This window comes from Bos mutus, chromosome 7 (assembly GCF_027580195.1).
Source record: "Bos mutus isolate GX-2022 chromosome 7, NWIPB_WYAK_1.1, whole genome shotgun sequence".
Taxonomy (NCBI): Eukaryota; Metazoa; Chordata; class Mammalia; order Artiodactyla; family Bovidae; genus Bos; species Bos mutus.
Genome location: NC_091623.1, coordinates 46,487,776 through 46,559,373, shown reverse-complemented (window position 1 = coordinate 46,559,373; position 71,598 = coordinate 46,487,776). Strand labels below are relative to the sequence as shown.

The window sequence follows — 71,598 nt, the reverse complement described above, 5'->3', positions numbered from 1 at the left end:
AGAATGAAAAAGCTGGTTTAAAAACTCAATACTCAAAAAACAAAGATCATGGCATCCAGTCCCATCACTTCATGGCAAATAGTTGGGGAAACAATGGAAACAGTGACTGTTTTCTTGGGTTCCAGAATCAATGCAGATGGTAACTGCAGTCATGAAATTAAAAGATTTTTGCTTCTGAAAGAAGAGCTATGACCAACCTAGACAGCATATTAAAAAGCAGAGATATCACTTTGCCGACAAAGGTCCATGTAGTCAAAGTTATGAGTTTTCCAGTAGTCATGTGTGGATGTGAGAGTTGGACCATAAAGAAAGCTGAGTGCCAAAGAATTTATGTTTTTGAAATGTGGTGTTGGAGAAGACTCTTGAGAGTCCCTTGGACTGCAAGGAGATCAAACCAGTCAATCCTAAAGGAAATCAACACTGAATATTCATTGGAGGGTCTGATGCTGAAGCTGAAGCTCCAATACTTTGGCCACTTGATACAAAGAACTGACTCACTGGAAAAGACCGTGATGCTGGGAAAAATTGAAGGCAGGAGGAGAAAGGGACGACAGAGGGTGAGATGGTTGGATGGCGTCACTGACTCAATGGACATGAATTTGAGCAAACTCTGGGAGTTGGTGAAAGACGGGAAGCCTGGCGTGCTGCAGTCCATGGGGTCACAAAGAGTCAGACACGACTGAGCGACTGAAGAACAACAAGGAAGGTCAAACCTCTCCTTCCCCTGCAGGACCATCAGACAAAACCCTCAGAATCCACTTTGTTAGAACTCTGGAAAACAGAAGTTAGCAGCAACAAAGCGAATGTTGAAACAAGAAAGAGGCAACTTGAAAATGGTAGGAAGGCTTTGCAGCATCTCCACTTGCCCTCACCACACCCACCCTGCAGCTCGGCAGCAGTCTCGGTTACCCCCGTTTGCCAGAACAGGAACCTGGTCCCCGGATCTGGAGGGAGCAGTGCAGATTTCATTCATAGACCATTTTGTAGGTCTATTCCAACCTGTCTGGAAACTTCTTGAAGGACTGGCAGGGGTGCTCACTTCTGAATTGCCTAACTTGAAGCTCAGGCTGGAAAAGTGGTGGGCGTTGCTCAAAAGCATTGCAAGCTGAACAAACCACATACAGACACCTAGAGTAAAAGGTTATGGCAAAGCATATTAACAGCCACTTAATCCCCAGGAGGAAAAGCTGGGGGGATATTCTTTAGGAAATGAGGCCATTCAAAAGCATATGTATATACAGGATTTCCCTGGTGGCAGAGTGGATAAGAATTCACCTGCCAACGCGGGGGACACAGGTTTGATCCCTGGGCCGGGCTTCCCCGATGGCTCAGTGGTGAAGAATCCACCTGCACACAGAACACTCGGGAAACGCAGGTTTGATCCCTGGGTCCGGAAGATCCCTTGGAGGAGGAAATGGCAACACACTCCAGTACTCTTGCCTGAAAAATCCCATAGGCAGAGGAGCCTGGCGGGCTACAGTCCATGGGGTCACACCGAGCCGGACACAGCTGAGCAACTAAACATACACTGGGATGACCCCACTTGCCACAGGGTAACTAAGTCCCAGCACCACAACTACTGAGCCCACGCTTCCTAGAGCCCACGCTCTGTAACAAGAGAAGCCACCACGAGAAGCTTGTGCAGCACAAAAGGGGAAGTCCAGTGTAGCAACGAAGACCCAGTGCGGCCATAAGTGGTGCACGAACAGAATGAGATGATCAACTACTCAGGCATGAAGTTGAGTCTGACTCTCTGCAACCCCATGCACTGCAGCAAGCCAGGCTTCCCTGTCCTTCACTATCTCCTGGAGTTTGCTCAAATTCATGTCCATTGAGTCAATGATACCATCCAACCATCTCATCCTCTGCCTCCCCTTTCTCCTCCTGCCCTCAATCTTTCCAAACATCAGGGTCTTTTTCCAATGAAAAGATCACCTTTTGCATCAGGTGGCCAAAGTACTGGAGTTTCAGCTTCAGCATCAGTTCTTCCAATGAGTATTCAGGATTGATTTCCTTTAGGATTGACTTTTTTGATCGCCTTGTTGTCCTTTTAAAAGTCTTCTCTGGCACCATAGTTTGAAACCATCAGTTCTTCGGCGCTCAGTCTTCTTTACAGTCCAACTCTCACATTGGTACATCACTACTTGAAAAACCATAGCTTTGACTATATGGACACTTGATGGCAAAATGATGTCTCTGCTTTTTAATACACTGCCTAGCTTTGTCATGGCTTTTCTTCCAAGGAGCAAGTGTCTTTTAATTTCATGGCTGCAGTCACCATCTACAGTGATTTTGGAGCCCAAGAAAATAAAATCTGTCACTGTTTCCACTTTTCCTCCATCTATTTGCCATGAAGTAAAGGGACTAGATGCCATGATCTTTGTTTTTTGAATGTTGAGTTTCAAGCCAGCTTTTTCACTCTCCTCTTTCACCCTCATCAAGAGACTCTTTAGTTCCTCTTCACTTTCTGCCATTAGAGAGGTATCATGTGCATATTTGAGGCTGTTGATATTTTTCCTGGCAATCTTGAATTCAGCTTGTGATTCATCCAGCCCAGCATTTTGCATGATGTACTTTGCATTATAAGTTAAATAAACAGGGTGACAATATATACTTGATGTACTCTTTCCCCAATTTTGAACCAGTCTGTTGTTCCATGTCCAGTTTTAACTGTTGCGACTTGACCTGCATACAGGTTTATCAGGAGACAGGTAAGGTGGTCTGGTAGTCCCATCTCTTTAAGAATTTTCCACAGTCTGTTGTGATCCACACAGTCAAAAGCTTTAGCGTAGTCAATGAAGCAGAAGTAGATGTTTTTCTGGAATTCCTTTACATTTTCTATGATCCAGTGGATGCTGGTAATTTGATCTCTGGTTCCTCTGCCTTTTCAAAATCCAGCTTGAACATCTGGAAGTTCTTGGCTCTTGTATTATTAAAGCGTAGCTTGAAGGATTTTGAGCATTATCTTGCTAGCATGTGAAATGAGTGCAATTGTATGGTAGTTGGAACATTCTTTGGCATTGCATTTCCTTGGGATTGAAATGAAAACTGACCTTTTCCAGTCCCGTGGCCATTGCTGAGTCTTCCAAATTTGCCGACACATTGAGTGCAGCACTTTGACAGTACCATCTTTTAGGATTTTAAATAGCTCAGTAGGAATTCCATCACCTTCACTAACTTTGTTCATAGTGATGCTTCCTAAGGCCCACTTGACTTTCACTCCAGAATTTCTAGCTCTAGGTGTGTGACCATACCATCATAGTTATCTGGGTTATTAAGATCTTTTTTTTGTATAGTTCTTCTGTGTATTCTTGCCACCTCTTCTTAATTTTTTCAGCTTCTGTTAGGTCCTTGCCATTTCTGTCCTTTATTGTGCCTATTTTTGCAAGAACTATTCCCTTGGTTTTCTTGAAGAAATCTCTAGTCTTTCCCATTCTACTCTTTTCCTCCATTTCTTTGGTTTGTTCAATTAAGAAGTTTTTTTTTTTTTTTTTAAATCTCTCCTTGCTATTCTCTGGAACTCTGCACTTAGTTGGGTGGGTACATCTTTCCCTTTCTCCTTCGCTTTTTGCTTCTCTTCTTTTCTCAGCTGTTTGTAAGATCTCTTCAGACAACCACTTTGCCTTCTTGCATTTCTTTGGGATGGTTTTGGTCACTGCCTCTTGTACAATATTATGAAACTCCATTCATAGTTCTTCAGACACTCTTGTCTACCAGATCTTATCTCTTGATTCATCACCTCCACTGTATAATCATGAAGGGTTTGACTTAGGTCATACCTGAATGTCCTAGTGGTTTTCCCTACTTCCTTCAATTTAAGTCTGAGTTTTCCAATAAGGAGCTCATGATCTCAGCTCCAGGTCTTGCCCCAACTTGCCCCACTAATGCCAAAGAAGTTGAAGTTCAATGGTTCTGTGAAGACCTACAAGACCTTCTAGAACTAATACCAAAAAAAAAAAAAAAAAGATATCCTTTCATCATAGGGAATTGGAATGCAAAAGCACCAAGTCAAGAGATACCTGGAGTAACAGGCAAGTTTGGCCTTGGGGTAACAAATGAAGCAGGGCAAAGGCTAACAGAGTTTTGTCAAGAGAACACACCAGTCACAGCAAACACCCTCTTCTAATAACACAAGAGATGAACTCTACACATGGACATCACAAGATGGTCAATACTGAGATCATCAGTAAAGAGATACAACTTATAAAAAGAAACCAAACAGAAATTCTGAATCTGAAAAGTACAATGACTGAAGTGGAAAATCCACTAGAGGCACTCAATAGATGATCTGAGCAGATAGAAGACAGAATCAGCAAATCTGATTGAAATGGTCAAGCTGAAGATCAATGATCAATTGAAGAGCAGAAATAAAAAGAATGAGGAAAGGTGAACTGAGTCTAAAAGACCTGTAGGTAAAAAGACAAAAAATTAAAAAGACCCGTAGGGCACCATCAGGAGGGCCAACAAATACACTGTGGGAGCTCCAGAGGGGAGAGGGGAAGGTCAGAGAGAATATTTGAAGAGATAATAGCCCCAACTTCCCAGATTTGATGAAAGATACAAAACCACCCTAGTGAGCTTCCCTGGTGGCTCACTGGGAAAGAATCCTCCCGCCAGTGCAGGAGATGTAAGAGAGCAGGTTCAATCTCTGGGTTGGAAAGATTCCCCTGGAGAAGGAAATGGCAACCTACTCCAGTATTCTTGCCTGGGAAAGAGAAGCCTGGCAGGCTACAGTCCAAAGTGAGCTCACAAACGAGTCGGACACAACTTAGTGACCGAGCAACAAGAAATCTACACATCTCAGAGGCTCAGTGAACTCCAAGCAGAATACACTCAAACAGACCCACACTGAGACACATTGTAACCAAACTGTTGAAAGCCAAAGAGAAAAGTGAACTCTGAAAGTAGCAAAAGAAAGCTACTTATCAAGTACAAGGGATCCCCTATAAGATCAAAACCAATTTCTCATCAGAAACCCTAGAATACAGAAGGCAATGAAATGAGGTACTTAAACTGCTGATCAAGAATTCTATATCCAGCAAAACTGTTTCTCAAAAATAAGGGAGAGAGAATTCCCTTATGGTCCAGTGGTTTAGACTTGGTGCTTTCAATGCCAGGGCCTGGGTTCAATTCCTAGTCAGGAAACTAACATTCTGCAAGCCGTGTGGCACGGCCAAAAAATAAGAAAGAAAGAAAGAAAAGGGAGAAATTAAGACATTCTCGGGTCAGCAAAAATTGAGGGAGCTTGTTACCATTATATCTGCAATGCAAGAAATGCTAGAAGGAGTCTGGCTGGTTGAAAGTTACCCTAAATAGTAACTCAGAGCTGTTACTCAATCTAAGAATTGAGGGGAGAAGTAAATAGTTCTATGATAATAGTTGGAGACTTCAATGCCCTACTTTTAATAACGGATAGAACATCTAGACAGAAGATTAAAGATATGAGGATTGATCAACACTCTAACTAGCCCAAATGGACATCTATAGAAAGAACACTCCTTCAACAGCACACACATATCCCTATCAGATGCATCTAGAACATGCTCCAGTACAAATCAGTTATTCAGCAAAAAAAGAAACTCTCAATACACTTTTGGGCATTTAAAATTTTATTTTTATTGAAGTATAGTTGATATAAAATAGTATATGTTGCAGGTGTACTCAATACATTTTAAAAGGCTGAAATCATTGCCAACAGCAATGGAATAAAACTAGAAGTCAATAACAGAAGGAAAGGTAGCATGTTCACAAACATGTGGATATGAAACCACATACCATTCAAAAAACAACGTATTAAAGAAGAAATCATGAAAGAAACTGGAAAATACTTAAGGATGAATGAAAACAAAAATACCACATGCTAACGAGCCCAACTTGGGTCCACTCACCCCACACAGTAAAGTCTATCTATCTATTGACACCTGGTTGTAGGGAAGGAAAAGGCAGCATTTATTGCAGTATACCAAGCTAGTGTTCAATACACCTGAACTCCCTGATAGCTTTCAGTGAAAGGTTTTTAAGGACAAGGTGAGGGAAAGGGATTGTGGGTTTGTGATCTGCTCATGGCTGGCGGTGAGGTAATCAGGAGTCAACATCATCGACCTTCTTGTTTCAACTGTTCTGAGGTCTCTGTGCTTGGGGACATCATAAGGTTAACTTCTTCCACCTGGTGGAGGTTTCACTATCTAAAAACCAGCTCAGAGGACGTGACTCAGAATATTATTTATAGCCCTTGAGATGGAACTAAATATCCTTGACTTTGTTTAATGGCTAAACTATTATTATTTTGTCTTGCTTGGCTATTTTTCCTTCTTTCTGCCTTTTCCCACATCTCTGATTACATTTATTCTTTGGAACTTGAGGAAGGACGGGGAGGCTAATGTTTTCCTGTAGACAAAATGCAGGCAGAAGGTATGGTGAGGGCGAGCAGGGGGTTCTGTCCCAGGAAGCTCCATAGAGTCCTGATCAATTACAAACTTACTAAAAGTTATGGGGTGCAGCAAAGTCAGTGCTCATAGGGAAACTGACAACTTTAAATGACTACATTGAAAAAGAAAAAAACTCAAATCAATAGCCTAAATTTATACTTTGAGGAAGTAGAAAAAGAAGAATAAACTAAAGTCAAAGCTAGAAGAAGGAAGGAATTATTCTAATCTAAAGATCAGAACAGAGACAAATTAAGTAGAGAATAAAGAAATAATAGAATCACAGGAATGAATGAAACCAAAAAGTGCTTCTTTGAAAAGATTAACAATATCAACAAACTTTTAGCTAGGTTGACAAAGAAAAAAGAGAGAAGACTCAGAAAACTAAAATCAGAAATAAAAGTGGGGAATAACTACTGACTCAAAAGAAATAAAAAAGATAAGGGACTTCCCTGGTGGCCCAGTGGTTAAGACTCCATGCTTCCAATGCAGAGTACACGGACGGGTTCAATCCCTGGTCAGGGAACTAAGATCCCATATACCATGCCACTCAGCACAGCCAAAATAAATAGAGAAGATAAAAAGGAAAAAAAAAAAAGGTAAGATAATATCATGAAAAATTGTATGCCAAATTAGATAACCTAGATGAGATGGACAAATTCCCAAGAATATCAAATTACCTAAACTGACTCAAGAAGAACTAGAGGGTGTCCCTGGTGGTCTAGTGGTTAAGAATCTGCCTTGCAATGCAGGGGACACCAGTTCAATCCCTGATCCAGGAAGATCCCACAACCCTTGGAGCAACTAAGCCCAGGAGCCACAACTACTGAGCTCATATTTCTCAAGAGAGTAGCCCCTACTCACCGTAACTAGAACAAGCCTGTGTGTAGCGGCAAAGACCCAGCACAGCCAAAATAAATAAATAATAAAATGTTTTTTTAAAAGGGAAGAAGTAGAAAATCTGGAAAGTGAAAATGTTAGTCCCTCAGTCATGTTCGACTCTTTGTGATCCCATGGACTGTAGCCCTCCAGGCTCCTCTGTCCATGGAACAAGAATACAGGAGTAGAGAGACCCATAACAAATAAGGAGATGGAATCAAAAGTCAAAAACCTTCTAGGGGGGATCCCGGTGGAGGAGGGAGCAGCACGCTGAGCTTCCGCAGCGATGTGCGGAGCCAAGCGCCCTGGTTAAAAAAAAAAGAAAAGAAAACCTTCTGGGACTTCCCCGGTGGTCCAGTGGTTAAGACCCAGATTCCAATGCAGGGGACACACGTTTGAGCCCTGGCTGGGGAACTAGGATCCCATATTCCTTGAGATGCAGCCAGTAATAAACTTTCCAACACAGAAGGCCAAGACCAGATGGCTTCACTGGTGAACTCTGAGTCATTTATGGAATAAAGCCAATTCTCCCAATTCTTATCATATTCTTCAAAAAAAATGGAAGGGGAAGCAACAGTTCTAACAATGCCAGAATGACTCTAATAATAACAGATAAACATGCCACCAGAAAATAAAATTATACACCATGAGATCATAGAAAATATATATGTGTGTATATCTATATTGGTCTCTGCCCCCCAGGTTCCCAGCACAGAACTCCTGAAACTCTTGTAACTTCCTACTATGAGCATTTTTTGTGCTTATATTTGGTCTTTAACCCCCATTCCCCGCACAGATTTCCTAGATCCTCTGGAATTTCTTGGGTGACAGAAGTGTCTCTCATTGTAATGAGGTGACTCTGGCAGGGCATGTGGATGGCTCTTGGATGGGAGCCTGTCACCACAGGGGCCAAGCCATGATTGCTGCTGCTAAGTTGCTTCAGTTGTGTCCGACTCTGTGCGACCCCATAGACGGCAGCCCACCAGGCTCCCCCGTCCCTGGGATTCTCCAGGCAAGAACACTGGAGTGGGTTTCCATTTCCTTCTTGGGAGTTTGGAATTTGCAGCCTCACTCCCTGCCCCCTCCCCCCATTCTCCTGTAAATGGAGTTAATGATTGACCATGCTGATGTGATGATGCCACCATAAAAATCCCCAAAGTACCGGGTTCAGAGAGGGACCATGTGGAGCTGCTGGGAAACGGCATGGAACCCCTGAGCCTCTTCCTGCATGCCTTGCCTTCTACATCTCTGTATCCTTTTTTTTTGCTTGAAATAGTAGCAATTTCTTTGGAAGGACTAATGCTGAAGCTGAAGCTCCAGTACTTTGGCCACCTGATGGGAAGAACTGACTCATTGGAAAAGACCCCAGTACTGGGAAAGATTGAAGGCAAAAGGAGAAGGGGGCAACAGAAGATGAGATGATCAGACGGCATCACCGACTCAATGGACATGACTTTGAACAAACTCTGGGAGACAGTGAAGGACAGGAAAGCCTGGTGTGCTGCAGCCCATGGGGTGGCAAAGAATCAGACCCAACTTAGCAACTGAACAACAACAAGTAACAGCTTATATTTTCATATTTCTGGAGGATACAAGTCTGCAACCATGGCACTGATAGGGCCTTCTGAGAGCTGTAGAGAAGAACCCCTCCTTGTGTCTTCTAACCTCAGGCACTTGCTGCCAATCCTTGGTGTTCCCAGGCTGGTTGCTGCTGCTGCTGCTAAGTCACTTCAGTCGTGTCCAACTCTGTGCGACCCTAGAGACGGCAGCCCACCAGGCTCCCCCGTCCCTGGGATTCTCTAGGCAAGAACACTGGAGTGGGTTGCCATTTCCTTCTCCAGTGCATGAAAGTGAAAAGTGAAAGTGAAGTCGCTCAGTCTTGTCCAACTCTTCGTGACCCCATGGACTGCAGCCTACCAGGCTCCTCCGTCCATGGGATTTTCCAGGCAAGAGTACTGGAGTGGGGTACCATTGCTTTCTCCTCCCAGGCTGGTAGATCAGTTCAGTTCAGTTCAGTGCTCAGTCGTGTCTGACTCTTTGCGACCCCATGGACTGCATCATACCAGGCTTCCCTGTCCATCATCAACTCCCAGAGCTTGCTCAAACTCATGTCCGTTGAGTCAGTGATGTCATCCAACCATCTCACCTCTGTCGTCCCCTTCTCCTTCCTCCTTCAATCTTTCCCAGCATCAGGGTCTTTTCCAGTGAGTCAGTTCTTCACATCAGGTGGCCAAAGTATTGGAGCTTCAGCTTCAGCATCCGTCCTTCCAATGAACACCCAGGACTGATCTCCTTTAGGATGGACTGGTTGGATCTCCTTGCAGTCCATGGGACTCTCAAGAGTCTTCTCCAACACCACAGTTCAAAAGCATCAGTTCTTCAGCATTCAGCTTTCTTTATAGTTCAACTCTCACATCCATACATGACCACTGGAAAAACCATAGCCTTGACTAGATAGACTTTTGTTGGTAAAGTAATGTCTCTGCTTTTTAATGTGCCATCTAGGTTGGTCACAGCTTTTCTTCCAAGGAGCAAGCATCTTTTAATTTCATGGCTGCAGTCACCATCTACAGTGATTTTGAAGCCCCCCAAAATAAAGTCTTTCACTGTTTCCATTGTTTCCCCATCTATCTGCCATGAAGTGATGGAACCAGATGCCATGATCTTAGTTTTCTGAATGTTTAGTTTTAAGCCAACTTTTTCACTCTCCTCTTTCACTTTCATCAAGAGGCTCTTTAGTTCCTCTTCACTTTCTGCCATAAGGGTGGTGTCATCTGCATATCTGAGGTTATTGATATGTCTCCTGGCAATCTTGATTCCAGCTTGTGCTTCCTCCAGCCCAGCGTTTCTCATGATGTACTCTGCATATAAGTTAAATAAGCAGGGTGACAATATACAGCCTTGATGTACTCCTTTCCCACTTTGGAACCAGTCTGTTGTTCCATGTCCAGTTCTAACTGTTGTTTCCCGACCTGCATACAGATTTCTCAAGAGGCAGGTCAGGTGGTCTGGTATTCCCATCTCTTTCAGAATTTTCCACAGTTTGCTGTGATCCACACAGTCAAAGGCTTTGGCATAGTCAATAAAGTAAAAGTAGATGTTTTTCTGGAACTCTTGTTTTTTTTGATGATCCAGCAGATGTTGGCAATTTGATCTCTGGTTCCTCTGCCTTTTCTAAAACCAGTTTGAACATCTGGAAATTCACGGTTCACATACTATTGAAGCCTGGCTTGGAGAATTTTGAGCATTACTTTGCTAGTGTGTGAGATGAGTGCAATTGTGTGGTACTTTGAACATTCTCTGGCATTGCCTTTCTTTGGTTTTGGAGTGAAAACTGACCTTTTCCAGTCCTGTGGCCACTGCTGAGTTTTCCAGATTTGCTGGCATACTGAGTGCAGCTCTTTCACAGAATCATCTTTTAGGATTTGAAATAGCTCAACTGGAATTGCATCACCTCCACTAGCTCGTTCATAGTGATGCTTCCTAAGCCCACTTGACTTGGCACTCCAGGATGTCTGGCCCTAGGTGAGTGATCACACCATCATGGTTATCTGGGCCATGAAGACCTTTTTTGTATGGTTCTTCTGTGTATTCTTGCCAGGCTGGTAGAGGTATCACTCCAATTTCTGCCTCCAGGAAGTGCCCTGGCTGTCCAGTGGTGAAGATGCCTCACTTCCACTGCAGGGGTTGAAGGCTCGAGCTTCGGTGTAGAAGTCAAGATCCCACATGCCGCAGGGTGCGGTGCCCCCCAGATCGCTTCTGCCTCCATTGTCACATGGCCTTCTTCTTCCCACGTGTACCTATGGCTGCGTCACATTGGACTAGGGGTCCATGCTACTGCAGTATGCCTTCATTATAACTTGACTGCACCTGTCACTCAGCTCTTCAGTGGGTCCTCCCCATGGGGAGGATGCCTTTTCACAAGTACTTCCCAAAAAGAAAAGCAAAGAGCTTAAAGAGCCCGTCTGAGTTACCCTCTGTGAATCTACCATTCCAGTGATGTCATTCCAATTTTTCTCTTATTTTCGCCAAAGGAGTAAGCAATTTACCATGGACTGTGTGGCCTTAGGGTTGCAAATTCCTGTGAGCCTTCAGCTCTTATGGTGTTCTTTTATTAATATAATAAACAGATCTATACTAAGTGAAGTGTTTCCCTGGTGGCTCAGGTGATTAAGAATGTGCCTGCAATGCAGGAGACCCAGGTTCCATCCCTGGGTTGGGAAGATCCCCTGGAGAAGGGAACGGCTACCCACTGCAGTATTCCTGCTTGGAGAATTCCATGGACGGAGAAGCCTGGCCGGCTACAGTTTATGGGGTCACAAAAAGTCAGAGACACTAAGTAACCTGTTGTACTGAGCTCTGTGATCTGCTCTAACTAACACAGCCTGGACGTGGGACTGTGGGAGACTTCAGTTCATGACCAGTGGTCAGAAGCACAGGTGACCACCTGGACCTGCGATTGGCATCTCAAATGGGACCCGTCTTGCAAGACTGAGCCCTTAACCTGTGGAATCTGATGCTATCTCCAGGTAGAAAGTATCAGAATGGAGTTAAATTATCACCCAGGTGAGTTGCTTGAGAATTGCTTGTTGTGGGGGAAACACAGAAGCGTTTTTCGGGTCAGAGGTGCTCTGAGGGGGACAGCGGTGAGAGTAAAGGGGTGGCGCGGAGGGTCTGCCTGGCGATCCAGTGGTTAGGACTCTGAACTTCCGATATAGGGATGCAGGGCTGTGGGTTTGAGCCCTGGTTGGGGAACTAAGATCCCATGTGCCGGCCCGCTGTGTGGTGTGATGGGAAAAAAAAGAGTGAGAAGCAAAGGAGGAGGACAGAGGTTTTTCTTAAGATGCAGATCAATATCCCTTACAAATACAGGTGAAATACTGCTAAACCAAATGTTAGCAAACCCAAACGGAATCCAAAAGCATATTAGAAGAGTTACCTATCATAACCAAGGGGGATTGATCTCAGGAAGGTTAGCATGTCTCAACATAAGGAAACCAATCAATGTAATACATCCTATTAATAAAATGAAGAGAAAAAAAATCCACATGATCATCTCAACTGATGCATTTAAGGCACTTGAAAAAATCCAATATCCTTTTATGATAAAAACCCTCAGAAGAATAGAAATATCATACATATAATAAAACACATTTATGAAAATGCCACAGCTAGCTTCATCATCAACAGGGAGAGGCTGAAAGCTTTCCCCCTATGACAAGGAACAAGCCAAGAATGTATACTTTTACCCCTGCTATTTCAACGTGACATTTGGAAGTTTCAATGAGAGCAATAAGACAAGAAAAATAAATAATAGACATCTAAATTGGAAAGGAAGAAGTAACACTATCTCTATGCATGACATGACCCTATGTCATAGAAAACCCCAAAGAATTTACAAGAAAGCTATAAAATATTTACATATCATATGTATCATGAGGGTTCATTATCCAAAATATATAAAGAACTCCTACAACTCGACAACAAATATCCAATTTAAAAATGGGCAAAGAATTTTACATCCAAGGAAAATATACAAATGGCCACGAAGTAGGTCAAAAGATGCTCACATCATTAATCCTTAGGGAAATGCAAATCAAAACTACAATGAGATATCACTTTATACCCATTAGCATGGCTGTTAGGAAAATAGCAAGTGTTGGTGTGAAGAAATTGGAACCCTCTTGTGCCTCTGGGAGAATGTGAAATGGTGCAGCTGCTGTGGAAAATGGTTTGGCATTCCTCAAAGTCTAACCATAAGATGACCATATAATCCAGCAATTCCACTTCTGGATCTTTTTCTAGAAGAACTGAAAAGCAGGGATTCAAACTGAGCTTGTACACCAATGCCCACAGCAGCATTATTCACAAGAGCCAAAGGTGGAAGCAACGCTAATGTGCTGCTGCTGCTGCTGCTGCGAAGTCGCTTCAGTCGCGTCCGACTCTGTGCGACCCCAGAGACGGCAGCCCACCAGGCTCCCCGGTCCCTGGGATTCTCCAGGCGAGAACACTGGAGTGGGGTGCCATTTCCTTCTCCAATGCGTGAAAGTGAAAAGTGAAAGTGAAGTCACTCAGTCGTGTCCTCTCGACCCCATGGACTGCAGCCCACCAGGCTCCTCCGTCCGTGGGATTTTCCAGGCAAGAGGACTGGAGTGGGGTGCCACTGCCTTCTCCATGCAAATGTCCACCAAGAGCCAAATGGGTAAACAAAATTTGGTGTGTCCTCACAATGGAATACTACTCAGCCATAGAAATGGAATGACATTCTGATCTGTGCCACAATGCAAATAAACCTTGAGAATTATGCTGAGTGAAATGTCAGTCACAGAAGGACAAACATTTTACGGTTCCACTGGTATGAAATATCTAGAAAATGCAAATTCATAAGGCAAAGTAGATTTGAGGTTACTGGCGGCTGGAGGAGGGGGAGAAATGAGGGATTATTGCTTAATGGTTACGGAGTGTCTGTTTAGGTGTGACGGAAAAGTTTCGGAAGTAGATAATAGTGATGTTTTGTGCTTAAAAAAAACGTTTATTTATTTGGCTGCAGCAGGTCTTGGCAGGATGTGGAATCTAGTTTCCTGACCCACTGGACACCAGGGAAGTCCCCAGTGGTTATGTATGATATGTGTGCTCAACATTGGGAACATACTTAAGTCACGAACAGTCCACTTCAAAATGGTTAAAATGGCAAATTCTATGTATATTATACATATTTTTCATAACACAAAAACGCAAATTAAAAAAACTTTATAAAAAGGTACCACACTCTTACAATTATTTTCACTAAATGATCTGAGTTGGACATTTTTGCCTGTAAGTCTGGCTCATCCTTTTTCAGTGCTGTATAGCACTCTGTTCATAGGAACACACTCTAACCTTTCCCTAGTTTCCAGATGCTCCTTATTATGAACCATGCCGCTGGGAAGGCATGCACATGTAGATTTCTCTGGGGTTCACACCAAGACCAGAACGGCCAGGAGGGAGACTCAGCTATACTGGCATGAGCAAATTGTTCTTCTCAATGGTCAATTCAATTCTCAGGCCTAATCACCAGTGACTCTGTCCCCTTCCTAAGAGTGAAGAGACATCTCAGTGATTTCTGTTCACTGATGACTAGATTGAGTTTCTAGTTATTCGTTGTCCTGGGTTCATCTTCCTGGAATTACCTGTTCATTCCTGCACTGCACTGAATGTGTGTATGTGTGTGCTTAGTCACTCTTTTGTATCTGACTCTTTGTGACCCCATGGATGGTAGCCCGCCAGGATCTTCTGTCCATGGAATTTTCCAGGAGAGAATACTAGAGCAGTCTGCCAGTTCCTATTCCAGGGGATCTCCCCAATTCAAGGCTCAAACCTACGTCTCTTGTGTCTCCTGCATTGGCAGGTGGATTCTTTACCGCTGTGCCCCGGGAAGCACAATGAGTCCCCAAATTCATGTCCACCCAGAACCTCAGATTGTGACCATGAGGGTCTTTGTGGACGTAATTATGTTAAGCTGAGGTCATACTGGAGTAGGGTGGGCCCTAAACCCCCACTACAAGACTGATTTCCTTCTAAGAGGTCATATGAAGATGGAAGCAGAGATTGGAGTGATGCAGCTACTAGCCAAGAGGCCCTGAGCGGTGCCGGAAGCCATCAGAAGCCAACAGAGAGGCCTGGGACCAGTTCTTTTTCATAGCCTTCAATTGTGCTGACACTTTGATTTGGGACTTCCAGCCTCCAGAACTGTGAAGGAATGAAGTTTCTGCTGTTGTAAGCCACCGAGTTTGTGGTTGTTGTTATGGCAAAAAAATACCATTTGCCCATTTCTCTTTCTTTTCTTTTTTTGGCTGCATCACACAGCTTGTGGGATCTTAGTTCCCTGACCAGGGATCGAACCTGTGCCCTGGCAGAGACAGCACTGAGTCCTAATCACTGGGCTGCCAGGGAATTCCTACCATTTACCCATTTTCCCGTCTGGTGTGTCTTGTGAGGTGGGGGTGGGGCTCACATGTCCTGGAAGTTATTTCTTGGTTAGTTAAATGCATGACAGATATCAACCACTCCTGGATTATCTTTTCATTTTTTTTAAAATGAATTTCTTTGGTCGCTGGAAAGTTTGAAATGGATCCTAATAGACTATCCCTAAAGTATTCATTTTCTTCCTTATCAAGGGCAGGTTTTCATTTGTCAGGCAGTTAAGTCTGGGGTATGGTTCTCCTCTGTGATGCTTCCAGTCAGCCGTGACTTCCCTGCCTTCTGGGTTTGGGGCTCTGCCAGACCCCCCAGATCAGCGCTTAGTCGGGGAAGGATGAGGCCAGCTGAGTATGAGTCAGCAGGGTGCGCCGGACTCAGAAGGAAAGGGGGACGGAAGTGGTCAGCTCAGACCCTGGGACCAGCTGTGTGGGTTCCTGGCCACGGCGGGCAGGGGTCACCAAGACAGCCCAGGCCAGGCAGGAAGTGGGTCAGCTGAGGCCTCGGGCTTGAGGCCCCACATGCTCACTGCCTGGAACCCCAAGCCGCCCCCACACGGCCTGCTGCAGCACCCTGGTTTGCATGCCTGTTCCTGTAATGGTTTCACAGACCATGGGCATTTATGGAGCGCCTGCTGTGTGAGCATGTGGAAGTCAGCTCCCTGATACAGGGGAATCTGAAGCCCAGAACGGGCTTGACTCAGTGTGGAGGTCCAGTCACCCAGTACCCCAGGTCCTCCTCCTTGGCTGGGTGGGGACCTCTCTGTCTCTGGGTGTCCTCACCCTACACACAGCCGCTGAGAAGAAAAAACAGCTAGGAAGTGTCCACATCTCTTCTGCCTCCCTCGCTCCCTCTGCCCCACCTGCACCTCACTGCATTGCTGTTTTTCAGTTTCTCACCACCAACACCACAGTGTGTGTGTGTGTGTGTGTGTGTGTGTGTGTGCACGCGCATGCGCTGGGGTGTTGGGAGGGCAGCCTGAACCCACCCTTCTTGTCTTCTGGGGGACCAGGACATGTCCAGGCAGGTCTGGGCACTTGCAGAAATTGCTGAATGCCTGGCAAGCTGCCAGGGCAGGAAGGAGCCGGTAGGAAGGTTAGAGAGGGTGTGGGAGAAGGACTAGCTTGGGGTTTCCGGTGTGGTACTTTGCCCTTCTCACCCCTTCCCAGACCTGTCCCACTCAAAGTGTCCCAAGATGACCTCAGCATCTTCCCCCAAAACTTAGGGTTTTGCGGAATGCATAGGAGTTCTCTAGGTATAAATGGAGGAGGGGGGACTTCCAGGAAGAAAAGACAAACTGGGATCAGCAGAGACCAGGAAAAAGGGGTTCAGATGTCCAGCATAAGAGTCTAGCTTCTCCTGTGGGCCAACAGGAGCCACTGAGAGTGTAAGAGTTGGAGAGGGGCCCAGGCAGATCGGTAGAATTCAAAGGACGCTAGCCTGAGACCCTCACCTTTAAGATGGAGAATATCCAGGCAAGAGCTGAGGGAAACTCTGTTGAAGAGGGCCAAGCCCTACCCTTGAATGAGCCTCCCTGAATAGTCCCCGGACCCTTCAGCTGCCTGTCTGTCCTTCATCACAGCTGGCACCCCCTGTACTGTACCCCCAGACCAGGAGCTGCTGGTTTCCTGGTGTCCAAAGCCCAGCGCACAGTAGGCAATTCTTAGGTGGCTCAGCCAAGAGAAGTCAGGGTTCTAGAGGCAGAGAACTGGCAGGACGGGGCCTGAGCTGGAGGAGGTGCGGACCTTCAGGGTCTGGACATCCTCTCCCCTTCCCTGGGCGCCTGCGCCTCTCTGCGCCCCCTGTTGGCGGAGGAGTGGAACACCCAGCACTCCCGCCTCTCCTCTCGCCTAGTCGTGGGCGTGCGCTCCCTCAGCCTGTCCGACTCTGTGCGAGCCCCATGGACTGTAGCCCGCCAGACTCCTCTGACCGTGGAATTTCCCAGGCAAGAATACTGAAGTGGGTTGCCATTTCCTCCTCCAGGGGTTTTTCCCGACCCCAGGATCGAACCTCGCGCGTGGCTCCCCAGGTAGCTCAGTGGTAAAGGATCTGCCTGCCGATGCAGGAGACACAAAAGCGACGCGTGTTGGATCCCTGGATTGGGAAGATCCCCCAGGAGGAGGAAATGGCAACCCAGCGATACCCAGGAAACTGCTGGCAGGGGGTTACCTCTGAGATAAAGACCTGGTTTCCAGAGTGGGAGGTGGGAAAGAGACATTTCATCAGAAAGCCTTCCACACTGTCTGATTTTTGGGGCTTCCCAGGTGTTTATTGTAGGCTAGTACATACCCAGGGCTTCCCTGGTGGCTCAGTCGGTAAAGAATCCGCCTGCAAATGCAGGAGACACAGATTTGATCCCTGGGTAAGGAAGTTCCTCGAGGGAAGGAAATGGCAAGCCACTCCAGTATTCTTGCCTGGAGAATCCCATGGACAGAGGAGCCTGGTGGGCTATAGCCCATGAGTCACACAGAGTCAGACGTGACCGAAGCGACTTAACACACACACATATATACATACACATATGTGTATGGGCTTATATGTACACATGGGCTTCCCAGTTGGCTCAGTGGCACTGGCTCTCCAGTGCAGGAGCCACAGGAGACATGGGTTCCATCTCTGGTTTGGGAAGATCCCCTGAAGAAGGAAATGGCAACCCACTCCCATATTCTTGCTGGGAGAATCTCATGGACAAAAGAGCCTGGAGGGCTACAGTCCATGGGGTCGCAAGAGTCAGACACAACTTAGTGACTAAACCACCACCACCATTACATACCCTGTGCTGTGCTGGGTGCCACACACACAGGGGACCCCAGAGAGATCTGACTGTGCTCAGGGCTCCCACAGGACCTGGTACTACCCAGAGCATATTGGCATGGGGATGGGGTGGGGAGCAGGCAGCTGTGGGAAGCAGAAGAGGTACCTAGACAGTCAGGAGGGCTTCCTAGAGGAGGAAGTAATAATATCTGTACTTATTAAGTAACTACTATGTGCCAGTAACTACCATCTTTCCTGGTGGCTCAGAGGTTAAAGCGTCTGCCTGCAATACGGGAGACCTGGGTTCAATCCTGGGTCGGGAAGATCCCCTGGAGAAGGAAATGGCAACTCACTCCAGTATTCTTGCCTGGAGAATCCCATGGACGGAGGAGCCTGGCAGGCCACAGTCCACAGGGTCGCGAAGAGTTGCACACAACTGAACGACTTCACTATGTGCCAGAGCTCACTCAAGACGCCTGAGTATGGGGAAACTCAGTGAAGTGGGACTCAGATTGTGCCCTACCTCCCGTACCTTACTTATGCATTGGGAGGTGTATATACCCTGGGACCTCAGGGACTTGGAGCCGGCACCCCCTCTCCTGGGACCCATATTCCCAAAGACAAGCCATTTCCTTATTGCTGAAGCCCCTTCTTAGAAGGCCATTGATCCTGGAATATCCTCATTCTGCCTGAGGACAGACACAGGGGGATGACTGAATCCTGTTTCTAGAATTTAAGATTCTCAGCTCCAGGGAAGCCAGCTTGGGTTCCCATTCTCACTCCTCCTCTCCCTGGGATCAGGGTTTCAACTGACAAAGGCTCATTTCCCCATCTGTAAAAAGTGGCAACGGCATCTCCACAGGGGATTCCACACATCCTGGGGATCAACGTGATCATGATTCAAATTCCTGCACGCCGCGCACGCCCCTTGCTGTGTGACTGTAGGCAAGTTACTCAACCTCTCTGGGCATCAAAACAAAGGCAGGGGGTTGGCTGTAGGAGGAAAAACACTCAGCACAGAAATGCTCTCATCATTATCCATTCGGCACACTCGTAGCAGCCACTACAAACCACGCACCAGGTCACACGCCAGACAGAAACACTGGCGCTTCGGGGCCCCCTCTGCCAGCCAATAACCCCAGGCTGAGGGTGACCCTAGTGGACGCCAGCTGCTCATAAAGACACACAAGAGATTGCATATTTTAACTGTTTTATTTGCTTTCTGGGATGTCAAGTTTGGGGTGTCCCAGGGCCCAGCTGCCAGCAAAGTCCGGCAGAACCTTGGCTGGCCTGGGGTCCCAGACACGGGGCTTTCAGACAAGGCACTCAAGGGGTCTCCCTGGGGTCGGGGAGAGGCCACCCCAAGGCTGCAGGGGCTGGTCTCTCCTTTGGGGACAGGACACAGGGTCACCTCCAGGAGGCAGGGTTCTTCCTGGAGAGAGATTTAGGACAAGACTGAAACCTGAGATGTGGAGGGAGCCCTGGAAACATGCCGGGTACCCCCAAGACCCAGATGGATCTCCTGTGGCCTCCAGCCAGGCCCTGTGGGCAGAGAGCCCAATTCCCCACCAGCTTTCCCTGGGGCTTCCTCAAAGCGTGCAGGACCCAAAAGCCCCTGGCCCAGGTCCCACCCCTGAGAAGGGCTTGGGTGAGCCCCACCCAGGAAAGCAGGGAGCCAGGGTCTGGGGGTGTTTGTCTCTTTCCTGTCCTGTCTCCCTCTCTGTGCCCCATGTGTACTGCGGGGGCAGGCACTTCTGTGGATCTCTGGGATCTCTGGGCAGCTGAAGGGAAGGCTTTGGTGAGGAGAGGGAGGAGGGGAAATGGATTTCAAATCGGGGGAGCAGCTCAGGCTGGACTGGAGCCCTTGGAGGTCTGGGAGCTCCTGAAACTCAGCTGCGACCACTGCCCCTGAATTGGAGGATGGGGTCTCTGAGTGGCGTTCATCCAAGAAGCGACTCACAAGACGTGGAGTCGTGAGGGGGATCCTGGCCTCTAACACACTTTCTGCAGAAATGGAGACGCTTCTCCTCCTGGCAGCAGCCCCAGGCCCTTTACCAGGCACTTGTTCCAGGAGAAGAGAAATTTAATTGGGGATATAAAACCAAAGCCCTTTGCGGCTCCACAGAAGCCTGGGGATGAAGGCCACGGGGTTCGTGGCCACGACGGGAGGCACCTCCATCAGTGCCCCATGCCGGCTGCAGGCTCAGGAGAGCGTCCAGTGGTCTCGGGGGGGAGGCTGGGGCCACAGAGAAGAATGAGGCTTTGTTCCACCAACCCCGACAACGACAAGGGACTTCTGGGTTCACACACTCCAAGGGGCGGGGAGGTCAAAGGTCAACAGTCTAGACAGCAGCAGAGAAAAAGGAGGCCTGTGTGGTGGGCCGATTTCCAGGAGCAGCTCCCCTCCCCATCCTGGGTACCCCTGAGTCGGGAAGGGGGCGGGGAGCACAGGCCTGGGGGTGCACAGGCACAGCCTCTGGCCTGGCTTCTTGGCAGAAACTTCCAAGATGACAAAAAGGCATCACACGTGTACTTTCTGAGTCATCCCCCTGAGCAGGTCCTTTCTAATGTTAGAGAAGTTTTTGCACCAGGGCAGCGAAAAACTATCTTCCTTGCTGAAACTATCAGAGAGGTCAGAGTCTGACGTTTCCCCCAGAGATGTGGCACTGATGGGGGTTCCCGCCCCCGCCCCCCGGGCCCTGTGTCTCTCAGTGGCCGGGACCCTGGCTGTTTCTTGACTGGACCACATGAGCCGGGTGGCAGCAAGCCCTCACCCACGGGGGTTGCTGCTGCTTCCCACCTTGCTTGCTTTCTATCCACTCTTTTAAGTTTCTTTTTCAAACTACTTACGCACAGACCACCGGCCTTCTCTTTGGTGGGAAGTGGGGAAGCAAAGGGGCTGAGAGAAGAATAAAGGTATAAGGGGCCAAGGCTCCGGCATCCTAAGGGAGACGCCATTACCTGACACCACCCCCACCTCCGCACCCTCCACAGGAGCTTATCAGCGACAGGACCCCCTCCACTTTTCAGCAGCGCTTTTCACATTTCCTCCACCAGCCTTCCCACGACATCGCTCAGCCCATCTTCCCACCCTTAACACTCACTGCACCCACCCCTTCTGGCATTGCTCACCTTCATAGCTGCCAGGCTGCACCCACTTCACAGAACCATCCCTTTGCCTATTCTGTGCCCCCCACCACCACCCCCACAATCTGAGACTCTGAAATGACAAGGGAGAAGTAATGGGACTTGGCCCGCCTTTCCTACACAAGGACATTTCAGTCCAGGACCCAACAAATGCAGACAGATACGGCATGGAGTGAATGGATGAATTTGCCCAAAAGGAAAAAGATAAAAATAATTAAAACAGGAACATTAAAAAGCTTGCAGGGAGCGAGTGAAATATTTAATGGCTGTCTAATTAAATAAAAACGAGCTATATGCTCTGCATCATGAAAAGGACAAGGTTTTGGCTTGACTCGCTGAGGAAATCTAACACCATCGCAGGAACAGAACAATGACACACACACAGTCGATAATGATCAGATGATAAGTCACATCTCTAAGTGGCTGAATCTCATGGTGCTTTAAACAGAAGAAATAAGGACAAAAGAAAGATGGAAATGCAGAACCTGGGGATGGTGTGTCCGGGTTCCAGTGGGTACCCAGCTTAGCTCAAACCTGACTCACTTCTAGTCCCCTGTCCCCTCTCCAACTTGCCTAGATCCATTTCTTCCTCAAGTCCCCCAGATCAGACCTTTAGAGAACAGAGCTCATCAGAGTTTAATGCCATTCTGAATGAGACCTCTGGGAGACCCTCATATAAAAGAGCCGCAAGCTCTGCTCACGGAAGCTGGCTGACTGAGTGGATGCAATGGCATCCTATACTCCTGATTCCTCAGGAGACTGCAAACACAGACTTGTTTTTGCAGACTTGTGGAGGAGGGGTTTCTGGAAGAGGGAGGGCTGGCATGGAGGAGGGAGAAGGTCCTGATCATTTCACCCTGCAGGGCATGCTCCACACACTGCCATATGCTGACCCCACATCACGCTTCCCTTCCAGAGAAAACACAGGACTCAGAAAATGCATTTCACTCAGAAACCCACCAACCTGGTCTCCGAGTGACACAGCAGCTCAGCGGAGGCAGCAACTACCCTGGGCATTGGAACAGGAGGGAAAGAGGGTGAACATATAAGAAAACAAAACAAAAATCTCAGCTGTTTTCAAAAGAAGCGCCTGCTGGGAAACACCAACTTGATCTAACACCACATCAGACACCAGCACACCTCACACGTAGGGAAGTGATAAAACTGCGTGTTCTCCAAAGAAACAGAAGAATACTTTCCAAACCGTTGTTTTCCTCATGGTTGCTGCTGCCAACCCCCTCTCTCTGATGGGTGTCAAGGTCCAGCTGAATTTAGTTGCCTCCTGGGAGATGTGCATCCCTGGCTGGTCAGTTCAAAGTCATCAGAGAGTAAGATAAAAATTTACCAAGTCCAAGGCATGTCCAAAATCCAGCTACACAAAAGCTCGCTGGCTGCCCCACGGCCCTTCTGGCCAAACACACCAGCACACACAGAGCTCAGCCCCCAGACTCCAGTCTGTCCCCCTCTTAAGGAAAACAAGAAGCTGGTCCCCAAGACCAAGACTAAAAATCCAGGCCAGATGTGGGGTAGGTTTGTAGTTGCTACACACTTTTCCATATTAAAAAAAAAAAAGTGTGTGTGTTGAAATGACAGTCTGCTTTCCCACCAGTGGCCTAGCTCCGGAGGTCCTTTGGGTACAGCTCACAGCTCGGTTGTTGAAAGGATTAGCCAACCCTTTCAGTCTCCTGGGGCAGCAGCAACCCCCTCTCCCCGTGGTCTGGCCAAGGGCCTAGCCTCCACCCCCTCTGAACAAGGGGATCTTAATGTCATCCCAAAAACAAAAAATGTAGGTCCAGTGTTCAAAGCCAGAGGCAGAAGCAGCTGCACTCCAGGAAAGAGAAAAGACACTTTTGTGTTCGGCTAAAGCCCTCATTTTAACCAAAGGGAATATAAATAACTCTGTGCCCAAACTGGCGCTATTGCTTTTAAAAACAGAATAAGAAAGAAAGAAAAAGAACCCACGCCAGATCCCAAGCTGGCCCTTGCCGGAGCTATCCAGGCTGTTGGGACATGGATCAGGGCAAAGGGTCTTCATGAGGATTTTCAATTTGGGAAAAAAACAGTCGTGGACAGAGGGAATTCTGGAATCCTTCCACCATAGACTCAGAAAAGCAGGTGGCCCCAGCCACAGGATTGCAGAGTAGAGATCCACCTGATTGGGGTTCTTGGTAGAAATCAGGACTTTCCAGCTTCCTGACTGCCCCAGCTGTATCCCCAGGTGCAAAGAGAAATAGAAAAAAAAAACTTCAGTTGCTGCCTTTAAACCAACCAGTGAGTACACAGAGAAAAAGGGAGAGGAGGTGTGCAAGCTGGCATATTTGATCCAAATCAGATCCCCAGCTGGATGGGCTTGTCTTTCCTGGTCAGGGCCTGGAGGGTGGACGTCTCTCTCAGGGTCCTTGGCAGGATGAGGTCTTGGGAGGCCTGAGCAGCAATCAGTGTTCATGGCAACAGTTGATTTTGCCTTCTGACTGCTCTAGGAGGTCCAGCATCTCCTCAATGATGGCCCGAAGTGCCCGGCCCAGCTGGTCTGCATTGTACGGCTTGCCCAGAGGGGGCACGTGAACAAAGGCTGAGCGGCCGTGACTCTGGTACAGAGAGGTATAGTAGGTGAAGTCGCAGAGGTACCTAAGCCACAGGGCGTTGGGGATGGGAGGGAAACCAAAATGGGGTTAGAGAGTGAACGTTCCATCCAAATCCACCATAAGACAGCCCCTCAACCTCACCAGTCATCTGCAAGATGGAATGCTGCTCCTCCCTCCCCAGGCAGCAAAAAGGAAAAAAACAAAAGAGTAACTCCCAGGCCTGGTGAACATGTGGAGAAGGAAGCAGTAGGAGATGCTGTTGGTTGGGATGCAAATTGTCCCAGGGGAGGGCCATCTGGCAGGCCAGTAAAATTACAGGTGTACAATACTCAATGTCCTGCAATAAACCATGATGCAAAAGAATACAAAAAAGAATATATGTATATATATACCACGTATGTGCACATGCACACAGCTATGGGCTTCCTAGGTGCTCAGATGGGAAAGGACCCACCTGCAATGTGGGAGACCTGGGTTTAATAGTTGGGTTGGAAAGATCCCCTGGAGAAGGAAACGGCTACCCACTCCAGTATTCTGGCCTGCAGAGTTCCATGGACAGAAGAGCCTGGCAGGCTACAGTCCACGGGGTGGCAAAGAGTCAGACATGACCGAGAGACTTTCACACATATGTGCACACACACGTAGATAAGGTATGTATATTATATATATATATATAAAACTGAATCACTTTGCTGTACAGCAGAAATTAATACAATATTGTAAATCAACTATACTTTAATAATTTTTTAAAAAAATAATTTTCAAAAAAATTACAAATGCACAGACTTTATGACCTGATGTTTCAAGTTTCTGGAATCTATCTCAGGAACCATGTGCATCAGAGCAGGATGATGAACAAGGTATTTGTTGCAGCGTGATGTGTGAAAACAGAAAAGCAGGAAGCAAACTGGTAGATGTGAGCACTGGTGGCCCCTCCCACACTCCTCCCACCCTGTAGAGGACACAGCCAGTCAGCAGTCTGCGACCTGCAGGGAGGCCTCCATCAGAATGCCACTGGGCTGCCACCTTGATCTTGAACTTCCCTGCCTCCAGAATTATAAGCGATAACTTTCTGGTGTTTACAAGCTACCCAGCTGGGATTTTTTGGTTATAGAGGCCTGAATAGAATAAGATGCCCCCTAAATGTCCACTGACAAAGTGAAATTCGCTCAGTCGTGTCCGACTCTTTGGGACCATGGACTATACAGTCCACGGAATTCTCCAGGCCAGAATACTGGAGTGGGTAGCCATTCCCTTCAGGGGATCTTCCCAACCCAGGGATCGAACCCAGGTCTCCCATATTGCAGGCAGATTCCTTAACAGCTGAGCCACCAGGGAAGCCCGTCCACTGACAGAGGAATGACTTAATAAACTGGTTCATCTGCACAGTGGGATACTATGCAGTGGCTTACACGCATGTGGTGGATCCAGAGGAAGACAGAACTCACCAAGACCCCTAGCACATGCCCACAGATGAAGCCGAGGAAGGGCACTCTCATGAAATCCACACCATATAGCCTCATCCACGTAAAAGCAAAGCAAAAACAGAATGAAATGCAAAAGCAGCACACCAAGTGTCCTACACATGTATAGAAACACGTGTGGCTAAGAAGGAAGTGTCACAATTTAAGTCTGATTTAAGAGAGGGATCACTGGCAGGGAATGAGGTGGGGAGAGAGAGTTCAAGAGAATCCTTCACAACGGGAACACATGAAAATATATTTCAGAATTATCTGAGTAACTTAAAATTAGCTTCAGGAGAGTTTCCTGGTTGCCTAGTGGTTAGGGTTCCAGGCTTTCATTGACAGGGTCCGCAAGGTGTGTGGCCCAGTCAAAAAGAAAAAATAGTTTTAAAAAAAGACTAATGGGAGAAGGGAGGGACAATGCAAGAGTAGGGAATTAAGAGGTACAAAATAAGCTATTAGGTATAAAATAAGCTACAAAAATAGAGCATATATTGTACAACACAGGGAATATAACCAATATTTTATAATAACTATAAATGGAGTATGCTGCTGCTGCTGCTGCTAAGTCGCTTCAGTCGTGTCCGACTCTGTGCGACCCCATAGATGGCAGCCCACCAGGCTCCCCCGTCCCTGGGATTCTCCAGGGAAGAACACTGGAGTGGGTTGCCATTTCCTTCTCCAATGCATGAAAGTGAAAAGTGAAAGCGAAGTCGCTCAGTCGTGTCCGACTCCTGCGACCCCATGGACTGCAGCCTACCAGGTTCCTCCGTCCATGGGATTTTCCAGGCAAGAGTACTGGAGTGGGGTGCCATTGCCTTCTCCAATAAATGGAGTATATACACCTTTAAAATTGTGAATCACTGTACTGTACATCTGTAACGTATAATATTGTACGTCAACTACACTTCAATTAAAAAAAAAAAAAAAGACTGATGGTAAATTCAGTTACTTCTTCATTCTGTCAACTGGATTTGCTCCCTGCTGCCTTTGGGCTGGTGAGGTGTACACGGTGTTGAGAAACTGAGGCACTTGGTGTTGAGAGCACACAGAACAGAGAAGTCTGGGAGGCGGCGGAGGCCTTCCCAAAGAGCCAACACACGGAGTTAAGACCTGACACAGTCTTGCCAGCGGGAAGTGAGTTCTGAGCAGAGGCCGTAGCATGTGCAAAGGCCCTGAGGCCAGACTGAGCTTGAGGTGAGGACAGGAGGAGAGTGGTTTGCGGGTGTGGAGGCAACGGGTGAGGGGAGAAGAGGCAGAGGAGGCTGGAGAGGCGGACAGGGGCCAGGCCACATGGGCCCTGTGGATGGCAGAGAGTTGGGATTTTATTTGCGGTGCGGTGGGAACTGCAGGAAGAATTAAGCAAGTTAGGGACTTCATCTGCCTTAAATTAATAAAAGACTTTCTAATAGGCTGAATAGTTAGTTTCTCCTCCAAATTTCTGTTCACCTAGAACATCAAAATGTGACCTGATATTGGAGATAGAGTTTTGCAGACATAATTGGTTAAGAGGAGGTCACACTGGATGAAGGTAAGTCTTATCTCCAATGACTGGTGTCCTTGTAAGAAGGCCATGTGAAGACACATACCAGGAGGAAGCCATGTGGAGATGAAGGCAGCGATCTGGGGTAAAGTGTCTCAAGCCATGGAGCATTCAGGGCTGTCAGAAGCCACCAGAAGCCAGGAGAGGGTCTGAGATTCCCCCTCAGGCCCTTCAGAAGGAACCGGCCCTGCTGACACCTTGATTTTGAACTTCTAGCCTCCAACTGGGAGAGAATAAATGTTTGTTGTTCTAAGCCACCAACATGGTAATTGGTTACAGCAGCCACAGGAAACTAACACAGAAACTGACTGCTTAGGGGAGGAGCCCATCCGGGCTGGAGCAGAGGCGGCGGGAGGAGCAGTCGGGAGGCAGCCGGAGCCACGGCCAGGGGATGCCAGGGGCCTGGGCTGGGAAAAGGGGGCAGAGCCACGCATAATGAGTTGCAGATGGGACCTGTTAGGAATACATACTTAGCTGTGTGCCTTATGCACATGGAGAATTATATACTGTGACATCCCATGTAAAGTTTACTGTGTAAAATATCATGTGTGTGTGCTGGGCTTGCCTGGTGGCTCCATGGCAAAGAATCTACCTGCCAATGCAGGAGATGTAAGAGATGCTGGTTTGATCCCTGGGTCGGGAAGAAACCTGGAGGAGGCCATGGCAACCCACTCCAGTAATCTTGCCTGGAGAATCCCATGGATGGAGGAGCCTGGCGGGCTTCAGTCCAGGGGGTCACAAAGAGTTGGGCATGACCGAAGCGACTTAGCACGTGTGTATGTTAAGTCACTTCAGTCATGTCAGACTCTTCTCGACCATACTGTTTAAATAGTCTGTGCTTTGATTTCAATACCTTTAGACCATGAAATTTTTGTACCTTGTTTTACATCCCTGGATATGTCCCAATGTCTCCTAGTTTACAGTCTATGGGAACTTGAATGGAATTTGTATCCTACTGCTCTGTGCAAATTGTATAAATCTTAATTATGTTGAATTGGTTCACAGTGCTTTTCAGGTCTACTATATCCTTCTACTTCTCTGTGTATTTACTCTATTAATTTTTGAAGATTTGATATTAAAATTCCAACTAAAAAATCTTAATTTATCTACTTAAAAAATAATTGTAATATATAGAGGACCTGGGCTTCTCTAGTGGCTCAGGTGGTAAAGAATCTGCCTGCAATGCAGGAGACCTGGGTTCGATCCTTGGATTGGGAAAACCCCCTGGAGAAGGGAATGGCAAGCCACTCCAGTAATGTTGCCTGGAGAATTCCATGGACAAAGGAGCCTACAGTCCATGAAGATCCCAAACAGTCAGACGCAAATGAGCGACTAACAGGTAGCGGAACTATATGTAACCTTGTTCTGTATCTTCCAAGTCTCCTGTAAATGCGTTATCGCACTTTCATAATTAAAAATTAAAAATAAATAAATAGTCCATCAAGTGGTAAATCAATGACCTTTCCAAAAGTAAAAATAAATAAATAAATAAGTTAGCACTTGGCCCAAAGAGGTCACAGTCAAACACACTTGGCTTATTCAACACTCAGCCTGGGCTGATAGGAGGGAAACCCCATTCACACCTACACCACAGGAGCCCCATGGTGCCTTACCTGCCTGCATCTTGTGAAATGGTCACTGACACATCTAAGCCCAGTGTAGTGACCCTCTTACACACAGCATCCATGTCGATGATGGAGTCAATGCTTTCCGGCCCGTCCTCCACACAGCACTGGGAGCCGGGGCAGAATCGGCAGTTGTCCAGGCCCTTGTAACCCTTGTTGTGTCCACACTTCTCCAGTGTGACTGCGGTTGCCATGCCTGACACGCCTACGTGCACCACCAGCTGCAGACAGATGGGTACAGCTTAATAAGGTGTGTCAGGGGGCTGGGGAATCCCCCCAGGCCAAGGAGAGGACAGTGGCCTCACAGAGCCCTGCTGGCGGTTATGTGCTTTCTGACATCTTGCTGCTGGAATAGATCCTGCAATCACTCTTACAGAAAGGTGTGCCAGTCGAAACACGCAAGAATGTGAAATACGCCAGGATGTTCATAGCAGCGTTGTCATTACAATACTGGAAACAACCTAATTGGCCATTCATGGGGAGGGGGGTTGACTAAATAAATTATGAGCTACTGTGCTCACGGCAAGTTTGTATGGAATAATCTTCAAGACATATTGCCAGATGCAAAAGGCAAGGTATAATTTCCAAGGATCTAACCTAAAAATAGTCAAAGAGATAATAATCTGCCAATGGTCACTTCAGTGTAATTTATAAAAATGAGAAAAAAAAACATGGAAATGAAGAGCAAGCCCCAAAATAGAAGAATGGCCATATTAATTACTAAATATAAAACCCAGCTATTAAAATAATGTTGAGGGAGAATTTTTAATGACCTGTGCGATTACAAGCTCCTGGGCTGCTTTATCTGCTACTGGCTGCCTGGCACTAACACTGTTACCTGGTGCTCCATAACCAGCAGGACAGATGACACAGTGATCTCCTGTGAACGTAAAAACACACTAGCAGCTGCAGTGTGTACTTTATAGGGCTGAGTGGGGACTCTGCCACCATCACACACACACGAAAAAGGTATGTCCCTCTGCTAATACCTAGAAATTGTGACTGGGACCTTATTTGGGAAAAGGGTCATGCCAGATGCAATGAAGTAAAGGATCTTAAGATGAAGTACTCCTGGATTATCTGGATAGACCCGAAATCCGTTGACAAATGCCCTTAAAAGAGACACACAGAGGAGGGACAGAGGGAGAGGGAAGGAGAAAGTCATGTGAAGACAGTGACAGAGGATAGAGTGACGCAATCACAAGCCAAGGAATGCTTGGAGCCCCCAGGAGCTGGAAGAGACAGGCAGGATCCTCCCCTAGAGCCTTTGGAAGGAGCCACAGCTCCAGTCACTGTGGACTTCTGCCCTAAAGGGCCGTGTGCAGGTAAATTTCTGCTGCTTTAAAATACCTCGTCGGCAGTCAACTGTTAGAGCAGCCACACTAATCCATGTAGCGCATGCTCAGTTGCTCAGCGGCATCCGACTCTTTTCGATCCCATAGACTGTAGCCCACCCGGCTCCTCTGTCCGAGGAGTCTTCCAGGCAAGAATGCCAGAGTGGGTTGCCGTTTTCTACTCCAGGGGATCTTCCTGACCCAGGAATCAAACCCGCATCTCTTGCATCTCCTGCGCTACAGGAGGACTCTTTACCACTGTGCCACCCGAAAGCCCTAGTCGAGAAGGACCCTGCTTAAGTACTACTTGCAGGCGGGCACATTTGTATGCGCAGATACGTGCGAGAAGAAGATGCGAGTGATGGCAACAACCCTGGTATCAGTCAACCATTATTGAGAGCCTACTGTAGGCCAGGAGTTCTCAACCAGAGGTTTGGCAATATCTGGAGACATTACGGGGTATCAGACTGGAGACAGAGACCTCCTGGCATGTGATGGGTGGCGGCCAGGTAAGGTGCTTAGCCCCACTCACAGTGCACAGCACGGCCCATCCCAGGGAAGGCTCTGGCCCCAGCAAGGCTGAGAAATCCTGGGGTAGGCTAAGGAACCATTTATCGCCCTTCTGGCCTCATCTCCCTCATCACCACCACAAACGCAGGATGTTGGTACTGGTGATATTCTGATTTATAATAAGAAATATAGGGACTCCCCGCGATCCAGTGGTTAAGACTTCGACTTCCAATGCAGGGGGTGCAGGTCTGATCCCTGTTTCAGGAGCTAAGATCCTACATGCCTTGTGGCCACAAAGCCAAGCATAAAACAGAAACCATATTGTAACAAATTCAATAAAGCTTTTAAAAATGGTCTACATCCAAAAAAATCTTAAAAGAAATATTTATTTGTTCTTAGTCTACTATTTCAGGCACAGAGCTCTTAAAACCCCTAGAGTTCCCTAAGTGATGAAAGCAATAAAGGTGTCCTGCTGTGTTTTTTGGGGGTCGCATGGCATCGAGATCTTAGTTTCCCAACCAGGGATCAAACCCATCCCTCATGCGAGGGAAGTGCAAAATCTTAACCACTGGACTGCCAAGGAAATCCCCTGTTTTGTTAATGAGGTAATTAAAAAATATATTTTAAAAATTTATTTCTGGTTGCACTGGGTCTTCATTGCTTTGGGCCTCTTCCCTAATTGCAGACAGCGGGGGCTCCCCTCTGGTTGTAGCGCTCAGGCTTCTCACTGCAGAGGCTTCTCTGGTGGAGCACAGGCTCTAGGTGGATGGGCCTCAGTGGTCGCGTGCACGAGATTAGCTGCTCTGCCGCCTGTGAAATCTTCCTGGACCAAGGATCGAACCCGTGTCCCTGCACTGGCAGGCAGATTCCTACCCACTGAGCCACCAAGGAAGCCCAATGAGATAACTTCTGGAAAGCACCTTAGAATGGGGGCTAGTTGCCAGGGGAACCAGCCACATGATTAGAACACTGAAACTTTCAACTCCAACCCCTGTCCCTCAAACCTCAGAGGAAGGGAGAGGCCCCGGACGGAAAGTCCAGATGTCAATGGCTAAAGAATTAATCAGTCATGCCTATGTCATGAAGCCTCCATAAAACCCTTAAACAACAGGGTTGGGAAAGCTTCTCAATTAGTGAACAAATGAAGATTTGGGGAGAGTGGGGCACTCAGAGAGGGCGTGGAAGCTCTACACACCTCCCCATACTTTGCCCTAGGCATCTCTTTCATCTGAGTGGTTATTCCTGAGTTACGTGCTCTTATGATAAACTGGTAATCCAGTGAGTAAATGGGTTCCTGAGTAGTGAGCTGCTTCAGCAAAATTAACTGAACCCAAAGAAGGGATCTGATTTATAGTCAACTCGACAGAAGCACAGGTAACAGCCTGGACTTAAGACTGCCATCTGCAAACTATTCTATATAAAATGGACAAGCAGCAAGGTCTATATTCAATATCTTATAATAAACCATAATGGAAAACAGCTTTAAAAAGAAGTGTGTGTATGTGTGTGTGTGTATAACTGAACCACTTTGCTATACAGCAGAAATTAACACAACATTGTCAATCAACTGTACTTCAATAAAAAAAAGATTGGAATCTGGAGGGCAGTCCTCAACCTGTGGAATTTGATTCTTTTTATTTTTTATATTTTTGGCCACACCCAAGGCATGTGGGATCCGTTCCCTAACCAGGAATCTAACCCACAGCCCCTGCGGTGGAAGGGCGGACTCTTAACCGCTAGAGAGCCAGGGAAGTCCTGGAGTGTGAGAACTGAGCTGAATTTTAGGACTCCCAGCTGCTGTCCAGGAATTTCATGGTGTGCGGATAATCCCCTACACACACTGAACTGGGTGGTAGAATTTCAGTACTACAGTCACCCCTTGGCTTGGTATCTCCCAGTGATAGCTTCCGGGTCGCCTCTCCTCCCTTGGATACCAAAATCTGGGGGTGCTCGAGTTCCTTATCTAAAATGGCCTAGCATTTGCATAACCTACTCATATCTTCCTGTATACATGACATCACCTCCAGATTACGTATAATACCTAACAGAAGGTAAGCACTATGTAAATAAATAGCTTTCCATTCAAGGAAATTCAAATTTTGCTTTTTGGAACTTTCAGGAATTTTTCTTTTTTCTGCACCACACTGCTTGTAGGATCTTTGTTCCTCAACCAGGGATGGAACCCAGGGTGTGGAAGCATAGAGTCCTAACCACTGGATTACCAGGAAATTCCCTGGAATTTTTTTTTTTTGAAATATTTTTGATCTGTGCTGGGTTGAATCTTGACTATCTTGACTTGTTATTTCCACCTGTAACAGAAGGAAACTGAGGCATGTGGAAGGCTTTCTGTATGGTGAGAAGTTTCCTAAAAACATTTTCATGCATGAGGTTTTCTTTTTAACTAGGATAAGGCAGGGCTGCCTAGACACAGCAGAGGAAAAAGCTCATTCAAAGAAACTTCAGCCAATTCTCACTAAGCCTCCAGGCCCGCCCCTGTAAAAACAGGCAAATTCCACTTGAGGGGCAATGAGAGGGCTCCTTAAAAAGGAAGATGCCTCTAGCCAGCCCTGGAGAATCTGAAGTAACAGGCTAGAGTGGAGAACTGGGGCCCCATAGGAGACTGGGACCCCACTTGTCAGAGACACCAGCCAAGCTCCTGCCCAGCTTGTGCCCAGGGTCTTGACTGGGCTACCACTACCTCTGGTAGGACGGTGTGATCCCTGCCTGTCCGGCCTCCAATCCATCACATGCGGTTAAAAACCACAGCTCCCTCCCACAACCATTCTCCCTTTGGAAACACCACCCCCTCCCCCGACTCCTGCTCATTCTAGGAGGTTTGGAGAGAGGTGACACCACCCCCTGGCCACCAGAGTGGGCATTCACAAATTACAGCATTCCCTCTTCCCCAGCATAGTGATTGGCTCAGGGACTGGACTGTGACCCAAGCTGGCCAGTGAGAATCAGCTATAGACTTTGGGGAATTATTTGGAAGACAGGTGTTGTCTTTTTGCTGAGGGGCTGAGTCGATAAAGGACAGAAATGGTATGGACCTAACAGAAGCAGAAGATATTAAGAAGAGGTGGCAAGAATACAAGAAGAACTGTACAAAAGCTGCACTCAATATGCCAGCAAATTTGGAAAACTCAGCAGTGGCCACAGGACTGGAAAAGGGCAGTTTTCATTCCAATCCCAAAGAAAGGCAATGCCAAAGAATGTTCAAACTACTGCACAATTGCACTCATCTCACATGCTAGTAAAGTAATGCTTAAAATTCTCCAAGCCAGGCTTCAGCAATACGTGAATCATGAACTTCCAGATGTTCAAGCTGGTTTTAGAAAAGGCAGAGGAACCAGAGATCAAATTGCCAACATCCGCTGGATCACTGAAAAAGCAAGAGAGTTCCAGAAAAACATCTATTTCTGCTTTATTGACTATGCCAAAGCCTTTGACTGTGTGAATCACAATAAACTGTGGAAAATTCTTCAAGAGATGGGAATACCAGACCACCTGACCTGCCTCTTGAGAAACCTATATGCAGGTCAGGAAGCAACAGTTAGAACTGGACATGGAACAACAGACTGGTTCCAAATAGGAAAAGGAGTACGTCAAGGCTGTATATTGTCACCCTGCTTATTTAACTTATATGCAGAGTACATCATGAGAAACGCTGGACTGGAAGAAGCACAAGCTGGAATCAAGATTGCCAGGAGAAATATCAATAACCTCAGATATGCAGATGACACCACCCTTATGGCAGAAAGTGAAGAGGAACTAAAAAGCCTCTTGATGAAAGTGAAAGTGGAGACTGAAAAAGTTGACTTAAAGCTCAACATTCAGAAAACGAAGATCATGGCATCCGGTCCCATCACTTCATGGGAAATAGATGGGGAAACAGAGGAAACAGTGTCAGACTTTATTTTTTGGGCTCCAAAATCACTGCAGATGGTGACTGCAGCCATGAAATTAAAAGACACTTACTCCTTGGAAGGAAAGTTATGACCAACCTAGATAGCATATTCAAAAGCAGAGACATTACTTTGCCAACAAAGGTCTGTCTAGTCAAGGCTATGGTTTTTCCAGTGGTCATGTATGGATGTGAGAGTTGGACTGTGAAGAAAGCTGAGCACCAAAGAATTGATGCTTTTGAACTGTGGTGCTGGAGAAGACTCTTGAGAGTACCATGGACTGCAAGGAGATCCAACCAGTCCATTCTAAAGGAGATCAGTCCTGGGTGTTCTTTGGAAGGAATGATGCTAAAGCTGAAACTCCAGTACTTTGGCCACCTCATGCAAAGTGTTGACTCATTAGAAAAGACTCTGATGCTGGGAGGGATTGTGGGCAGGAGGAAAAGGGGACGACAGAGGATGAGATGGCTGGATGGCATCACCGACTAGATGGATGTGAGTTTGAGTGAACTCCCGGAGTTGGTGATGGACAGGGAGGCCTGGAGTGCTGCAATTCATGGAGTAGCAAAGAGTCGGACACGACTGAGCGACTGAACTGAACTGAACTGAGTTAAGAGGGTATCAGTCAGCAGCCACCTAACATTGCCAAAACAAAAGCAAAGTGCAAAGCAAAGATGAGTGGTCAAGAGAGGAGGCTGATGACATTGGGTGAGCACCTGGATCAAGCTGTACCTGAAGCATACAAACATTGATGCTCAAGCTGGGTTGAGGTGTGTTTTGACTGTCACTTATAATGAAACACGTTGTGACTGATACAGAACTCTAGTGGGACAGAATCAGCCTCTGTAAAGTTTCAGATGTTTGCTTTCCTCTCTCACCTCCAAGGGTAACCCAGAAAAGTGTGGCACTTGGGGGGATAAGACTGTGGCATCAACCATGTGATCAGAGCAGGAACAAAGCCGCACAAACCATCCATGCCTGGGGCCACCAGCTGCAGATCCTGCTAGGGAAGCACCTGCCTTTACCCCACTCACCTCTGCCCCACTCACCTGCGGACTGTGCTTCTCCCACAGGGCAGGGATGAGCCTCTGGACCGTCTGATACTCCACTGGAATCTCATACACATGTAGGTCCACGCTGTCCCCAAGCCCTAGTTTCTCCAGCTCCTGAAAGCAAAGCAGAGGAAACGCTGTGGTCTTAGGTCCAGGCTGCAGGGATAACACAGTCTCTGGGGATAAGCTGACCTGTCCTCAGAAAACAAGCAGGGCTCCTGACTCACGGCAGAGCAGGAAGGCACCCATGCTCATCCACCCCAGAGCTCCTCCCTCAGCCCCTTCTGCACCCATTCTCTCAGCATCTCCCTGGGCAGCAGCACGGTGCTGTGGCCTCTGAAGCTAGGCTCCTGGATTTGAACCCTCCCTGTGTGACCTTGGACTTCCCAGGTGGTATTAGTGGTAAAGAACCTGCCTGCCAATGCAGGAGACTCAAGAGACGCAGGTTCAATCCCCGGGTCGGGAAGATTCCCCTGGAGGAGGGTGTGGCAACCCACTCCAGTATTCTTGCCTGGAGAATCCCATGGTCAGAGGAGCTTAGCAGGCTACAGTCCACGGGGTCGTGAAGAGTCAGACAGGACTGAGTGACTGAGCACACGTGTGACCTTGGGGAAGTCACTTAACCTCTCTTTGACTCAGTTCTCTCGTCTGTAAAATGGCGATAGTGACATATTTTCTTCACCAGGTAGTTGTAATAATTGAAGGAACCAATTCACAGTAAAGAGGTTCAAGCAATGCTGCAATGCTTAGCATATTATAAGTGCTCAAATAATATTGGCTGCCATTACTCCTATTATTTTTGCTGTTTGTTATTACGACCTTCCTTTGTTATACCTGTTAAGAATTATTTATGATCTTGGTGCAGGGTATACAGCAGGACCCAACATATTTACAGATGGACCCAACTCATTAGAGAGTCTCTAACCATCTCAGGAATGAAGAGGTGTAAGAACGTCATGGATTATAAACAGAAATGGGCTCTGGTGACCCCAGTGTTCATAGCAGCACTGTTCACAGTAGCTAAGACACGGAAGCAATCTAAATGTCTATCGACAGATGAACGGATAAAGAAGACGTGTGTGTTATATGTATGTATATATATGGAATACTAGTAGGCGTAAAAAAAGAATGAAATAAGGTCATTTGCAGCAATGTAGACGGACCTAGAGATTATCGTGTTAAGTGAAGTAAGCCAGACAGAGAAATGCAAATATTGTATGATGTAAGTGATATTATCCTTATCACTTATCTGGATGCTAAAAAAAAAATGACACAAATGAGCTTATTTATAAAACAGAAACAGACTCACAGACAGATAAAAACTTATGGTTACCAAAGGGGATGGGGGGGGAGTCAAGGAAAAAGATAAACTAGGAGTTTGGGATTAACATACACGAACTACTATATATTAAACAGGCAAACAATAAGGACCTACTGTATAGCACGGGAAACTATAATCAATATCTCGTAACAACCTATAATGGAAAAAATCTATATGCATAGATACACATATGGATATACATATTATATATATATATATTTACATAAATAAAAAATGGGGCTTTCCAGGTAGCTCAGCAGTAAAGAATCCACCTGCCAATTCAGAAGGCACAAGAGACGCAGTTTCGATCCCTGGGTCGGGAAGATCCCCTGGAGGAGGAAATGGCAACCCACTCCAGTATTCTTGCCTGGAGAATCCCACAGACAGAGGAGCCTGGTGGGCTACAGTCCATGGGGTTGCAAAGAGTCAGGCACTGACTGAGTACACACGCACGCATATAAACATATATCTGGGAAAAGGGGCTATTAATGGACCACCACAGGGCTACTTTTCTGGGGAAACAGGTGTTTTCTTCAGATTCTCAATGTGGCAGTGCTCATGACTGGGCTTCTTCCCCCAGATTGGCACAAGGCCCAGTGCACAGCAGACCCAGAAAAATTTCCTGGAGAAGTTGATGGCAACTCACGCCAATATTCTTGCCTGGAGAATTCCATGGACAGAGGAGCCTGGTGGGCTGTGGTCCAAAGTGTCACAAAGAGTTGGATACCTAACACTTGTGGGATTCACTAGAGGTGAGTTTTTATGTTTTGTTTTTTTTTTGCCATGCCACATGGCTTCTGGGATCTTAGTTCCCCGACCAGGAATCGAACCCAGGCCCCTGGCAGTGAAATTGTGGAGTCCTAACCACTGGACTGGTAGGGACAGAATAGGATAGTTAAACAGGTGACTGTGGAAGTTCCAGGAGGGGACTATGGGTAGAGAGTAGAGAGGGAAACCCAAGAATTTTGGGGAGATTACTGTAAGTTAATGATCACTCATGTAAGCTATTGGAATGTCATGGAATGAAACAGCATGCTTAACTATAAAGTCAAAAATAAGAGCATGAGATATGCCCCAGGCCATTAGGTGGAAGAAAAATGTCACCACCCTTTTATGTATGTATATATGCTCAGTCACGTCTGACTCTGTGACCCCAGGGACTGTAGCCCGCCAGGCTCCTCTGCCCATGGAATTTTCCAGGCAAGAATACCAAAGTAGGTTGCCATTTCCTCCTCCAGGGAATTTTCCTTACTCGGGGACTGAACGCGTGTCTCTGGAGTCTCCGGCATTGGTAGGATTCTTTACCACTAGCGCCACCTGGGAGTTGGTGACAGACAGAGAGACCCGACAAGACTGAGCGACTGAACTGACTGAGTGCCACCTGGGGAGTCCTACCACCCTTCCCCTGATTTGAACAAGCATCACAATATTCTGAGTTGACCTCAGGGGGTCAGATATTCTCCTGCCCAAAATGAAGGAAGAGCTAGTGATGTAAGCCTCATATCTACTAGAGGGAGACAGTCTTCCCTGCCCCCTTTCCTCTGACTATAAAATTGTAGCCAATTAATCCTCAGGGTAGAGCTCCCTGGCTTGCATCTCTTCCAAGCATGCTATACTAATAAATCTACTTCTTGTCTCACTTTGTCTCTCACTGAATTCTTTCTACGCTGAGACCTCAAGAATTCGAGCTTCATTAAGTCCTGAAACCCGGTGTTGTGATCTCAGTTGGAAGACCGTGAGTTCTGGCCTGATTCAAGTTGCGGCACATGGGTTCAAGCCTCAGTCAGAGGTGAATGGTTCCGGGAGCACCAGGGGAAGTCCCCAGAGGTGAGTTCTTGCATCTCCTACAGCGGCTGCAGGATTTCCTTCTCCAGTCATCTTGACCTTGCTACCCACACTATTCCAACTCTGTGCCCCATCGACTGCAGTTGCTCTAGAGAGTGTCCAGGAAAGGCGGGTCTCTCCTCACTGATGTGCTGTGTGCTAAGTCACTTCAGTCGTGTCCGACTCTTTGAGACCCCATAGACTGTAGCCCGCCAGGCTCCTCTGTCCATGGGATTCTCCAGGCAAGAATACTGGAGTGGGTTGCCATGCCCTCCTCCAGAGATCCTCCCAACCTAGGAATCAAACCCACGTCTTTTATGTCTCCTGCGTTGACAGGTAGGTTCTTTACAGTACCACTAGCATCACCTGGGAAGCGCCCCCTCACTGATAGATAACTCCAAATTGCTCCCCAAAGAGGGTGTGTCAAGGTCATCTGGAGACCAGGACATCTGGAGGGTAGTGGCGGGTGTAGGGGGGTCTCAAATGCCAACACCAGGAACTAGGACCCCAACCCTCTTGCCAAGCCCAGTGACATGTAAGATCAGGAGGGGTCCCCCAAGAAATTCCACAGCCGGAGAGATAAGGGCAGAATGCAGACTTGGTGCACGGTGAGCTGCAGACACTGGTGGATAGATGACTGGGGGGCAAGGGGGTTATATTTTATGTGAAATCTATTTTAAAACACGCTAAAGAAAAAACTTTGTAAAATATGTAATTTCTCGCACAATCATTTTTCTTGGTCACTAATAGTTCTGTTCTTCATGCTCCCTTGTCCTCTCAACTCCCGGTCTGTGAGATGGGAATCAGGGGGGACTTTCCTTAAAGGTTTGCAGATCCAGAGATGAGGCAGGCCTGGTGCTCCCGGCACACAGACACGATCTCTACCTGACCATACTGTTTTTTACACCATCGAACCCCTGAGAAGAGCTGGAAGTTTTAGCTCTGTGCTCCCTGTTCCCATTCCCATGATTTTATCAATATTCACCCTGTTTCTGCACACTGCATGCCCAGGCCGATTATTCTGAATGGCCACACATTAAAAATAACAAGATTTGGGATTTCCCTGGAGGTCCAGGGGTTAAAACCCCATGCTTCCACTGAAGGGGGATCAGGTTCAATCTTTGGTTTGGGAACTAAGATTCCACATGCTGCTCGGTGTGGGCAAAAAAACAAAAACAAAAAAAGACATTACAGACCACTTTGCTTGAGGCTTATTGGATACACCCAAGTTTTGTTTGGGCTTCCCTGGTGGCTCAGATAAAGACTCTGCCTGTAATGAGGGAGACCAGGGTTTGATTCCTGGGTTGGGAAGATTCCCTGGAGGAGGGCATGGCAGTCTACTCTAGTGGTTTTCTTTTTTTAGAAAGAAAATCACTTCATTCTAATTAGTTCACAAACAATAACAGCAGAAAATCACGGTTAAGAGGGCATAACTGCTTCTTCTGCCCAAACCCAAACTCAGTACCATCCCAACGAACTTCCACATAGTGACAAGCTCTCTTCCACTGCAGTCCTGAAGCACAAAAGCTATTAATAATTAAGGAGGAGTTTAACGGGTGGTCTCACACTTCATATCTTCACTATTAATTTTACTTTATTGCTAAATCAACACGGTCAAGAGAGGTGATTTTTACGTCTTCAATTGGCACTTCTTGATTAAGCTAATCCGTTGGCCAATCTGCACTGTTTGAGCACCTCGATGAAACCCTCGCAAAGTTTAAGGTCACCCTGGCTCTGGGCACACTCTAAAAACTGTTTCACCGCATAGAAGCAGGGGCCATTCTGCTGCAGCTGTGCCGGCTGGGTTCCCTGAGGCTCCTGCTAAGTGATTCAGGCCTTGGGGACTCAGCTCTGCTTCCTCCACTGAAGTCCCCCATGATGGTGTGACCCAGAGCGCGGCCCAAGGCAGAAGCCACAGCCACACTGGCAGCAGTGTTGCCAGCTGGGCCAGCAGACCTGACTGCTGGGGAGCAGCGGGGGAGCCAGCGGCAGGTGGGGGAGCCGCTGCTGGTGGCTGAGCTGTGGGCCCTGGCCTGGGCGCTGCTCTCATCTCAGACTGGCAGGAGGGGCCACGCAGGAAGTGTGGCCTCGGCTTCCACGAGGCATCTTGACTGCACTGCTAAGCCCACTCTAGTGTTCTTGCCTGGAGAATCATATGGACAGAAGAGTCTGGTGGACTACAGTCCATGGGGTCGCCAAGAGTCAGATATGACTGAGCGACCAGGCACAGCACAGCACAAGTTTTGTTTGGCAAGTTGACTGGAGACCAAATCTCCTCTCCTCTCCTGAATTGCCCCTCCTCTGTCTTTGGAATTCTCCAGGCAAGAATACTGGAGTGGGTTGCCATTCCCTTCTCCAGGGGATCCTCCCAACCCAAGGCAGAATCTAAAATCACATCATGAGACTTCCCTGGTGATCTGGTGGCTAAGATTCTGTGCTCCCAATGCGGGGGATCCAGGTTTGATCCGGGGGATCCAGGTTTGATCCCTGGTCAGGGAAATAGATCCCATATACGGCAGCTGAGAGTTCCCATGCCACCACAAAGATCTCATGTGCTGCAACTGGGACCCAGCTTGGCCAAATAAATAAATAAATATTAAAAAAAAATAAACCAAGTCATATCACAGCCTTTCCTGCTTCTTCCCTGCTGTGACTCCTGCCGCGCTCAGAATACAACTCTTCACTCCCCACCATGGCCCATGACGCCCGGGGGTCTGGACACTGCCCTCCTCTCCCTTCTGCTCCATCCCCCAGTGCAGTCGCCCATGTACCAGACTCACTCCTGCCTCAGGGCCTTTGCTCTGGCCGTTCCTTCTGCTTAAAATGCTTTTTCCCTCTCTTTGAGGAGTCAGTTGACTTCTCAGCCCTCATGTCTCAGCCTCCCAAGACCTTCTGGAAGTCCAGCCCACTTTACATGCTCTCTTGACCCCACAGGGGTCCCAGCCACAGCCCAGGATGTGCACGCATTCGATGCTGATGAATGTCAGCTGAACAAGTGAGCAGCTCAAGCATGGGCTGACAACAAATACAGAACTAGCCGAGCCTAGGCAAGTACTCGGTGCCCCTGAGGGTGCCTTGCTTTCCTTAACCGTAAATGGGTTTGGACTTGCTGTTGGCTAAGACGCTTCTTTCCTTTTTATCCTTTCTTACATCTAAAAGTCACCTCATCCATATGACCCAGGAATCCCACAACTGGTCATAAATCCTGAGGAAACCATACTTGAAAAAGACACATGTACACCAGTACTCACTGCTGCACTATTTACAATAGCTAGGACAGAAGCAGCCTGGATGTCCATCAACAGGTGAATGGATAAAGAAGCTGTGGTACATACACACAATGGAAAACTGCTGCTGCTGCTGCTAAGTCACTTCAGTCGTGTCCGACTCTGTGTGACCCCATAGACGGCAGCCCACCAGGCTCCCCGTCCCTGGGATTCTCCAGGCAAGAACACTGCAGTGGGTGGCCATTTCCTTCTCCAATGCATGAAAGTGAAAAGTGAAAGTGAAGTTGCTCAGTCGTGTCCAACCCTCAGCGACCTCATGGACTGCAGCCTACCAGGCTCCTCCGTCCATGGGATTTTCCAGGCAAGAGTACTGGAGTGGGGTGCCACTGCCTTCTCCGCAATGGAATACTACTCAGCCCTAAAAAGGAACACATCTGAGTCAGTTCTAATGAGGCAGATGAACCTTGAGCCTATTATACAGAGTGAAGTAAGTCAGAAAGAGAAAGACAAATGCCATATATTAATGCATATATATTCCATAATCTAGAAAGACGATACTGATGAACCTACCTGCAGGGCAGCAATGGAGACGCAGACACAGAGAACAGACTTGCGGACACAGTGGGGAAGGAGAGGGTGGGACGAATTGAGAGAGGAGCACGGAAACATGCACTTTACTATATGTAAAACAGATGGCCAGCGGGGACTTGCTGCATGATTCAGAGAGCTCAGCCCAGCACTCCCTGACGATCTAGAGGGGTGGGATGGGGTGGGAGGTTGAAGGCAGGTTCAAGAGGGAGGGGACAGATGTATACCTATGGATGATCCATGCTGATATATGGCAGAAACCAACACAATACTGTAAAGCAATTATCCTACAATTAAGAATAAATAAAATTTTTTTAAAAAGTAGCCTCAGGACGTCCCTGGTGGTCCAGTGGCTAAGACCCTGCACTCCCAACGCAGTGGGCCCGAATGTGATCCTTGATCAGGAACTAGATCTAGATCCCACGGGCCACAACTAAGACTTGGCAGAGCTAAATAAATAAACATTAATAGAATAAAATAAAAGTAGCCTCACTGTTCACAACAGCTGAAAGGCAGAAACAGCCTGCGTGTTCATCGACGGATGAAAGGATATAAACGAAACGCAGTCCACCCACATAGTGGAATTTTACTGAGCCATGAAAAGGAAGGAAACACGGACACTAAAACGTGGGCGAGCTTTGAAAACATCATGCTGTGTGAAAGAAGTCAGACGCAAACGGTCACGTGTTAAGGGATTCCACTTACACGAAATGTCCAGAGCAGGCAAACCCACAGAGACAGAAAGCAGATCGGTGGTGGCAGGGGCTTGGGGCCCAGGGGTGGGGAATGACTGCCAATGGAGACAGGACTCCCTCTCTGGATGATAAAAGCATCCCAGAATTAGAGGCGGTGGTTGGACAGCATGGTGAATGTAATAAATGCCCCTGATTTGTATACTTTAAAAGGGTTAATTTTATATTATGTAAGTTCATCTCAATTTTTTTTTTTTTAAGAAAGGGGAAAAAAGCAGCTCTTCACTGCGCAGATGGTGGAAGTTGGGAGTTGGGGCAGAGCCTCTAGAGCCAGGGGACCGGGTTTGTTCTCCCCCTACTTCCTGGCTGGGTGACTCCAGGCAAGGCACTCACACTCCGTGCACTTTAGTTCCTTCAACTGGAAATGGATGAACAGTGGTGCCCATATCACAGGGGAAAAATAATAAAACAACACATGTGAAAGGCCTAGTGCTGAAAAGGGCTCAAAACATGTTAAATCATATTTTACAACAATAATGTGTTTCCTTTAAAAAAAAAATCAGGGACTCCTCTGGTGGTCCAGTGGCTAAGATTCCATGCTTCCAATGCAGGGGGCCCAGGCTTGATCCCTGGTCAGGGAATAAGGATCCCACATGCCATGGGGCATGGCCAGAAAGAAGAAAAAGAAAAAATTACGCTGAATGAAAGAAGCCAGACACAAAAGGACAAAAACTGAATGATTTCACTTATATGAGGTCCCTATTAGCATCTGAGCCACCTAGGGCTTCCCAGGTAAAGAATCTGCCTGCAGTGAGGGAGACCTGGGTTCAATCCCTGAATCAGGAAGATCCCCTGGAGTAGGAAATGGAAACCCACCCCAGCATTCTTGCCTGGAGAATTTCATAGATAGTACAGTTCATGGGGTTGCAAAGAGTCAGGCATGACTGAAGCGACCGAGCATGCACAGAGCAGTCAGATTCATAGAGACAGAAAGTATTTAAAATGATGGGTGTCAGAGACTGGGCAGAGGGGAAGATGGGGAATTGGTGTTTCAGGGTTTCAGCTGTGAAGATGAAAAAGTTCGGGAGATGAACGGTGGTGATGGTGTGGTGCTCAGTCGTGTCTGACTCTTGTGACTCCACGGACTGTAGCCTGCCGATGGGGCTCCTCTGCCGATGGGATTTCCCAGGCAAGGATACTGGAGTGGGGTACCATTTCCTCCTCCAGGGGATCTTTTCCCAACCAGGGAAGGTCAAACCTGCATCTCTGGAGCATCCTGCATTGGCAGGCAGGTTCTTTACCAGCAGCGCCGCCTGGAAAGCCCACGGTAAGGATGGCTACACAACAGTGGGGATGTACTTAGTACACTGATTTGTACACCTGCAAACGGTTCAAAGGGCAACGTTTATGTTCTGTATATTTTATTGCAATTTGAAAAAGAAAAAGCTGGAAGCTACAGTCTGTGTCAATCACCTTACTGAGCAGGGACACTAAAGGCATCTGCTGAAGTGCTGACACCAAGGACTCTCAGGCAGTTGTTATCAGGAAGACAAACAGCTTCCGTCAGGCCTCCTTCCCTGACTGTGGGATCTTAGCACATGATTCCCTGTGGTCTGAGCTGTTCCCTGCGCACCGGACTCTCCACGTTGGAGATTTCTAATTTGGCTCTTTACCAACTGTACTTCATTTGTTGAAAGCTGGGAACTATTAGATTCCAATTATAAATCCTCCAGAACTTTCTGGAATTCCTTCCTGCTTTTTCTCTCAAGCTCAATGGAAAAATCTAAAATCTACACAGGATGGGACTTCCCTGGCTGTCCAGTGGTTAAGACTCTGAGCTTCCACTGCAGGGGGTGAGAGGGAACTAAGATCCCACATGCCGCGCAGTATGGCCAAATAAATCAATAAAACAAAATAAAATCTACACAGTAAATGGGCTTCCCTGGTAGCTCAGTTAGTAAAGAATCCACCTGCAATGCAGGGGACCCAGGTTTGATCCTTGGGTCAGGAAGAACCCCTGGAGGAGGACAAGGCAACCCCCTCCAGTATTCTTGCTTGGGAAATCCCACGGACAGAGGAGCGATGAGGTCACAGAGTCAGACACGACTGAGTGACTAAACCGCCACCACAGAGTAAACATCCACTTCCAAGCCCTCCACACACTCACGATTTCAGTCTCCCACAGGAAGCAGCCAGACATGCGAAGGCCCCGGTGTGGAGTCCCCTCGGTTTCCTTAAATGATGAACTGTGTCCCTTTGTCAGGATCTTGAACGTGTAGGGGAAATGGGGATGTACAAACTTTTCATTTGCAAGGAATGTGAATTTCCCAGAAAGCCATGAGTTCAGAGCACAGTGCACCTTCGCCCAAGCCTCAGGCGGACAGTCCACCACGTTCAGTTCCTTCTCCCAGTGGAGCTAATACTACTTAATATTTTCCTCAAGCGCAATCATTTAATTTTTTCCCTTAAATAAATTTAGCCGTATCCCTAGGTGCCCAGGTGGCACAGTGGTAAAGACTCACCTGCCAATGCAGGAGACACAAGAGTTATGGGTTCGATCCCTGGGTTGGAGAAGATCCCCTGGAGAAGGAAATGGCAGCCCCTTCCAGTATTGTTGCCTGGGAAATTCCAAGGACAGAGGAGCCTGGCGGGCTACAGTCCACGGGTCACAAAGAGTCGGACATGACTGAGTGATGGAGCACGTGCACACACACACACACACGCACACACAAATACTAGGTGACAATACCCATGAGTTACAGGGCAACTTTGATATAAGATACATTATATATTAAAGACATGTGCTTCGTGCTCAGTTGACCAGTTGTGTATTATTAAAGACATGGCCACCATAATTTCACGATTGACCTATATATAGTGTGCGTATACTTTTCATAAAAGAAATATTTCAAAAATAATTTAAAGCACTGCTCTCTTCCTCCAAAAGTATTTTTAAGTTATTCCTTTAAAAATTAACTCAAGTTAAAAAAAAAAAAAAAGAAAACTAACTCAAGTAGATAAACAACAAAGTCCTATTGTATAGCACAGGGAACTATATTCAATATCTTGTAATAAACTATAATGGAAAATAATTTGAAAAAGAATATATACATGTATATAATATTGTGTGTATATATATACATATCATTTTGCTATACACCAGAAACACAACATTGTAAATCAACTATATTTCTACTAAAAATATATAAATAAAAACTAACTGAAGCCTCTCTCGCTCCCTGGCCATCTTGGCGGCTGCTCTTGGTTGGGGGCGTCCCGCATCTAAGGCAGGAAGCTGGTGGCCGCAAAGAAGACGGAAAAGTCACTGGAGTCGATCAGCTCTAGGCTCCAGCTGGTTAGGAAAAGTGGAAAGTACGTGCTGGGGTACAAACAGACTCTGAAAATGATCAGACAAGGCAAAGCGAAACTGGCCATCCTCGCCAACAACTGCCCAGCCTTGAGGAAATCTGAGAGAGAGTATTCGCCATGTTGGCCAACAACACTGGTGTCCATCACCACACTGGCAATAACACTGAACTGGGCACAGCATGTGGAAAATCCTGCAGAGTACGCACGCTGGCTATCGTTGAGCCAGGTGATTCTGATATTACTAGAAGCATGCCAGAACAGACTGGTGACAAGCAAATCATGTACAATTTTTCCTTAATGAAACTGGCCAGAGCTTGTTTAAAAAAAAAAAAGACTAACGGAAGTAATTTTTTTGAACACGGTGTTCGGACTCTGCCCTCAGGTTAGAGACAAAAAGAACCGTCAGCAAACACTAAATTCTAGTGAGTAGGTTTTCCTTGGGGGAAGTGTGGGTTAGCCATTCTGAAGTTTCTTTCTATTTATTCTGGGATCGATCAAAGAAGTGAACACACCGGGGATCATGGCGGGGGAGGGCCACACTGTCGGAGGAAGGCGTTATATGTCTGTGATTTTAAATGGATACCAATTTGGAGGTATCCATGCAAATTTCAGGGTTTTGATACAGAAATGGGTGTGAGTTTGGATGCTCTCAAAATACCGCTATTGTTAAAACGGATAACCAACAAGGACCCACTGTAGAGCATAGGGAGCTTTACTCCATATTATATAACAACCTAAATAGGGAAAGAATTTGAAAAAAAAAAAAACAGATATATGTGTATGTATAACTGAATCACTTTGCAGGTGATTAACAATTAACTCATTGTTCTGCAACCCCATGGACTCTAGCCTGCCAGGCTCCTCTGTCTATGGGATTTCCCCAGCAAGAATACTGGAGTGGGTTGCCATTTCCTTCGCCAGGGGATCTTGCCAACCCAGGGATCGAACCCACATCTTCTGCATCGCCAGGCAGATTCTCTACCACTGAGCCACCAGGGAAGCCCTAATCAACTGTACTCCAATATAAAATAAAAAGTGTTTGTTTTTTTTTAAAGAAGGAGGTGCAGGGGTGGGTGAGTGGGTATGAATGTACACACCTCCACTTTCTGGCTCTGCCCACTGACAGAGCTCAGAAACAATGACATCCGAGTAGCAATGAGCACACCCAGCTCCCCGATTCCAGCTTTATGATTTTTTTTAAATTTTTAATTGGAGGATTTCATTATTGCTTTACACTGTTGTGTTGGTTTCTGCCAAACATCAATGTGAATCAGGCATAAATATACATATGCTCCCTCCCTCTTTAGCCTCCCTCCCACCCCACCCCCATCTCCTCCCTCTAGGTCATCCAGAGCTCTGGACTGAGCTCCCTATGTTATACAGTAACTTCCCACTAGCTATCTACTTTACACATGGTAGTGGATATACGTCATTGCCAAAAATATGGAATGCTTAACGAATTCGCCTGTTATCCTTGGGTGGAGGCCATGCTAATCTTCTCTGTATTGTTCCAATTTTACTATATGTGCTACAGAAGCGAGCTCTAGCTCTCAGTTTTAAATACTATTATCCACTAAGAATGAAGGCTTTCTTGGAGAAGTGGCTCATTTCAGGGATGGGGCAGGGAGAGTATAAAGGTGGTCCTGGAGTTACTATATGACCCAGTAACTCCCCTTCTAATACAAACGTACACACCAAAGATAAATGAAGACCTTCATCCACACAAAAACTTGTGTGTGAATGTCCATCCAGCATTACTTTTATAACCAAAGGGTGGAAATAAGCCACATGGCCGTCAACAGGTGAACAAATAAATGAAACATGATCTCATCCACACAGTGAAATATTACTCAGCCACGAAAAGGAGTGAGGCACCGATTCATGCTACAGCAGGAATGGATCTCAAAAATGTTGTGCTGAGAGGATGAAAGGGACATAAAAGGCCACGTCTTATATGATTCCATTTTTCTGAAATGTCCAGAAAAGGCGAATCCATAGAGACAGAAGGTAAATGAGTGGCGACCCGAGGAAAAGGAGGAATGGGAATGACAGTCAGTGGGTATGAGGCATTTTTGAAGTGATGAAAATGTCCTGGATTAAATTGAGGTGATGGTTGTACAACTCTGTGACTATAATTAATAAATCGCTAAATTATACACTTTAAGAGGGTGAAATCTATGGTACATGATTATATCGCAATAAAATTATATCTCAACTTTAAAAAGCACACAAAGCATCTGACATCCAACACTCAGGCAGAAATCAGTAGATCTAAAATTACTGGGAAATTAAATATGTATTTCCAGGGACTCCACTGGTGGTCCAGTGATTAAAGACGCCGCGCTCCTGGTGCAGGCGACACAGGTTCAATCCCTGGCCCAGGAAGATTCCACAGGCCACAGAGCAAATAAGCCTGTATGTGACAACTACTGAACCCGTGCTCTGCAACGAGAGAAGCCATCACAGTGAGAAACCTGCATGCAGCAATGAAGACCCAGTGCAGCCAAAAATAGATTATTATTTTTCTAAAAAGTGTATTTTCAAAAAGTGAGCATGGAATCAAAAAAAGAAGAAAGTGCTCAAGAATAATGGGCTTCCCAGGTGGCACTAGTGGTAAAGGTGGGTACCTGAGAATGTAGGAGATACAAGAGACTTGGGTTCAGTCCCTGGACGGCGAAGATCCCCTGGAGAATGAAATGGCAACCCACTCCAGTATACTTGCCCAGAAAATCCCATGGACACAGGAACCTGGCAGGCTACAGTCCGTGGGGTCGCAAAGAGTTGGACACGACTGAAGCGACGTGACACAACACGAGAATGACAGGGACATGCACTACAGACACAGGAGCCAGCCCGAACAGGCTGCCACGGGCCAGATGTGGGACAATCTGAACATCAAAATTAAGACAGTAAGAAAAGAATCTGGAAAAGAGTGTGTGTGTGTGTGTGTGTGTGTGTACAACTGAATCAGTTTGCTGTACACCTGAAACTAACACATTGTCAACCAATTCTACTCCAATATAAAATAAAATCTTTTTAAACAAATTAAGAGAGGGATTTCCCTGGTGGTCCAGTGGTTAAGATGCTGTGCTCCAAATGCAGGAGGCCCAGGTTCCATCCCTGGTCAGGGCACTAGATCCTGTTTGCCACAACTAAAAATCCTGCATACTGCAATGAAGATCCATGTGCTGCAACTAAGACGGAGCGTAGTCAAAGAAAAAGTAATTTTAAAAATAAAGACAGTAAGAGATTATCATCTGTGGAGGACAGTCAGTACCCATGAATTCACACAGATACAAATACACTTCCAGTAGAAAGCCATAAAAAGTATCGAAGGAAAGAAGGAATTAGAAAACCATCATTTGGCAACCATCATAGGAAAATAAAAACTAATTGAATGAGACTCACCAGGAGATCCTAATATGATCTCGATGTAACTCTCTATGGGATACTTTTTCTTTACAAAGGGCAAGAAAGTAACTTTGCAGAGAAGAAACCCATCAGAAAGTAACTTTGCAGAGAAGAAACCCATCAGAAAGTAACTTTGCAGAGAAGAAACCCATCCTTTCTCACCTTTAACAAGTCAACAGCGCATCCAGTGCCTCCTGATACCATCCCTGCAGAAGGACACAACATCACTTCTGTGGGATTCTTGCCCCAAGCACACAGCCTCCGGTCTAGTCTTGAGGAAACACCACCCGAGGGACGTTCTTAGCCAACATCATCCGTGAGACTCAAAGGAAGACTGAGGAACTTTCCAGATCACAAGGGATTAGAGAAATGGAACGACTGAACCCTATGCACAATCCAGAATTCTCTTTCGCCATGAAGAATTTTAATACGATGCGGGGCAAAATCTGAATCAGAGCTGTGCATCATAGAATTGTGTCAGCGTTCAAGGAGTCTGATTTTGATCACTGTGCTGAGGTCGTGTTTTAGGAAACATACAGTGACATATTTAAAGACAGAGGGGTCTCGCGCCTGCAGCTGACTCCTAAACAACACAAAGCATGACAGTTCCTCAAAACATGAAACACAGAATTATCTTACGATGCAACCATGCCACTTCAGGGTGCATACCCACAAAAGCTGGAAGCAGGGTCTTGAAGAGATACTCCCTGTTTGTGTTCATGGCTGCATTACTCACGGGTGCTCAAATGTAGAAGCAATCCGCGTGTCTACTGACCCATTAATGGATAAGCAACATGTGGTATATACATGCAATGGACTGTTAACCAGCCTTAAAGAGGAAGAAAATTCTGACACATGTTACTGTATGAGTGAACCTTGAAAACCTTATGCTAAATGAAATAAGCCAGACACAAAAGGACAAAACTGGATGGTTCGACTTACATGAAGTCCCTAGTGTGGTCAGAGTCTTAGTGACAGAAAGTACAATGATAGCCGCCAGGGGCCATGGGGAGAGGGGAGAATGGGGAGTTAGGGTTTAATGGCAATGGAGTTTCAGTTTGGAAGATGAGAAAGTTCTGGAAATGAATGACGATGATGGATGCAAAACAATGTGAATGTATTTAATAACAGTTAATGTGGTAAAGTTTTTGTTATATATATTTTACCACAATTAAAAAAATTACTTAGCAGTAAGAAAATATTTTAAACTATATTTATCTACCTACCTACCTATTTATCCACCTGCTGCTGCTAAGTCGCTTTAGTCGCGTCCAACTCTGTGCGACCCCATAGACGGCAGCCCACCAGGCTCCCCCGTCCCTGGAATTCTCCAGGCAAGAACACTGGAGTGGGTTGCCATTTCTTTGTCCAGTGCATGAAAGTGAAAAGTGAAAGTGAAGTGGCTCAGTAGTGTCTGACTCTTTGCGACCCCATGGACTGCAGCCTACCAGGCTCCTCGATCCATGGGATTTTCCAGGCAAGAGTACTGAAGTGGGGTGCCATTGCCTTCTCCCTATCTATTTATCTATGTGCTTAGTCATGTCTAACTCTTGAAGTGGCTCAGTAGTGTCTGACTCTTTTCGACCCCATGGACTGTAGCCTGCCAGGTTCCTCTGTCCATGGAATTTTTCAAGCAAGAATATTGGAGTGGGTTGCCATTTCATTCTCCAAGGGATCTTTCCAACCCAGGGATCTAACCTGAGTCCTACGTAGGCAGACAGATTCTTTACCACTGAGCCACCTGGGAAGCCCCTAATTATCTATAGAGAAATGCAATATAATGTTAACATTTGGGGACTCCGGGTGTGAAAAGCCTTCTTGGCACTATCCTTATAACTTGTCAAAAAATAAATTTTTTTAAATGAATGGAGTTAAAGATGGCTTTCTCTCCCACCACTGCTGAGAGGAGAAATCTCCAGCAAAGACCTTCTCTCGACATAAGGTAAATAATTTCATCTATCTTTATATCCTGTCAACGACAACCTCATTTCTCCTTGCCCTCCTGCCCCCTGCAGCTTGAAATTGCCCTGTCTCCTCTCCGGCTTTTCTTCCCCATGGACCTGGCAGCCCTTTCTGGCAACAGAAGATGAAAGGGCAGTAATTAAAAGAATCCATGACTTCCCTGGCAGTCCCGGGGTTAAGAATCCGCCTGCCAATGCAGGGGACACCGGTTCAATCCCTGGTCCGGGAAGAATCCACGTGTAGCAGAGCAGCTAAGCCCGCGTGCGGCAACTGCTGAAGACTGAGCCCTAGAGCCTGTGCTCAGCAACAAGAGAAGCCACTGCAGTGAGAAGCCTCCGCGCCGCAACCAGAGGGGAGCCCCACGCTCCAGCACCAGAGAAAGCCTGCACGCAGCGACGAAGACCCAGTGCAGCCGAAAATACATAATTTGTTAAAAGAATTCTAAAGAAAAAAAATCCATCTCCCAGGTTAAGTGAGGACTTCAAAGGATTACCTTTATTCATTTAGAGTTTCGCTTGGGGACTTGTCCTCAAAGCGAGACTGCAACGGGCCACCCAATGTGCGGGCAAGTCAACTGGTGGAACCATCTCTGTGGGTGGGGGGCTGGGAGACTGAAGATGCTGCTGACTCGGTTAGTAACCCAGCCAGGAAAACTCTAGAGGGCACAGGAACCCCCTCGGTGGCCACCACAGTGTGATGTGCCAGACAGACATGCAGCAGCCCCACCCTGTGGATCCTCTCTTTGCCTCTCTTCACCTAGCAGACTGGTTCCCGCCTGCTGATCACCCTCATCTGCACACAGTAACTCAAGGGTCACTCCCACCCACTGGGTGATGTCTACCGGGCATTAGTGGGAACAACTGTCCACATGACTGCTGATGATTCAAAAATCACCTGATGCCAGCAGGGTGTCACGGAGTGGGTCACCTTCTTGTTCTAACCTTTTCTCCTCATGTCCTCTGGGTCCTCACCTACCCCCTCCCCAGCTGGGGGTAAAATAAACTAAGAAAACCATCCCTGGGACTTCCCTGGTGGTCCAGTGGTTGAGAATCTGCCTTCCAAGGCAAGGGACGTGGGTCTGATCCCTGGTTGGGGAACCAAGACTCCACATGCCTCAGGGCAACTAAGCCCATGTGCCGAGACTAGAGAAGCCTCCGCACCGCAATGAAGACCCAGCACCGACGCTGAAATTTAAAAAGAAAAGAAAATCATCATTGAAGATACACACACGTCACATGGCCAGCATCCCCAGAGAGGCAACCACATGCTCATCAAAGACCCTGAGAGGGGCGTCCTTGCTGCTGTATTCCTGGGGAGCAAACCCTGAAGGCCCCAGTGCCAGTGCCAAGGGGAAGAGGGGGGGTCGGGAGAGAGGACAGCTGTCCCTGCCCCCAGAGACACACCAGTGCAGGCTGAGCAAAAGCAGCCAGTGGGAGAGGATCACGGAGCCTGCTCCAAGGACCACCTCCTTTGCTTGCCGCTTGAGACCAGGCAACACCCATCTGTGGTGACAGAGCTCAGGAAGCAGCTGCCTACAGGGCAGGATGAGGCGATGGGGGGCAGCGGGTGGGTACTGAGCAGGAAAGAATGTTCGGGGTTGATGGGAATCAAACAACTATCTTGCTCAAAGCATTAGTGACATGGACATGGATACTTTTTTATTTATTTGTTTTTTTTTATTTTTTGCCACACAGCACGGTATATGGGGATCTTCCTGGGCCAGGAATTGAACCCAAGTCCCCTGCAGTGGAAGCACAGTGTCTTAACCACTGGACCACCAGGGAAGTCCTAGGATAAATACTTTTCACCAAAGTGATGGGGGCATTGAAGACATGGGTACATGATTTTAAACAAATGATTCCCCAAATTTTAAGAAGGGCAAGGGTGGGAGAGGAATAGCTACACTTTTCATTTGAAGTTTGGAAAGGTTAGGAGAAGCTAAATTCTTGGCTTCTGAATACTTTCTGCTCCAAAAGGTCTGGACGGTTCTCCTGGGGGGGAGGGTAACAGTGCACCCCGAGTCCGCCAGGCACATATCGTGAAAGGAAAGGGACTTGGGCGCCCCAGACAATGCATTGTCTACACCCATCTACCTGACAAGACCCTGCTGCTCGGCTGCGTCTGACCGATTCCCTTGACCCCACAACAAAGACCCCCTTTGTTCCCTGGTTAATATCCTTAGCAGGTCTGTCTAGACTCACTGTGGCAGTAATTGTCCCGTGATGTCACTAGGACCTATGACCCAGTTCCTCCTTGCCCTGCTTGGTCAGGGAAGGCTCCAGACATCTCCAAGCTAAGGGGTCCCAGCCCTTGACACCCACCTGAGCCTCCTAGGGAGAGACACACCCACAGCTAGCATCCCATGCTAACCACCCAAGACCTGCGAGGAGATATGACACTTGAAAAATGCACTCCCCTCCTGCTTGAGGTGCTGAGAGGTAGCGGCGTCTTGGGCAAAAGGAAAGGGGGGTGCCCCTCTATCCCCAGAGCTCCCACCTCCCCCATGGAGCTGGTGGGAAACAGGTCACCTTCTGCTGGGGCACAACTTCACCCAGGGCGTGAGGAAGGAAGGTCAGATGAGAGAGAGAAGAGAGACAGAAACAGACAGAGAGACAGAGAGCGAGACAGACAGAGAAAGAAGTGGGGAGAAGGAGAGAGAAAGGAGGGAGCGAAAGACAGAGGTGGAGGGAGAAGGGGAGAGAGAGAGAGCTTGAGCGACAGAAACAGGGGAAAGACAGAGACCCAGAGAGGCCACGGGAAACTGGAAGAGAGAGACAGAAGGGAAGAGAGATATGAAGAGAGAAGGGGAAAGACAGAGGTCCAGAGAGCAAGAAACAGAGAAACAGAGACACCCAGAGAGAAGCCGAGAGAGACAGAGATGTGGAAAGACAGGCTGAGAGGGGCAATCCGGTCCCTGGCAGAGGAGGAGGAGTTCCTTCCCCAGGTGGCAGCTTAAGCTTCAGGAAAAAGCAGTTGGGACAGGAGGTGACTGCTGCTCACCTCCCCTCACCCAACACCCATCTTCAGCTTGAGGTGATGACATCAGTGGTTGCCCACAGCTAATGTCTGGGCCACACCAAAAGCACTCCTAGGCATATTTTCTTGAGGAATGGGTTAGACCCGTCCAGTGGCTACACTCCTCCCATGGGCAAATGTGTTCCATCCAGAGTAACTGGAAAGCACCACCAGCAGCTCCAAGTTACCCCATGGGCGGATCCTGCAGATGCCCTGCTGTACAGAAGGTGTGGGTTGCTGTTCAGTCGCTCAGTCATGTCCGACCCTTTGTGACCCCACGGGCTGTAGCCCACCAGGCTCCTCTGTCCATGGGACTTTCTAGGCAAGAATACTGGAGTGCAAAGGCATGCGCCACAACTGCAACTGCATTGACACCAAGTTCTAGAATAGGCAGAATGCACCTGTGGTGGCCATAACGGCTGCAGAGACGTCTGCACCTGGGTGGGGGGCAGGGGGTGGTGGGAGTAGCTGGGAAAGGACATAAGGGGATTCTGCAATGCCGAAGAGCACAGAAGGGGCTGAGAATGTTCTAGATTTCAATCTGGGCTCAGGCGCCACAGAGGTGCACAGGCGTCAAACATCATGGAGTTAGACAGCTGAGTGCACTCAGGGTACCTGGGGGCGGCTCCAGCTTTTTAAAAGGGAAATGATCAGGTCTGGGAAGGTTGGCACCTTTTTAGCTGGGCAATGGTGGAGAACCCTCTCTTGCTGTCTCATAAAGTAAAGGAAGAAAATTCAAAGACTTCTAGAGGCGAGGTCTGGAGAGAGGGTTGACTGAAATAGAAAGTGGATCTCCCCTCCGGCAGCAGGAGGAGAAGCTGCCATCCTTCACCATCCGAGTCCTGATGCTCTGAGGGATTTCCAAAGATTGTTTAATTGATTTTTCTCCTATTTAGATGCAGATCATAGTGTCTGGGGGCCCGGGAATTCAGACACACGGCTTTGTATCCACTCAGCCCCGTGAAGGCTCCTGTCTGAAACTCGCACAAAGCCAGACACACACGCCTTGAGAAACACGCTGTTTCCTTTTTGTCTGGGGCTCCAGGGAGCGGGTGCGACGAGCAGGGCCTCAGACATGCTCCCATCTGTGGAGTCCCGGGGATCCCGTCCCTCTGTCCTGCTTCCAAAGTGGGGTGAAATTTTTTTTATAAAAGAGAGACAAATGTGGCTGAGATTTTGAGGTCTGGAAGAAGGGTGATAAAAAAACATGGGGGTTTCCCAACTAGGTGTTGATACACTGAGGTTTCAACTTGGAGTCTTCTCCAAACTCAGGGCTCTGGAGTGGAAAGCCAGGGCGGGGGGTGCTTTAAATCAAGCAGCTAATGGGCTAGGATTAACACTAGTTTGGCTCCGGTCTCTGCAGATCTGATTTATATAAGGAGAAAACGTTTCTCTCTTTCTCTCTGCCCATTGTTCCCCAGTCTGTCTCTCCAAATGCCCCAGCTGACAAAGAAACCAGAAGGCTTGGGACAACAGGAAGGACTCCCCCCTCCCCGCCCTCAATATGCAGTCTTTGCTTCCTTCAGCTGCCAGGAGGCAACACAGAGGATCACTGCAATCCCCTCTACAAGGTTGCCACAATTCCCAATATCCGTGCTTGGTCCCCCCTAAACCTGGCTGGAGCATGGCAACTCTTTTGAAGAAAGACCATTCTGGTTTCTGAGCTGGATGACCTCAAATAACTCTGTGGGCCTCAGTTTCCTCATCTGTAAAGTGGGCACAAGAATAAACACACCTAAGGGTTGTTGGAAGAACTCAGTGCTCTAGGCAGAAAAAATGTCTGGCGCAGAACAAGCTCTCAACAAACAGTACAGCAGTAACTATCTGAGCAGGAATATCTGTCAGACTGCTAACATCTCTCTCCACGAAGCTTCACAGGAGACACTCTCTTCTTAGGCTGCTCACTTTCCTTGGCACCAAATATTTCCAGGGGAAGCCCAGCCTGATTCCTCCCCTCTGGATTCAGTTACCTGGACCGCAATCCAGCTGGCATTCACAGTGTGTTCCCCAAAAGGGCCGAATCCTGAAAAAAAAAAACAAAAATGAAAAGCAGCACATCACCACCCAGTGGCCCCTCCTGGCCTGCCCAGGGCCAGGCGGCTGTGTGTATCCACAAGAATGGAGCACGGAGCTTCAGGAGTAGCCATCCCCGGGGACAATGTCAGGGGCCTGGTCCAAGTTCTGGGGTACACCCAGTGGTCCCTTCAGAGAGCCCTGCCACATAACTGTTCTTAACTGAAGTTGTGAATCCTATCTTGTTCTCACTCTCACCTGATCTTGTGCCAGCAAGGGGCCAGTGCCCCCTTTTTGCTCCAGAAAAGGCTGACTTTGTTCCTCTCTCAGTTTCTTCCCCTATCCTTGATCCCCAAATATAATTATTCCATCACTGTCTTTGTGCACCATTCCTGGACCCTGGAATTACAGGGCTGGAGGTGCTCCGTGATTCACGGTCTGATAAGGAATGGCCCTTAAGGAATGTACATAGGTATCTCCCAGGTCAGGCTGTCCAGGCACCATCCCATCATCCTCCTCCCCATTCATTTACAAACCAGACTGTACCTGAGGAGGTGCCAGGTGCTCTGCATGCCCTGTGGCCTTCAGCCCCCCTGTGCCTCCCTTTCAGGCAAGGGTGTTTCCTGACTGAAGCACAGAGAGGTGAAATCAGCTGTCCAAGGTCACACAGTGAGAAGACACAAGAGCACGGATTCAAACCCAGGCCCAGCAGAGTCTGTGGCCTGCCTCTTCTGACCAACCCACACACACTATCTAAAACATAAATCTCTTGAAGAGAGGCTGTCCTTGATCACGAGTCATGGGTCACTCCAGCTGGGCCAAGTGCCCCTGGTGGTATCATGGCCCTGGGAGGAATACTGTGCCCTGGAATAGCAGGGGGCCCCCAAGTAGGGTCAGAATCTCTCTACCCCTTTCCTCCTCCTGCATGGACCAAATATGGGTCCCAGCTCAGCCACTGACAAACAAGGGCACCTCTGTGACCCTCGGTTTCTCCTTCTACAAAATGAGACGGTAAAGATGTAATAACCTCAGGCCAGAAAAATGTCCCTCCCAGGGCCGCCGCCAGAGTCAGCCCTAAAGTAATAAACAAGCAGACACAGGAGGGCTGCAAGGGAAAGTGACCCTCTGGCAACACACCTGCCAGGTAAGTGGCTTCTTCCATCTTCCTAGGAATTCCAGGACCAGCCCGGACCTTCCTGGGCCACACACCACCTGTTTGAATCGTGGCCAGATTTCTCACTCACCCCTCATGACGGTCCCCCACCCCCACCCCCCCGCAGAGGCCCGGCGGAAGTTGACGCCCACGAGGCTCCGAGGCGGAGTCTCTCGGAGGGGGAGGCGTAGTTAGTTTCGGGGAGTTGGTGACAGAAGAGTGGGTCGGGGGGAAGGGGGAGCAGGCTTATCCACAGGCAGGAAAGATTTTGATCAAGACAGTCCCTGAAACAACCGGAAGAACTGCCGGCACCCGAGGTCTCCCCAACTCCGCCTGCCCCTGCCTCGGGGGAGCAGCCCCTCATTAGGGCAGGGTTCGGGGAGCAGTGTCTGGCAAGACGTTCATTTGTCACCGGGGCACTTCCTGCCCGCAACTCGGCCTTTGTCCCCTGGGACCGGGGGTGGTGACAAACCCGACCTCGGGAGGGCAGACACAACAAACAGGTGTCCGAAGGGTCACTGTCCCCAACGGGGAAAGGAAGGACGCCCAGGGGCCTGCTCCGTGCGGGGCGTTTGCCAGGACCCCCCCACGTCCTTGGCTGCCCCGACCCCTGACAGTGGGACCACAGGGGTGCCCCCTTCTCCACGTTCTCCGTTTCGCGCGGACTGCGCTGGGCTGCCGCGGGCGATGACACCTTCCAAACCTGAGGCGACTTCTAGCACCCACTCCACCCGGGCCGCCGCGTCCCTCCCCGCGACGCGCCTCGTCGCCTCCCGAGCCGCCCCACCCAACCCTGCCCCGGGCCGCCGCCGCCGCGGCCGCCATCCGCGCGATGCCCTCGTACCCGTCACCACCACCGCCTTCCTGGGCTGCTCCATGGCGGGCTCAGGCTGTGCCTCTGACCGGTTCCCGGTCGGCGCTGGCGAGTCAGCTGCCGCCGCTCGGACCCGCGCCACCCCTAACCCTAACCCCGAGCTCGGCCCCGCCCCCGAGCCCGCCCCGCCCCCGCCAGGCCCCGCCCCCGTCCGGGCCGCCGGTCGTGCGCGTGCCCGGGCCCGAGACGCAGCGTGCGCGCCGCGTCCATAACTCTCCGCTGAGAAGTGCGTGGCTGCTCCAGGTCCCCAACCTGTTTCCCCACCTGCAGAATTCGGACGGTTCGTCTCGCAGGCTGTGGCCTCTCGAACTCACTGAGTCATGCCTTGGGGACGAGCTGGTCATTTAGTACACAAATGTTCACTGATCGCTTTCTGTGAATTATATCGGAACCCCCCTCCCATCTCCCTGTGAGTAAGGCTCTTTTTCTCCGTCCCTTTGACAGAGAAAAACTGAAGCATAGTTCGGAAAGCCACTCACCTAAAGCCTCCTGGGGCCACAGATGCGGCATTCAGGCCAGGAGTTTGAGGAGGGGAACGAAATAAAGTGAAAACATGGCACAACTGGGTGGTGCTTAAAGCAGGCGCCTACGTTGAGAAACGGAGAAGGCAATGGCACCCCACTCCAGTACTCTTGCCTGGAAAATCCCATTGACCGAGGAGCCTGGTAGGCTGAAGTCCATGGGGTCGCTAAGAGTCGGACACGACTGAGCGACTTCACTTTCACTTTTCACTTTCACACATTGGAGAAGGAAATGGCAACCCACTCCAGTGTTCTTGCCTGGAGAATCCCAGGGACAGGGGAGCCTGGTGGGCTGCCGTCTGCGGGGTCGCACAGAGTCGGACACGACTGAAGCGACTTAGCAGCAGCAGCAGCACGTTGAGACGGAGGCTGATGTGGCCCCAGAGACCAGGCCTTCCCCTGCTTGTTTCTCCAATACACAGCTGCTCTAACCCCAGCAGTCCTCCAAGCGCCCAACCTCAGGGCCTTTGCAACTTGATGCTCCCTCTGCCTGGAACGTGTTCTGAAGATTCCTGCGAAACCAAATGCTTCTCCTTCAGAACTCAGCTGGAACATAAACTCCCCCTAGGTGTCCGCCTCACCTCGGCTGAAATCCCTACCCCACTTCACGACCACCCTGCTAGGTCCATCTCATTTCCTTGTTCCACTCTCTTCAGAGCAGCAATCACATTCAGAAATCATCCCTTTAGAGGCACGGCTGTTCTGGTTTATTTCCCACTTCCTGCCCTAAATTCCAGAGCAGGGGCATTAGAGCCTTGTGCCTGGCACACAGTAGGTCCCCAGTCCACGTTCATCAGAGGTCAGAATTCCTCCCAAGATAGCCAGAAAAATAACGCTGAGTTTCTGGCCACATCCTTAGAAACAGGGCTGGACCTTGGAGTTGGGTCACTGACCTCTCATTCCAAGCAGCCTTGGCCTGGATTAAGCAGGGTGCTGACCAAGGACCGTCTGTCTCTGAAACCAGGCCTCAGAATACCCAATGCAACATTCTCTGAACTGCCCGAAGCCTTGTTTGTAAGCTCAAGCCTGAGATCACATACTTAGTGGCTATTTTGGTCTCTGGCAGCTTCAGGTAGAATTCAGAAAATCTGAGATCTTGCCTGGGCTGGCTTGGGAGTGAGACCTCAGCCAATGGGAAGAAGAGAACAGAACTAAAATCTTAACCAAGAATCAGATTTTATCATTCAAACATGTAATAAGTGTCTGGGATGGAGTGCATGCATTGCTAGAAGCCGGGGCTTTGGAAAGAGAGAAACCACAGTGGGTGTCATTTTCCCCCCATTGCACTGGGGAAATAAAGGGAAACTGTTAACACCCAGAGTGAATGGTGATCAGAGAAACTGAGTCACGCGCTACTGGCACGAGTGGGGATAAAAGTTCGTGGTCACTGGATGCAGTCCCCGTTTAAGCATATCACTAGTATTCTTTTTTTCTTTTTAAGGTCTTTAAAAAAAATTATTTGGCTGTGCCAGGTTTTAGTTGCGGCACTCAGGATCTTCGTTGTGGCATTCAGGATTTTTAGCTATGGCATTCAAAAACTTAGTCGCAGCATGTGGGATCTAGTTCCCTGACCAGGGATCAAACGCAGGCCCCCCAGCGTTGGGAATGCAGGGTCTTGGCCACTGGACCACCAGGGAAGCCCCTAGTGTGTGTGTGTTTGTTTTTAATATCACAACCCCCTGGAGGGAGGAACTGTTCTTATCCCATTTTGCGAGTGAGGAAAAGGAACCTAGAGCCGCTCAGTCACTTGTCCCAAGTCACACATGGAAGGGGTTGGGACTAGGATCAGGAATAACTGAGTCCTTAGAGAGGGACATGCAGGGTGAAAGAAAGTTGGCTGGAAGAGCCAAATTGTGAGTTCACAGTCTGGCTTGGCAACAGTGTAACCAGCAGCACAGTGCCTGTGACACCCCTAGGTAAAGGGAAGGGGTGGGATAAAGAGCTTTTTATTTAAAAAAATATATATATATAAATACATATATTGTTACATTGGAAAGCCACTCCTGCAAAGTCATAGCTACTGTGGAAAAGTTTGGCAGTTCTTCCTGTGCTCTTGCCTGGAGAATCCCAGGGACGGGGGAGCCTGGTGGGCTGCCGTCTCTGCGGTCGCACAGAGTCGGACATGACTGAAGTGACTTAGCAGTAAGAGGCTAAACATAGTTACTGAAGCCCCCGGCAATTCTACTCCTAGGGATGCTCCCAAAATAATTACAAATAAGTGTCCAAATACTGTGAAAGTTTTTGAATATGTTCATGGCAGTACAATTCAGGATCACCAAAAGGGAGAAGAGAAAACAAATGCTCATTAGCAGATTAAAAAAAAAAACAAAACTGTTTACTTTCCATCATTCCCAACAGTGGAATACTGCTTAACAGTAAATGAAGCATGGACACATGGTACTACCTGGAGGAACCTTGAAAATATCATGTGAGTAAAAGAAGTCAGACAGGAAAGGCCACGTAGCGTATCATTCTAAGTATACAAAATGTCCGGAACCGGCAAATCCGTGGAGGCAGACAGTGGATTAGTAGTTGTCAGGAGCTAGGGGAGGGGGATAGGATGTGACTGCTAATGGGGACAGGGTTTCTCCTGAGGGTGATGAAAGCATTCTGAAACCAGATAAGAGGCGACGCTCGTGCAGCATGGTGAATGTCTTTGATACCAGTGGATGAGACACTTTAACATGGTTGACATGTGAAGTGTTACATGTATTCTGTCATAACAATAGAGTCAATAGAGTTTTGCCAAGAGAACACACTGGTCATAACAAACACCCTCTTCCAACAACACAAGAGAAGACTCTATACATGGACATCATCAGATGGTCAACGCCGAAATCAGATTGATTATATTCTTTGCAGCCAAAGATGGAGAAGCTCTATCCAGTCAGCAAAAACAAGACCAGGAGCTGACTGTGGCTCAGATCATGAACTCCTTATTGCCAAATTCAGACTGAAATTGAAGAAAGTAGGGAAAACCACTAGACCATTCAGGTATGACCTAAATCAAATCCCTTATGATTATACAGTGGAAGTGAGAAATAGATTTAAGGGCCTAGATCTGATAGATAGAGTGCCTGATGAACTATGGAATGAGGTTTGTGACATTGTACAGGAGACAGGGATCAAGACCATCCCCAGGGAAAAGAAATGCAAAAAAGCAAAATGGCTGTCTGGGGAGGCCTTACAAATAGCTGTGGAAAGAAGAGAAGAGAAAAGCAAAGGAGAAAAGGAAAGATATAAGCATCTGAATGCAGAGTTCCAAAGAATAGCAAGAAGAGATAAGAAAGCCTTCTTCAGCGATCAATGCAAAGAAATAGAGGAAAACAACAGAATGGGATGGAGAAGGAAATGGCAATCCACTCCAGCACTCTTGCCTGGAAAATCCCATAGACGGAAGAGCCTGAGAGGCTACAGTTCATGGGGTCGCACAGAGTCGGACACGACTGAGCAACTTCACTTCACTTCACTGGTATTAGAAGGTGGAGTGTATGGGAAGGGCCTAGGTCATAAGGGTGGAGACCTCACGAATGTGATTAGCGCCTTATTTAAGAGGGTCCAGAGAGATACTCTGCCCCTTCTGCCAAGTGAGGACATAGTGAAAAGTTGGCATTTAAGATCCAGGGAGTGGACTTCAGGAGACACCAAATCTGCTGGTGCCTTGATGTTGGATAAACCTGCTTCTAGGACTGTGAAAAATAAATGTTTGCTGTTTATAAAATAAAACATTCTTTCTTAGCTTCAAAAAAAAAAAAAAACAGAATGGGAAAGACTAGAGATCTCTTCAAGAAAATTAGAGATACCAAGGGAACATTTCATGCAAAGATGGGCTCAATAAAGGACAGAAATGGTATGGACCTAACAGAAGCAGAAGATATTTAGAAGAGATGGCAAGAATACACAGAAGAACTATACAAAAAAGATCTTCATGACCCAGATAATCACGATGGTATGATCACTCACCTAGAACCAGACATCCTGGAATGTGAAGTCAAGTGGGCCTTAGAAAGCATCACTATGAACAAAGCTAGTGGAGGTGATGGAATTCCAGTTGAGCTATTCCAAATCCTGAAAGATGATGCTGTGAAAGTGCTGCATTCAATATGCCAGCAAATCTGGAAAACTCAGCAGTGGCCACAGGACTGGAAAAGTCAGTTTTCATTCCAATCCCAAAGAAAGGCAATGCCAAAGAATGCTCAAACTACCGCACAATTGCACTCATCTCACCTGCTAGTAAAGTAATGCTCAAAATTCTCCAAGCTAGGCTTCAGCAATACGTGAACCGTGAACTTCCTGATGTCCAAGCTGGTTTTAGAAAAGGCAGAGGAACCAGAGATCAAATTGCCAACATCCACTGGATCATGGACAAAGCAAGAGAGTTCCAGAAAAACATCTATTTCTGCTTTATTGACTCTGCCAAAGCCTTTGACTTTGTGGATCACAATAAACTGTGGAAAATTCTTCAAGAGATGGGAATACCAGACCACCTGAGCTGCCTCTTGAGAAATCTGTATGCAGGTCAGGAAGCAAGAGTTAGAACTGGACATGGAACAACAGACTGGTTCCAAATAGGAAAAGGAGTTCGTCAAGGCTGTATATTGTCACCCTGCTTATTTAACTTCTATGCAGAGTACATCATGAGAAATGCTGGGCTGGAAGAAGCACAAGCTGGAATCAAGATTGCCAGGAGAAATATCAATAACCTCAGATATGCAGATGACACCACCCTTATGGCAGAAAGTGAAGAGGAACTCAAAAGCCTCTTGGTGAAAGTGAAAGTGGAGAGTGAAAAACTTAAAGTTCAACATTCAGAAAACGAAGATCATGGTATCTGGTCCCATCACTTCATGGGAAATAGATGGGGAAACAGTGGAAACCATGCCAGACTTTATTTTTTGGGGCTCCAAAATCACTGCAGATGGTGACTGCAGCCATGAAATGAAAAGACGCTTACTCCTTGGAAGGAAAGTTATGACCAACCTAGATAGCATATTCAAAAGCAGAGACATTACTTTGCCAACAAAGGTTCGTCTAGTCAAGGCTGTGGTTTTTCCTATGGTCATGCATGGATGTGAGGGTTGGACTGTGAAGAAGGCTGAGCGCCAAAGAATTGATGCTTTTGAACTGCTGTGTTGGAGAAGACCCTTGAGAGTCCCTTGGACTGCAAGGAGATCCAACCAGTCCATTCTGAAGATCAACCCTGGGATTTCTTTGGAGGGAATGATGCTAAAGCTGAAACTCCAGTACTTTGGCCACCTCATGTGAAGAGTTGACTCATTGGAAAAGACTCTGATGCTGGGAGGGATTGGGGGCAGGAGGAGAAGGGGATGACAGAGGATGAGATGGCTGGATGGCATCACTGACTCAATGGATGTGGGTCTGGGTGAACTCCGGGAGTTGGTGATGGACAGGGAGGCCTGGCGTGCTGCGATTCATGGGGTCGCAAAGAGTCGGACATGACTGAGCGACTGAACTGAACTGAACTGAACTGTATTCTGTCATAATGATTTTTTTTTTAAGTGTGGGAGCATTATTGGGTTGAAATACAAATGTCAGAGAAAGAAAAGATTTGTTTGCAAATGCAGAAAATATCTGAGGAAGAAAGAGTAGGAAACTGATGGCAGTTGGGCCTTTGGGGAGGGAGCCAAGGTGTGGGGGCGAAAGTGGTGGGGGAGGGAGACACCACATTTCTCCCACTGGTGTCACTGACTCGATGGACCTGAGTTTCAGCAAGGTCTGGGAGTTAGTGATGGACAGGGAAGCCTGGCATGCCACAGTTCACAGGGTCACAGAGCAACTGAACTGAATTGTACTACTCAGAAATAAAGATGATATGGACACTCTCTTCTTTGAAAAACACCGCTAGATTTTTTTTTTTTTTTTTTTTTGGCCATGCCACATGGCATATTTGTGGCATGGCCACATGGATCTTAGTTCCCTGACCAGGGACTGAACTCATGCCCCCTGCAATGGAAGTGTGGAGTCTTAACCACTGGCCCACCAGGGAAGTCCTAGATTGTGTGTGTGTGTGTGTGTGTGTGGTAAAACACACATAAAATCGACCATTTTCAAGTGTACATTTCAGCGATGCTTAAAAGAACATTCTTCACATTGTTGTGCAACCAGTCTTCAGAACTCTTATATTTTTGGCTGCGCTGAGTCTTCGTCGCTTTGCTTGGGCTTTCTCTGGTTGCAGCAAGTGGGACTACTGTTTGTTGTGGTACGTGGGCTCTGGGCACGTGGGCTTCAGTAGCTGCATGCAGCGCACGGACTGAGCAGCTGTGGCGCACGGGCTTCGTTGCTCGCAGCATGTGAAATCTTCCCAGGGACTGAACCTGTGTCCTCTGCATTGGCAGGCAGATTCTTACCCACTGCACACCAGGATAGGCCCAGAGCTCTTTCCATCTTGCAAAACTGAAACTGTATCCATGAAAAAGCAACAGCTCCCCATTCTCCCCTCCTCCAGTGCCTGGCACCTACCATTCTACTTTCTTCATGAGTTTGACTACTTCTAGGAAACTCATAAGAGCAGAATCATACAGTATTTGTCCTTCTGTGCCTGGCTTATTTCACTTAGCATCATGTCTCAAGTCTCATCCAAACTGTAGCATGTGTCATTCCCTTTTAAGTGGAGTCACTCAGTCATGTCCGACTCTTGGCGACCCCATGGACTGTAGCCCACCAGGCTCCTCTGTCCATGGAATTCTCCAAGTAAGAATACTGGAGTGGGGTGCCATTCCCTTCTCCAGTGGACCTTCCTGACCAAGAGATCAAACTCAAATCTCCCACATCGCAGGCAGATTCTTTACCTTCTGAGCCACCAGGGAAGCCCCAAAACAGTAGTCACTCAGTTGTGTCTGACTCATTGTGACCTCATGGACTGTAGCCTGCCAGGCTCCTCTCTCCATGGGATTCTCCAAGACAGAATACTGGAGTGGGTTGCCATTTTCTACTCCAGCGGATCTTACCAACACAGGGGTCAAACCCACATCTCTTATGTCTCCTTCATTGGCAGGTGGGTTTTTTACCACTCGCACCACCTGGAAAGCCCAATAGATTCAGGAACCACATATTATTTCCCAGAGTTGTTAAAAAATAAAAACAACAACAACAGCAAAACATTTCAGGAACTTCTCCGCCAGTTCAGTGTTTAAGACTGCACTTCCAATGTAGGGAGTGTGGGTTCCATCCCTAGTCTGGAAACTAAGATCCCAAATGCCACAGAGTCACAATACAAACAAAAAAAGTTCTTTTGCCAAGAATTGTTCCTAAAAAAAGAGAACTGTCCCTCTTAAAATTATTATGCATTTTTCTCAGGGAGAGAATGGAGGGCAAGAAGTAGAGTGGCTAGAGCGAACTGACCTGGGTTCAAATTCTTCCTGGCTCCTCATACGTTGTGCACTCTTGGATGAGTTATTTTCACCTTCCAAACCTGTTTCCTCATCTGTAAAATAAGGATCAAAGAGTGCCGAGGCCCCAGTGAGTCCTGGGAAGGAAGGTAAAGTCTGCAATAGGAGTGTCCTTGCCTGAAGAATCCCGTGGACAGAGGAGCCTGGTGAGCTGCCATCTGTGGGGTCGCACAGAGTCGGACACGACTGAAGCGACTTAGCAGCAGCAGCATAGATAAAAATGTGGTCAGTGTGTCTTTGTGGGACATATTTTTTTTAATGTATTTTAGTATAGTTGATTGACAGTGTTGTGTTAATCTCTACTGTACAGCAAAATGATTCAGTTATACATATACATTTTTTTTCATATTCTCTTCCATTATGATTTATCATGAGATATTGAATATAGTACCCTGTACTATACAGTATTTTTTTTTAACAGAATGGTCTGCGTGTTTGGATGTGGAAAGATGAGCGTGGTGTATTGCTTAGTCGGTCAACAAACCCACAGCCTACCCAGTGTCTTCCACATGCCCTCCCTCCAGATCCCACCTCCAATCTCTCTTAACATGTGTCACTACTGTAATTTCACACTTCTTCATGTGCTTATGCAGCTACAGGCTCTTTCCCTCTGGACTGTGAGCCCTGGAGGGCGGGACCGGGTGTGACTTGGTCACTGCTGTACACGGGGCCCAGCACGCAGTAGATGCTCAATAAATGTGCTAAGTAGAACAGAATCCACCACGCTGGACGTTGGCTTGGGAAGGGAGCTGCGTTTTCCTGGGGGCTCCCACTGTGATAACACTGGGAGATTAGAGACACGTGGCCACACAGAGCCAGGTTGGGGAGGTTGGGACTGGACCTGGGTTCAGACCCTACCCCTGGGATCTTCAAGACTCTTCACATTGCCAGCTGCTGCTGGGTGTGGCCTTGGGGGAAGGGGGGAGAGAGTGGAAGCCCAAAGGACCCCATGACTCCTTCTTGGGGATCCTTTCTTTAGACTCTGTGTACTCCTTAGAAGAAAAGTTATGACCAACCTAGATAGTATATTGAAAAGCAGAGACATGACTTTGCCAACAAAGGTCCGTCTAGTCAAGGCTATGGTTTTTCCAGTGGTCATGTATGGACTGTGAAGAAAGCTGGAGCACCGAAGAATTGATGCTTTTGAACTGTGGTGTTGGAGAAGACTCTTGAGAGTCACTTGGACTGCAAGGAGATCCAACCAGTCCATTCTGAAGGAGATCAGTCCTGGGTGTTCTTTGGAAGGTCTGATGTTAAAGCTGAAACTCCAATACTTTGGCCACCTCATGTGAAGAGTTGACTCATTGGAAAAGACTCTGATGCTGGGAGGGATTGGGGGCAGGAGGAGAAGGGGACGACAGAGGATGAGATGGCTGGATAGCATCACTGACTCGATGGACGTGAGTCTGAGTGAACTCCGGGAGTTGGTGATGGACAGAGAGGCCTGGCGTGCTGCGATTCATGGGGTCCCAAAGAGTCGGACACGACTGAGCGACTGAACTGAAGTGAAAGGGCAGACTGGGCCCAGTTCAGGGATGTGGATGGCATTTTGATCAAATTAGACAGAGGGACAGTTGGGTAGATATGCACGTTTAAAAAGGTGAATGCTTCTCGTACTCCAGGTGGTCTTGATACCTGTGAGTCCTTTAGGGGTCTCAGGCTAGAAAATGGAAGGGGTGCTTTTGTTAATGAACCAAACTTGGGTCCGCTCACATGCACACAGTAAAGTCAATCTACTGATACAGGTTTGTGGGGAAGGAGAGAGTAACAATTATTGCAAGGCACCATAAAGGAGAGTGGGTGGCTCCGGCGGCTTGTGCTCAAAGACCCTGAACTTGTGGAACAGCTCCTCCTTGTCACAGTTACTCCTCATCACAGTTACTCCATATAGTGCATCTGAACATCATAACCTGCCCTACATGTAGCATGTATGTTCCAGGTGCCTTTTTAAACTGAAGTATGGTTCATTTAACATGGGTGTGTTTATTTCAGGTATACAGTGAAGTGATTCAGTTATACATAGACACATACTCTTTTTCAGATTCTTTTCCATTACAGGTTATTACAAGATATTGAGTATAGTTCCCTGTGCTATGTGGGAGGTCCTTGTTGTTTTCTTGTTTTATATGTAGTAGTGTGTGTATGTTAATCTCAAACTTCTAACTTCTCTCTTCCCCCATCTACCACTATCCCCTTTGGTAAGCATAAGTTGTTTTCAACGTCTGATAGTCTATTTCTGTTTTGTAAATAAGCTCATCTGTATCTTTTTTTTTTTTTGGTTCTACATACAAGTGATATCATATGATATTTGTCTTTATCTGCTTTACTTCACTTAATATGATAATATCTGGTCCATCCCTGTTGCTACAGATGGCGTTATTTCATTCTTTTTCATGGCTGAAAATGAAAGTCGCTCAGTCGTGTCCAGATCTTTGCCACCCCATGTACTATACAGCCCATGGAATTCTCCAGGCCAGAATACTGGAGGGAGTAGCCTTTTCCTTCTCCAGGGGATCTTCCCAACCCGGGGATCAAACCCAGGTCTCCCGCATTGCAGGTGAATTCTTTACAGCTGAGCCACCAGGGAAGCCCAAGAATACTGGAGTGGGTAGCTTTTCCTTTCTGTAGCAGATCTTCACGACCCAGGAATCGAACTGGGGTCTCCTGCATTACAGGTGGATTCTTTACCAGCTGAGCTACCAGGGAAGCCCTTTTTATGGCTGAGTAATATCCATCTCACATCATAAATGGATGTGAGAGTTGGACTGTGAAGAAGGCTGAGCACCAAAGAATTGATGCTTTTGAACTGTGGTGTTGGAGAAGACCCTTGAGAGTCCCTTGGACTGCAAGGAGATCCAACCAGTCCATTCTGAAGGAGATCAGCCCTGGGATTTCTTTGGAAGGAATGGTGCTAAAACTGAAACTCCAGTACTTTGGCCACCTCATGCGAAGAGTTGACTCATTGGAAAAGACTCTGATGCTGGGAGGGATTGGGGGCAGGAGGAGAAAGGGATGATAGAGGATGAGATGGCTGGATGGCATCACTGACTCGATGGACGTGAGTCTGAGTGAACTCCAGGAGTTGGTGATGGACAGGGAGGCCTGGCGTGCTATGATTCATGGGATCGCAAAGAGTTGGACACAACTGAGCGACTGAATTGAGCTAAACTGAACTGAATATCCATTTTATTTATTTATATATGCAATATATCATGTCTCTATCCATTCATCTGTTGATTGACATTTAGAATGCATCCATATTTTGGTCATATGATTTTGAAATTTTCTTTTGCTTTTTGGTCTTTTTGGCCCCAACCCTGTGACATGCAGGATCTTAGTCCCCAGACCAGGGATTGAACCCGTGTACCCTGCATTAGGAGCTCAGACTGCCAGGAAAGTCCCCTATGTGACTTTTTAAATAAGTTGTTTATACTAGAATAAGTTCGGATCTACAGAAAAGTTGCAAAGACAACACAGAGAGTTCCCTATGTCTTCACCCATAGTCATCAAATAGGAACAGCTTACATGATCAGTTCTAATGTTTGTACAACTAAGAAATAGACACCAGCGCACTGCTGTCAGCCAACCATCTGGCCTTATTCAGATGTCACCAGTTCTTCCATTCACGTCCTCTCTCTGGCCCAGGACCCTGGCCAGGGAACCTTGTTCTATTAAGTCCTCACAGATCCTCAGTTTCCTCTGGCTGGGATGGCTCCTTATGCTTTCCTTGTTGCTCGTGACCTTTGAAGTCTTGGGGAGGACAGGCCAGGCGTCCTTCCTGCTGCCCCCGGTCTGGGTCTATCTGGTGTCTTTGTCATGATTAGAATGGGCGTTTGAGGAAAGCCACAGAGCTGAGGCACCCTTCCCATCTCGCCATATCAGGGATCCCTGACTTCCGTGTGACTTGTCACAGTGACATAATCTGAATTACTTGATGAAGGCGGTGTATGAGATTCATGATTGCTATATCAAATGACCACAAACTCTGGCTTAAATAACACACATTTATTCTCTTGCACTCCTGGAGGCCAGAAGTCTGAAATCCAGGTGTTGACAGGGCCACATTCCCTTTAGAGGCTGTAGGGAAGAATCCTTCTTTGTCACGCCCTGTTTCTGGGGGCTCCAGGTATCCCTTGGCTTGTGGCCACATCACTCCAATCTCCACCTCTGTCTTCTCTGTCTGTGTCTCAAATCTTCCTCTGCCTTTTCTTAGAAGAATATCAGTCACTGGGTTCCAGCTCCAACATAAATCCCAGATGACCCCAGGCTCCTTAGCTGAATTACATCTGAAAAGACTCTTTATTCAAATAAGGTCACTTTCACTGGTACTGGGGTCAGGACTTGGACATGTGTTTAGGGGGCCACCATTCAACCCACTGGCTTCCCAGGTGACCCCTTGGTAAAGAATCCACCTACCAATGCAGGAGACATGGGTTTGATCCCTGGGTCGAGAAGATCCCCTGGAGGAGGAAATGGCAACCCACTCCAGTATTCTTGCCTGGAAGATTCCATGGACAGAGGAGCCCGGCGAGCAAGGCTGTTCATAAGGTCACAGAGAGTCGGACACGACCAAGCACGTGAGCGCATGCACACCACACACTCAACCCACTGCAGGAGGTGTTGCTAGTATTTTTGCTGTTGAGTTTCTATTTTCCCTTTTCTCTATTGTTTAAAATCTAACCACTAAGTTCAGCCCACTGCAGCCTCCCCACCAGGGTAGGGGTGGGGGAGGATTAAAATATAAGTTTTTAATGAATGGAAAATATTCTGTCTAGTGGAAGAAATATAGCTTACTCGACTAGTCCACTGTTGTTAGATATTTATATTCTTTCTGCTGTTTTAAAATTGGTGACATTGCTGCAAGGCCTTGGCACAGAGCAATTCCCTTCATTTGCAAAACCTCCCTAGTGTAAGTCTTCAGAAATGAATTAATGAGTTGCAGGGTGTGACACTTTTATGGATTTTGAAACATAATGCCATTTTCTTCCTTAAAAAAAAATATATGTCTACCAGTCTCACTTTGTCAGTATGGAGTTTTATA

General features: G+C 47.4%; 1 protein-coding gene, 1 non-coding gene and 2 pseudogenes across 7 annotated transcripts; 1 reads left to right on the top strand and 3 right to left on the bottom strand.

Annotated features, from left to right (window-relative positions):
• Positions 1 to 21,398: 21,398 nt before the first annotated feature.
• On the bottom strand, positions 21,399 to 58,735 carry PGPEP1 (pyroglutamyl-peptidase I). 6 transcript variants are annotated; one of them, XM_070373323.1, is made up of 6 exons: positions 58,598 to 58,685; positions 57,738 to 57,812; positions 56,558 to 56,610; positions 35,176 to 35,292; positions 28,366 to 28,598; positions 21,399 to 23,789 (listed from the first exon to the last, which is right to left on the bottom strand). In XM_070373323.1, exons 1-6 carry the CDS (start codon positions 58,629 to 58,631, stop codon positions 23,597 to 23,599), a joined length of 705 nt encoding a protein of 234 aa, XP_070229424.1. In that variant the 5' UTR covers positions 58,632 to 58,685; the 3' UTR covers positions 21,399 to 23,596. The 6 variants fall into 6 exon arrangements, with proteins under 6 accessions (XP_070229424.1, XP_070229423.1, XP_070229425.1 ...); XM_070373322.1 differs by lacking the exons at positions 57,738 to 57,812; positions 58,598 to 58,685 and adding exons at positions 41,883 to 41,968; positions 57,147 to 57,718; XM_070373324.1 differs by lacking the exon at positions 57,738 to 57,812 and having other exon boundaries at positions 58,598 to 58,735.
• LOC138988492 (coiled-coil-helix-coiled-coil-helix domain-containing protein 2 pseudogene) lies at positions 37,143 to 41,650 on the bottom strand (annotated as a pseudogene).
• On the top strand, positions 46,117 to 47,564 carry LOC102274197 (large ribosomal subunit protein eL30 pseudogene; annotated as a pseudogene).
• On the bottom strand, positions 47,637 to 47,743 carry LOC138988659 (U6 spliceosomal RNA). The gene has a single exon (XR_011464931.1). It is a non-coding gene; the product is annotated as a U6 spliceosomal RNA (small nuclear RNA).
• Positions 58,736 to 71,598: the final 12,863 nt, after the last annotated feature.

Excerpts from the sequence above, each read along its gene's own strand:
- PGPEP1 (XM_070373322.1), bottom strand. The coding sequence starts at position 57,172 with ATGCAGAGCACCTGGCACCTCCTCAG. Across the intron at positions 41,969-56,557 it reads CCAGCTGGATTGCGGTCCAG|GGCTGAGTAGTATTCCATTG; the intron begins GTAACTGAATCC and ends GTTCCTTTTTAG. Across the intron at positions 35,293-41,882 it reads CCCATGGACGGAGGAGCCTG|GAGCTGGAGAAACTAGGGCT; the intron begins GTAGGCTGCAGT and ends CTTTGCTTTCAG.